The 67,084-nt window shown below is 39.6% G+C and overlaps 1 protein-coding gene across 2 annotated transcripts; it reads left to right on the forward strand.

Moving 5' to 3' along the window:
* Positions 1-16,327: 16,327 nt before the first annotated feature.
* On the forward strand, positions 16,328-60,675 carry hephl1a (hephaestin-like 1a). 2 transcript variants are annotated; one of them, XM_082180615.1, is made up of 22 exons: positions 16,328-16,664; positions 16,822-16,896; positions 25,694-25,848; positions 26,175-26,413; positions 29,906-30,118; positions 30,319-30,507; positions 31,126-31,380; positions 34,955-35,129; positions 36,194-36,333; positions 36,893-37,024; positions 37,341-37,546; positions 38,297-38,447; positions 38,567-38,779; positions 43,236-43,443; positions 43,694-43,833; positions 46,623-46,751; positions 46,841-46,947; positions 47,467-47,686; positions 48,574-48,713; positions 50,753-50,912; positions 59,382-59,426; positions 59,531-60,675. In XM_082180615.1, the coding sequence occupies exons 3-22, from the start codon at positions 25,703-25,705 to the stop codon at positions 59,611-59,613; spliced, it is 3,291 nt and encodes a 1,096-aa protein (XP_082036741.1). In that variant the 5' UTR covers positions 16,328-16,664; positions 16,822-16,896; positions 25,694-25,702; the 3' UTR covers positions 59,614-60,675. The 2 variants fall into 2 exon arrangements, with proteins under 2 accessions (XP_082036741.1, XP_082036742.1); XM_082180616.1 differs by lacking the exons at positions 16,328-16,664; positions 16,822-16,896; positions 59,382-59,426 and having other exon boundaries at positions 25,550-25,848.
* Positions 60,676-67,084: the final 6,409 nt, after the last annotated feature.

The raw sequence follows: 67,084 nt of genomic DNA on the forward strand, positions 1-67,084 counted from the left end.
ACCGGGGGAGACTGGGGAGACAGTAGACATATTCAACATCTGCTGCTGCATTTATTGAACAAAACTTGAGTAAAACATTTTACTTACTTCGTTTGAATTATGGTTTTGTTGACTTCTAAGTGACATGGTTAGCATGTGTCAAAGTCAGTGTGTCTAGCAGGCGTATGATGTTCTGTCATGGCTGATAGGGTCGGGGACGGTTGCAACAAGTTATAATTTGCATGTTTAATAAAAGTTTGTTGCATTGCAAATTGTTCAATTCTTCCTGTCTGACACTGAAATATGGAGAGATTGAATAGCATCTGTAACTCCTGCACACTGAATCTATGTAGGCCTATGTTCTACACATGAACAAACAAAACTCAATAACTGTTATTTGATAAATATGACTAAATAAATAATTAATAGGCTACAATAATATTATTGAAATAAATAATGCTATAATATTATAGTAGGCCTAAAACAGTTAATATTTTCAGAATTCTTTGCTCATTGAGACAAAAAGCTTAAGTTAATTAATGAAATTTAAGGTATTTTTAACATGTTGCAACCGTCCCTGGGTTGTGTTGCAACCGTCCCCTGGGTCGGGGTCAGTTGCAACATCTGACTTCTTCCATTCAAATAAATACTGTGAACGATATGTCATATATAATCATCTTTAAATGGTATGGGTAATTAGCAGACAGATGCAAGTTTAATATATACAAATTTGGTTGGTCTAGTCCAAATAGTCTCTGAGTAACTGAGAGAAATGAAAAAGTGTTGCAACTGTCTCCCCTACTGTGCTTGCGTACCGCAAATGTGGCGTGCTGTAGCCGTAGTTGTCGTCAATTAACTCATTGAATCAAAAAGGCGATTAAAGCTGTCAAAACTGCATGCATGTATTTGTTATATATGCGTCACATGTGTCTGGATTAAAATATTCTGCTATGTGAGATCACAATATAAGGCACAAACTGATATGTAATGTTTTAATGTCCAAATAAATGTGTGCACTGTGCATTTGTAGACGATAGGCATTCATTTTGCGTTAATTTGTAAAGGACACACAAAAATGGATAATTTTTAAATCCATAAAATAAATAATTTTACATTCTGGCAACATTACATTATGAAAAACATAACATTTTACATTATGTGCTGTTGACTTCCGCCTTGTTCACATTCTTGCACATGGGCATTCAAAAGAGAACTTTTGTTTTCCTTTTTAAATTTAGGTATGATAGAACTGTTGTAATTATATATTTTGACAACTAATATAGAAAGTTAAACTTTTTTTTGAAAAACTCAGAATTGGTTGAAGAGTTCATTGATTAAAATGCATTGAAGGTTGAATAATCTTTGGACTACAGTATTTATCTGCATGTTATCTCATCCATGAAGATGCAACAATGTAGAACAAGCTATTGGAGATTTTGAGAACAAGAACCAAGCTAACTGAGCAAGTTGAACTTTAGCTATAGTGTGTGCCCTTTTATTACTATTTAATTAATTTTAATATGAGGTTGTGGGTAATAATAAAAATATATAAAATTCACTCAGTATTCCATGATTCATAATTCACTACTTTCTCAATTACAATTAAGTACAAATTAACTTTATTCAGTTGTGTAGGCACTAAAACAGTCCAATACATTATCAAATTATTTTTTATGATAAAATAATTAAGATTTCTGTGCCACCCCAGACTGGTTGCTGGCCCTTGCCTGGCCACCCCTATGAAAAAATCCTGGCTCCGCCACTGCCACTAGGTTGGTCCAAGTGCACTGGCTGGAGGTCATCATCAGGCTGCACCTCCACCACAGGGGTCCTCTCCTTTCTGATGGTGGCAATATTGTGGAGTATAGCACATGCAACAATAATGTCACAGGCCCTGTCAGGTGCAACCCTCAGACTTTTCAGACACTGAAATCTTTCCTTTAGTTGCCCAAAGGTCATTTCAATGCGTGCCCTTGTCCTGGCTAGAGCTGCATTGAAACAGGTTTGTGGTCCGGGGTTTGGGTCAGGGAATGGCGTCATGAAATACTGCCTGCAGGTATAGCCCGTCACCAAGCAGGATCCCATCTTAAGCACTTGTATGATGGAAAAATGCAGTTCTTGTTAGGCTCAGAATAAATTTATGTAATACAGTGAGCTTGATATAAATTTTTTTCCTTTACCACATTCAAATAATGTGCATAGATGTGACTCTCTGAAAATCCTGGAGTCATGCACAGATCCAGGCCATTTTGCTTCCACATTTGTAATATAGGACATGGAGTCACACACCATCTGAGATATTCTTAGTCAGTCAACTGCATACTTTTTGATTACATTCCTTTTATTTGATTTTATATATCACTATGTTAAATGTCTGACAAGTTGAACATTTAACGTGATTCCAACAAATTAATGATGTATATGACACCCTCACGACTAGTGGCAGAGCTGCACGGGACAGAATTGTGGAACACCAATTTATTTATATTTTTTTTACAAAAAAACAACAAAAACCTTCATTAAATTAATAATAAAAGACAAGACAATATGCTTAGTTCCTTGAGTTTTATTTCAATTATTCTTTGTCAAGAAAAGCCAATGATGGTCATCTTTTGCCTGCAATAAGAGATATTGTTATGCAAGGTCAGCAATAGTACTCTGTGTGAAAGTGTATTAGCACTTACTCTGAAGTTCCTTTTGAAGCAACTCAATCTCTAGTGCCAGTTTTTTCTTCTTAAAGGTGTCAAGTTCTATTTCTCTGCTTAATTTGTTTGGTTTTTTTAGGTCAAAATACTCAATTTTCTGTTGTAGACTCCGTTTATATAGGGTATATCACCCTCTGCCATTTTTGGATAAAAAGAATAAAACAAATTAAAAAAGAACTGTCAACACAAGCCTCATGCAACAAAAATAAAAAGGAAAAGTACTACACTGCCCACCTCTGTATCACTTTGTGCATTAGGCCTTTCTGTAGGCCTTTCCTCCTACAACTCATTGCAGTCAGAAATAATATGTACACAACTATAAATTAAGTAAAGTTATTTATGCACTTACAAGTACTTCCTCCAAAGGACAGTCATCTGAGAGGGTTTCTTCACTGTCCTGTGCAATGGAAACAAATGGGCATTACAAAGTGTTGCACTTTCTTCCCTTTTGATGTAAAGTTACAAAAGTTACTGCACATGCTTCAGCCACTTTGCTGGGAACAGGTAAAAGTGTTGGTGTATTGTGTAAAACTGCACAAAAGAGGAAAACACAATGGCATTACAATGAACTACACAAGGAAAAAATGGCAAATAACTCATGGCAAAATATTTTGACATTAAGTTCAGCAGTTCTCTTACGAGAGGTTCTCTCGTATTGCGTAAGTTTAGCTTACGCTACGGGTAAAGTCATCTTTTCTCGAGATATGAAGCAAAAAAATTATCCTTAATTTTATATATCTTGTCAACGCAGTGCGGCAGCAAGCTGACATAGAGCAGGCAATGTAGCGTGCTCATAGGCTGCTCTGCGGCAACTGCAGCAGCCTATCACTGAGCCCTTGGCGTGACGTCACGTCCAATGAGCGCGAGCAGCGCGCCTACGCGTCACGGCCCGAGGCGGGGCGTGGCAGAGGGTATAAATACGGGCTGAGAGGCTGCTTTCACTGATTTTTGTCTCTTCAGCGAAGCTCTACGCATCGCTGATCTCTGAGGAAGCCGCCGTTGAAACCAGCGCTTTGCAAGCCGAGGATTCTGCCTGAGGAAGCCGGCCGCCTTCGCCGCCTTCAGCTATCCCTGCCTGCTTCGCTATCCGGCGAAACATATCCTTTCTATTATGCATTGTATTTCATGTAAAGCTCCGCTCAGCGACAGAGACCGCCATGTTATCTGCACTCTCTGCCTGGGACCGGACCACGCTGCCCTCACCCTCGCGGCGGGTGGCTGTGAAATGTGCGAAGAACTGCCGATGTCGACCCTGCGGGCTTGACTCGCCTTGTTCGACGCTCCAGCTGTCTCTCCGTCTGCCTCCACCGGGCCGCGCAAGAAGAAGCGCCGCTCTCAGAGGCCACCGGAACCCGCAGCAGCAGCTGAGCGCTCGCCGGAGCCCCTCCCGCGACCCTCGCTATCTCCATCTCCTCCCCCCCTTCCCGACGCGCAGCGGCCGGCCTTTGCCCGCACTGCCGTCGCCTCGGGGGATGAAGCGGACGACGCTGTTTTAACGGACAGCTGCTCTATCCTGGCCTCGGACAGCGAGGAGTGGTCTGGCTCCACCTCCTCTGCACAGGAGTCTAGCCGGTCCCGCGCCAGTGTCGACGCGGAACTGCTCCGCCTCCTCACCAAAGCGGTCGAACAATTGGGACTCGACTGGTCCCCACCGAGGGCGCCCGCGCCTAACCGACTTGACGGGTGTTTTCTGCCTAGCCGCCGCCCAGCGCCTGCCTCTAGGTCAGCACCCTTCCTGCCTGAGCTCCACACTGAGCTCTCTAAGTCGTGGAACGCCCCATTCTCCGCTAGACTCCGCTCACCGGTCTCCTCGACCCTCTCCCAAGTGGACGGGGCCGCCGAGAAGGGATATACTCAAATTCCCCCGGTGGAAGATGCTGTGGCAACGCACCTTTGCCCGCCATCCGCCAGATGGCGCTCAAAGTCTGCCCTGCCGTCCAAGGCCTGCAGGACCACATCAGCACTCGTCGGCCGCGCCTTCTCCGCCGCCGGCCAGGCTGCTTCCGCCCTGCATTCAATGGCTGTGCTCCAGATCCTCCAAGCCGATCTCCTCCGAGAGCTGGACGAGAAAGGCCCGGATCGCGCCGTTCTCACGGACCTGCGTAGCGCGACGGACCTCTCCCTTCGCGCCACAAAGTCCGCTGCACAAGCCATCGGGAGATCTATGGCCTCGCTCACCGTCACCGAAAGGCACCTTTGGTTGACGTTGGCGGATATGAGCGAATCCGAGCGTTCAGTGTTCCTCAACGCACCGCTCTCTCCCACCGGCCTGTTCGGCCCAGCGGTCGCCGGGATCGTCGATCGCTTCTCGGAGGTGCAGAAGGCATCGCTGGCGATGAATCTCTTCCTGCCCCGCCGCTCGAGTTCGTCTGCAGGCCGCTCTCAGCAGCCTCCTGCACGGAACTCTTCTCAGCGCTCTGCCCAGCCTCCGTCTTCGCAGCGACGACAGGGCGGCCGCCCTAGGTCGCGCTCAACCAGCCGTCACAAACCGCCTCCCCCCCGGCCCAAGGTGACGCTCAAGCCTGAGCCCGCGAAGTCCTCCTAGCGGCTGCAAGGAGGAAAAGATGGCTGAGTCCCGCTGCGGCCGGACCGCCATCAAAGCGCCCAGCTCTGCCAGTCCCCTTAGAAAAGGCTACTGCAGCAGCTTACATCGCAGCCAACGAGCCAGTAATACAACTCTCTCGCCTGCACACAAACGCCGTTTTCACGGCGACCCAGAGAAATCTCATAAAGAGTATGGTTTCGGGTTTTCCGGCTCACGCCGAAGGTGTCATGAGTGTAGAATTTGTGCCCACGCCCCAGTGCTCACCACTACACACAAACACGATCTCCCCGGTAACGCTCACAGAGCGCACTCTCATAAAGCGGGCACGCGCCGCTCGAGTGCTAAAGGTAGAGAATGTGCCCGCTCTTCCATGCCCACACCTACCCACTGCCCGCTCTGTCACACAGTTATCCCGGGACGCAGATCCTCTAAAGCTCCCTTACACTGGCCGTGTTGCATATGTAAGCCCTGTGCCCGCTCACGAGCGCGCGCACTTACTATCAAACACGTTAAACCTCATGCCGCTCTCGCGCCACGGGTTTCTAGCATCAAAATGTGCCCCGTCCCCAGTGACCGAGCCGTTATGTGCTGTACAGCCAGTCACCATTGTTCGCGAGCCCCCATATTCGAGCACCGGCAGCGCGCGCGCCGCCCCGTCCTCTCTGATAGAGGTTCCCCATCCCGCCCAGCGCGGCGATCCGAACCCAGAGATCATTCGACCCCTAGCTATGTGTGCGAAAGCATGGCAAGCTATCCAGGGCGTGTCAGAATGGGTGCTGAATACTATAATGCACGGCTATTCGCTTCAATTCGCTCGCCGTCCCCCGCGCTTTCTAGCACGGACAGAGACGAGAGTGAATACAGAAGTAGCGCATCTGCTTCAGGCAGAAATAGCAAAGCTGCTGCACAAAGGGGCTATAGAACAGGTGCATCCTTCTCAGAGCGAGTCGGGCTTTTACAGCCGTTATTTCCTCGTACCCAAGAAGGACGGAGCGCTGAGACCTATTTTAGATCTGAGACATTTGAACAAAGCTCTCATGAGACGGCCGTTCAAAATGATCACAACCAGACAAATCCTCGCGCAAATTCGCCCGGGAGACTGGTTCATCTCTCTCGATCTAAAGGACGCATATTTTCAGATTCAGATAATACCCCGTCACAGGCCATTCTTGAGATTCGCCTTCGACGGTCGGGTATATCAGTACACCGTCCTGCCGTTCGGTCTATCTTTAGCACCCCGTACATTTACGAAGTGCATGGACGCGGCTCTCTCTCCCCTGAGGAGACAAGGAATGCGGATACTGAATTATCTGGACGACTGGCTAGTCCTCGCGCAGTCAGAGGCAGAGCTTTTGTCTCACAGAACAGCGCTTCTCAGCCATCTGGAATGCTTGGGTCTCTCGGTCAACTGGACCAAGAGCTCATTACTGCCCCGCCAGTCGACTTCCTTTCTCGGAATAGAACTGGACTCGGTGGCTATGACGGCCAGATTGTCAGAGCAGCGCGCGCGCCGCATTCGACATCTCGCCGCGTCTTTCCAGACGGGCAGTCAGGTTCCGCTGAGGACATTCCAGCGAGTCCTGGGGCATATGGCCTCAGCTGCAGCAGTGCTCCAGCTGGGCTTACTGCGCATGCGCCCGCTTCAACGCTGGCTGAAAGCGCGAGTGCCTCACCGGGCCTGGACGGCCGGCCGCTTACGAGTCAGAGTGAATCATGGCTGTGTTTCAGCCCTGCAGCCCTGGCTAGCAGCCGAATGGTATCGCACGGGAGTGACGATGGGAGTTGTCTCGCACCGGAAAGTTGTCTCGACAGATGCGTCCAACCTAGGTTGGGGAGCGCTATTAGAGGGCAGACCGGTCTATGGCCCTTGGTCAGACCAGGAGAGTCACCTTCATATAAACTGTCTAGAGATGCTGGCGGTCGAGAAAGCGCTCAAGCACTTCCTCCCATACCTACAGGGCCACCATGTACTAGTCCGCACGGACAACATGTCAGTGGTAGCCTATGTGAACCGTCAGGGCGGTGTCAGATCCAAAACACTCTGCGCCCTGGCGGAACGCCTCCTTGTATGGGCTCAGCACTCACTGCGCTCGCTGAGAGCCGCGCATGTGCCGGGTCTCCTGAACGAGGGTCCAGACAGACTGTCCAGGGACAATGTTCCCCTGGGGGAGTGGTCTTTGCATCCCCAAACAGTCCAGTCGCTGTGGCGCCGTTTCGGCAGAGCGGAAGTCGACCTCTTTGCGTCAAAAGACAACGCGCACTGCCCACGGTTCTTTTCCAAGAGCGAGGACGCGCTGGCCCAAACCTGGCCCAGCGGCCCGCTTTACGCTTTTCCCCCTGTCTCTCTGCTGCCACAAGTCATCGGGAGAATCAGGGAAGCGCGCCACACGGTGCTCCTCATAGCCCCGTATTGGGAGAATCAGACGTGGTTCCCAGATCTAATACGGCTGGCGGACACACCCCCCTGGCCGATACCGGTGAGAAGAGACCTTCTCTCTCAAGCCCGCGGCTCGATCTGGCATCCTCATCCAGAGCGCTGGTCTCTGCATGTATGGATAGTCAACGGATACCCGTTGACTTGCCAATAGGGGTTGTGAACACGATCACACAGTCTAGAGCTCCCTCTACGAGACGGCTCTACACATCTAAATGGTCTGTGTTTAATAAATGGTGCACCGCCCAAGGGCTGGATCCACAAACATGTGAGGTGTCGCGTGTGCTTTGTTTCCTCCAAGAGCTGTTGGACATGGGCAGGTCCCCCTCCACGCTCAAAGTATATGTTGCGGCCATATCAGCTTTTTCCGACTCGGCGCTGGGCCGCGCATTAGGGAGGAATGAGTTCATTATCCGCTTCCTTAGAGGAGCTAGGAGGATGAACCCCCCGCGACCCCCCTCGGTTCCTATTTGGGATCTTTCCCTGGTCTTAGAGGCCATGAAAGCGCATCCCTTTGAACCCATGGAAACTGTGGATATGAAATACCTCACGCTCAAAACCGTTTTTCTGATAGCCCTGTCTTCAGTCAAACGTGTGGGTGACCTGCATGCATTATCAGTTAACGCGGCATGTCTCGAGTTCGGACCTAATGACTCTAAAGTCATTCTCAAACCGAGACACGGTTATGTCCCCAAAGTGTTGGGCACACCCTTCAGAGCACAGGTCATTTCTCTCTCAGCTTTGCCGGCTACCGGCAGCGAAGTTGACAGTAATCTCCTTTGCCCTGTCAGAGCGCTGAGAAATTACATTACGCGCTCCGCCGCCATGAGGCGCTCGGAGCAGCTTTTCGTTTCGTTTGGTGGGCGCACCAAGGGTCTCGCCGCCTCGAAACACACTCTGTCCAGATGGATAGTGGACGCTATTGCAGCTGCTTATGCGTCTAAAGACCTGCAATGCCCTTTGGGCATCAGAGCCCACTCTACTAGAGGCATGGCCTCGTCATGGGCTTGGACTAGCGGAATTTCTATTCATGACATTTGTACGGCGGCGGGCTGGGCCTCCCCGTCTACATTTGTTAGATTTTACAATCTAGAAGTTCCCGCCCTGCAGGCTAAACTTTTATCAGTCTAAATCTCGCGTAGGCCGGCCCACTTCTGTGCGCGAGCTACTGCTGTTTGATTTAGCCCTCCTGGTTGAGCTGTACAATATAAGGGTTGGTTAGTCAGACCGGCCGCGCCGTTCTGTTCCCCCTACTATGTGCTTATGTACTTGCGCTAGCCATATCATTGGCCGCCTGGCTCACACTCTCGTGTTCCCCGGGCTTCCCTGGGACTCATTCAGTGGATGCCGGGCGCGCACGGCGTTGACAAGGGAGTTCCCGTAGCGTAAGCTAAACTTACGCAATACGAGAGAACCTCTCGTAAGAGAACGTACTCGGTTACCTAACGTAACCTCTGTTCTCTCTAGAGAGGGAACGAGTATTGCGTAACCCGCCGTGCTCGCGCCACGAGCTCACTCGCTTCTGCGACAAAAACCAGTGAAAGCAGCCTCTCAGCCCGTATTTATACCCTCTGCCACGCCCCGCCTCGGGCCGTGACGCATAGGCGCGCTGCTCGCGCTCATTGGACGTGACGTCACGCCAAGGGCTCAGTGATAGGCTGCTGCAGTTGCCGCAGAGCAGCCTATGAGCACGCTAGATTGCCTGCTCTAGGTCAGCTTGCTGCCGCACTGCGTTGACAAGATATATAAAATTAAGGATAATTTTTTTGCTTCATATCTCGAGAAAAGATGACTTTACCCGTAGCGTAAGCTAAACTTACGCAATACTCGTTCCCTCTCTAGAGAGAACAGAGGTTACGTTAGGTAACCGAGTACGTTTTCACCTTCACAAGTCAAAGCAATTGATCACTACTCAATATTTAACAGTTGAAATGTACGTATGAAGAAAGTCCTGATGTATAAACGAGTCAGACAATTAGGCTATTTACACTGCAAAAAAATAAGGCCTACTGTTTCCATTAAAATATATAAACATCCTAAAATATACAGAATGTTTAGCCTACCTTATAGGCAAAATTGCATAAATGTAATTTGTTTAAAGTAATTAAATATAATTAAATATCATTTGACCAGTGGAAAAGATTGAAAATAACTCTGTGAAAACTTTCTCTGAAATGTTATACAATTTAGATTTATTTATTCTAAAACAAGGCAAGTATACTGAATTATTCCTACACTATTATTGGTTCTTCATATGCACAATTCAGCTAATTTCTTGATTTACTTCACTTTGTTACTGAAAGTCATGAGTTTATAAATTTAGATATCCGTCTAGTTTCATTTCCCCTTTTTGTTATGTTCAGAGATGATTCACACACACACACTGACTGAGTGACTTTAACCAAAGTGTTTGGAAACGTTTAGGTTTCAAAAGCATATGAATGTGATTCCTGCAAGAAAAAGTAGTGTTAGATATGATTAATTAAGAAATCCATCAAAATAGTCTACACAATTCAGGGCTCCAGACTAACTTTTTTTATTAGGAGCGCTGTAGCCCCTGACTTAAAATTTTAGGAGCGCAAGCAGAAAATGTAGGGGCACATCTTAAATCACCTTGCAATGCAATTATTCACATTTTCCCCCAAAATAACTGTATTACTGACAAATGCTTTGATAATAAATAGACTTAACGTACAGAAATTACAATGTGCAGTTTTATTTTACGTTCACAGGGCTCCAGACTAACATTTGAGGGCAGCGGCACTAAGTTCTACAGAAAGTATCTGGTAGCACTGTGGGATGACAAAGCACTGAGCTTAATTTGAGGTGTAGATAAAATTAACTTTACTATTATCATTCATAATGTCTTAATATTAATTCAAAAGCAAAATGAGTGACAAAATAGATATTAGGGAGTGAAAATAGCCAATAAGCACCCTCAGCAGCTGTGTTTACAATGGTAATTTATTTATTTATTTATTTTTTTTTTTTTTATAAGTGTGAGTCCTACTTCTTGAAACTTTTAGTTTTATAAATAGAGACAATCTTTAAAGGATGAACAAAAAATGTTTTGGTCAACACATTAAAAATAACATTTAAATATGATATTATAGTTTTGAAGTGCTGGAAAAAGACATGTGTAGGCTACTGTTATAACCACAGTATACCATAGTTACAGTTAGTGTTACTACATTAAATCCATGGTGAATGTTGCTGATCTGTGGACCTAAAGCCTTCTATAACTTGTTTGTTCATGGCACATGTTTCTCCTGGTTTCCACGTCAGAGCTGTTTGATCTGATATGGTTTATAACAGAGAATTCTGCGTCGAATCTGAATGTTTCTCACTGGATCTCGCAGCGATGTTATTAATTCTGTCGCGAACTCAATGGATTTCTTCACTGGATCTCCACGATGTAGTGTTGCGTGATCGAGATCCGCCCGCGACTGGAGAGAGAAGCTATTCGCTGTCTATTATTGGTTCGAACTATTAAACGGTCCGTGACGCAGAAATGAGTAGCGCAGATTTTTTCCGCTTTCATTTTGTTTTGATTTATTAACATGTCACGGCATACTCTATGCTTGAGGCTGAGATTGTGTCTAACTAGCATATTGTGTTTAAACTGCGAAGTGCCTGCACGGTCTGCAAACTTCGTTTTCCCCGCAGTTCTGGGGTAGCGACTGCAACATTCGCTGTTCATTAAGTTCGTCTCCTTACAGTACCTCAACCAGCTGAATTCTCGCAGCCAGTCTTCCCGAAAATGGTGGGTTCGGGCCTTTATCACCTCACAAACCTCTGATTCTGAATCATCATCCGGCTGTGTCTGTGACATTGATATTTGTCTCCGTCTCCTTCCCACGGACGTTCAGGGTTGCCAGGTGCCAGCGAGGTTTCCAGCCCAAAACCTCGTCAAAAACCGCGAGAATGCACAAAAAACCGGCCAATTTTTTTTTGTGACTTGTTTCTCGTTTAATTTGCGGCGTTTGTACCACAGAACGCCGTACTTTGCGGCGGCTTTTCGTCTTAAACGCCGTAAACACCGGCGTTTTGAGAATGAAAGGCGTTTCGTTAGTGGCGAAATTTGACCCTTTTGGCGTTCCATATGAGACTGCCTGCTGAACATTGGGTCGCAGGAATAAGGATCTGAAGTGCCGGTGTTTCGGCAACAAAAACCCGCCGAACTGATCCGAAACCAGCCCAATTTTTATCCACCCGCCCAAACCCATTTTTGCCCGCAAAATAGATTGCAAAACCGCCCAATTGGGCGGTAAACCGCCCAATCTGGCAACCCTGCGGACGTTTACGCGCGCTCGATTATCTCTAGGACCCTCCCCCTCCACACATTAGCCAGTTACAGTGGCCATTCCCAATTCTTCTCACACTCATTGGCCTGCCACACATTCCGGATTCATTGACGCGCCCCTTCCGTTTAACGTGTAAAAACAAAACAAATTTACTGGTCGCACATGTGCGACTGGATGAAAAATTCAGTCGCACACTCTCAAATTTTGGTCGCAGTCTGGAGCCCTGCAATTTTGTTCTGATTCAAATAGAAGATTATATTGATAAAGAAATAGTTATCTTTGTAGTTTTTTTCAATTAGATGAATCACAGATATGAACAATTAAAGGGATGGTTCAGAGTAAAATCAACCTAGGGTCCTTTGCACCATGAGCTCGAGCCAAACACCCTCCAGAAGCCTTTATTCCCTTGGTCGAACATTATTAAAGTTAGAGCTTATTAAGAGATTTCAGCCGGATGTCTTAGTGCAGGTGCTAATAGATCCAAGGATGTATCTTGTAAATTACCCCACTAATAATTCCCAGTATTAACTTGTTTTTGTTTGTGATATTTTAAAACCCCAATTATATGACCAATTTTTCCAATTTTGCATCAGAAGGTATGTGTAGCTGTTTGAAATGCATTGAAGTTAACTTGATAACTGAATGAAATTAAATAAACTCTTATTGTATAAAGTGTTTTTGGTGTTCTATTCTGTTAAATGATATTTGATCAGCATGTGTCACTGAACATTAAACATTTAATCACATTACAGCATTAAACGATTAAACAATAAAACTAACAACTTGGGACAACTGATGGGATGTTACAACAAAAATCAGGGCTACAAACATACAACTACGTAAGGATGGTATATTTTGCCAGCATTTAGTTTGTGTGTTTGTGTAATGGCGGAAAAAGTTTGTTGTGTGCACATACCCATGCTCAATCCCTTCAAAATAAAAGTCCTGGGTCACAGTCAGTCTGTGACAATACCCCCTGCCCAACGATGGAACACCACTGACTTTGCATAGGGATCAAGGCACTTATTTTGAATCCGAGGTCTTCAAAACAATGTGTGAACTCTTAGACATTGAAAATACCCGCACATAACCTTTCTGACCTCAACCCGATGGACAGAATCTTAGCCACGAGCTCGGAGCGGTGTCATTGGGAGTGGGATCTTATGGTTCCTTATGCTGTAATGGCTTACTGAGCAACCAAGCACAGTTTAACTGGCTTTACCCCAAACATGATGCACTTTGGCCGGTAGCTAACCATTGATCTAGCTGCCCCAATGATGCATCAGCTCAAACACCCCCACAGTATGTGGCTCAGATGAGGGAAAGGTAGGAGCTGGCATGGTGGTTCGGTGACTGGACTAATTGACCCTTGTTGACTTAAAAAAATAATAATAATAAATGGGAAAGGAAACCTTGTTGATAATAAGTTTTTGTTCTGCTGTTAAAGAAAAAAACTGAAGCATGCTTGCTGTTGGAAATATTTTATATGTTTTCCTTTTGTAACCTGGAGTGATTTTGTCTACATTTAAGGGGTTAAACAGACAAGCCGTGAATATGTTTAATGAAGCCTAATTTATTTTGATTTGTTTGTGATAGCTGTTGTTCACTCCTTTTCCTTCTGCAGTCTCAACTACCTCACTATTCTTGCTTGGACTAACTTACTCAAGGAACGACCCCTTTATAAAGTTAATCTTTAACCCCTCCCAGCACCATGCTATCCTTCTACCTTATGGACTTTAACTCGTCACATGGGAACTGGAATATATGGGCTATTGCCTCCATTGAGTGGAGTTGCTTGAATGGACTGTATGCCTTAAATTGGGGCTGCCTATGGACTTGGAAGAAATGCCTATGGGGGAAGAAATATAATATGGGTAGACAATATGTTGAATGTATTCTGCCTTCTATTAACACCAATAACCTATAATGTCCCTGTTAATGTGCTGATGTATTTTATATCAGTCATGTAATGGTGCTGGAGTGGTGTTATCATTTTAGGGGTAGTGTAGGGGTAGGGGGAGAGGAAAATAAGGGTTATTGCTTTGAGATCAGTAACTATGGGTGTTGAACTGTAACTCTGACAACTTTACCTTGCAAGAATGGGTAAAATGGCATGAACTAATCTGTCGCTAAGCTGCCGCTGTGAATGGCCGAAGCGGTGAATGTAACACGTGGATGGGAATAATATTCATATATTCAATATTCATATTATGCATAGAACTGATATGCACATGGCATTATGCATGGTAAAACTAGGCATTGTAATCTATATACATTGTTACATGGTTACAAAGGTGATTTTTGCACAGATTCTGGTGTACGCATGTTTTTATAAATCTGAAAACATTTGTCTGCACGCAAAATTTAGCTTTAGTAGGATGAAATCGATAGAAAGTTTTATACATGAAGCACCTGGACCATAAATAAGACCTGTCAATTGGGTGCCATCCAGTCTAAGCTAACTGACAATCTTCTCCACAGCTTTAAAACAAAGAGTGCTTGTAAGAGATGGTTCCAAAAGAAGGAACCATGGACATGTCAACTTTAGGCAGTTAACCCAAGACTAATGGTCGAAAAGACGACACACCAAGGACAATCCTGAGTTGATGCCAAAGGTTGTTTGATCCCCAAGACAGAGATACAAAAGAGACCTTTTTTTGAAGACCTCTGTTTGACCTTTCCTTGAACAGCAGGACCTCTCTAAAACCACAGAGACTGCCTTTACATATCAAAATGCATCAGATCATTCCAAAACAATTCTAGATGGACTTATAATCAAATATAATTTCATTGAATAATTCTACATAATGTCTGTAACCCACATGTTTGACTATCATGTTGTAATCACTCGTTGTTTGTGCTTTTTAGCATTTATTAATGGTTCATAGGAAGCATGGAGTGTTTGATATCATCGTGAATGATTTAGCATTTTTTTTAATTACCGTATTGAATCAAATCTGTGTTAAATGTATTGTATTCTCATTATAAAATTAATGTCTAAATCATACCCTGCAAGAGTGGGAAAGTTAAGAGACCATGTGACTAATCAGATAGCATGTAATTAATGTGAGAGGAGAAACAGTCACACCCTGAACCAAAGACGACACCTAATTGTTGAGAACTCTTCCAAAGGGTTGGACAAACGTCTGAGTTTAAAAACTCAGGACAAAAAAAACAACAAAGCATTAGACGAGATGAGATCCGATCAGATGACAATGGTTTAAGGTTGGTTCAAGGAGACATAAGGTTACAGTTAAGATGGGCTAAGATTAAGGTCGACCCTGAAACACCATCATGAAGAAACAAGCCAACTTATCTAGCCTCACTTTTTCTAACTTTTTACATCAAAAGGGAAGAAAGTGCAACTCTTTGTAATGCCTATTTGTTTCTGTTGCACAGGATAGTGAAGAAACACTCTCAGATGACTATCCTTTGGAGGACCTGTAAGTGCATAAATAACTTGACTTCCTGTGTATATACTGTACTCCTGTTATTTCTGACTTTAACATAAGTTACAAGAGTCCACATCTACAGAAAGGCCCACAGAAGAGTATGTACAGAGAAGTGATACAGAGGTGGGAGGTGTTGTACTTTTCCGTTTTATATTTGTTGCATGAGGGATGTATTGTTACACTTTAAAGAAGGATGCGATGTCACTTCCTGGGGAAACACATTTATTTCATTTCAAAAGACATGAAAAACACAGCGCTTTTCTTTGCATGTACACCACACTTCATCACTGTTCTCATAAGCTCACAAAATGATTAATAAAAGCATTTTACCACTGAATCTGACTGGAGTTCTTATTAACAGTACATATTGAATGTGCTTTTACATTATGGCTTACAAAGTAACGCTAAATGAGGTTAACATGTCAATGTGTAGACTAATTCCAGACAAGTGTGCCTTCTTAACTCAGACTGCCCAGACTCATCACTACACACGACAGTGTTCGTACACATCAATGTTCGTACACATCTATTTGGTTAATTATCCCTCGTCTTGCACTCACATCTCGAGTATATATCTTTTTGCTCACATTAAAAGTTACAAGTTTTTCTCTTGAGTTGTTAACACTTTCGTCCACCATTTTACGTACGACTTATTTACAGTCAAATTAAACTTTTCTTAACGTCTCAGGCACGAACTACGACTCTATAAAATATGGCTCTATATAGTTGAGAACACGTGACTGGTCAGTCTTTAAATTGACTAATTTAGCGACCATGCACATTGCTGTAATTCTACATAATTACATTCTTAAAGTTTAATAGGGTCTATTGCAAACATTTAATCGGCTGCTGTGATATGATTTATTGTCAGCATATGCCGAAGTGTCTTTCGCTGCTTTGCTTGCTTTGGTCTGAGCACTGTCAGGATGCATCTGCTTATATTACAATTCGTTGGTTTTGTGGCCAGTTGTCACCATATTCCACTGAAATGACACACCAATTGTGTGATGATGCAATTCTTTGTAATGTTGATCTGCATTTAATTACTTTTTGTTTAATTTTGGTGATAACCCTCTCGCTCACTCTGATGTATTATAGAAGAGGACACAGTAAGCTAGGCTAATTTTAGCCCGAGTGTACTTTTTTCCCCAACGAGGGAAGGGGGTGACAGGACCAAGGTACAAGACTCATGGTTCGCTACTGTGCTGAAAGAAGAAAGTCATATACACCTAAGATGGCTTGAGGGTGAGTAAATTATGAGATAATTTTCATTTTTGTGTAAAAGGGTAAAATCTCAATAGAGTTTATTGAATAACACGCAGGAAGTTAGCAAGTTAGTCTCTGCATTGCAGAATGTGACGGTGATATTGGCATGTGAATGATGAGTCTTATCCGTTTACAGGTAGCGATGAGAAACACTGGCAGACGATGACACACAGAAGACTGGCGAAGACAAAGGACGGGACAGTTTGATCAGGTACAGGTTCAGTGTTGAACAATGAGACGACAACTTTATGAGTGTTTGAAGCAGGCTTAAATAGAGTGGAGCTTATGAAGGTGATTGATGGCAGGTGTGAATGATTGTGAAGTGTGCAGGTGTGAGCCAGGAGGGATTATGGGACATGAAGTGTGAGGTGACTGATCTGGTGACTGAGGATTGTGACAACCAACCTTTTAATACTCAATTATATATTTTAAAATAGGGCTCTGGTCGCACTGAATCAATATTGATTGATCAAGCTATTATATGTAGCTAGTATGAGTCAAGTCAAGTCAAGTCAAGTTTATTTGTATAGCGCTTTTCACAATACAGATTGTATCAAAGCAGCTTCACAGTATTACATTTAAATAATACAACAAAGTTTGTTTCAAGAGGAATTTATTGATTGATGAAATTAAATTAAATATCCCGAAAATATCCCCAACTGAGCAAGCCAAAGGCAACAGTGGCAAGGAACCGAAAAACTCCATCAAGTGACCTAATGGTGTCCTTAAAACTCCATCAGGTGACCTAATGGAGAAAAAAACCTTGGGAGAACCCAGGCTCAGTCGGGGGCCAGTTCTCCTCTGGCATTTATGAGCTAGAGGCCGGATTGTAGTTTGAACTGTGGGATTATATGAATGCCTGGCTGAAGAGATGCGACTTTAATCTAGTTTTAAACTGGGAGAGCGAGTCTGAGCAACGAACAGTATCAGGAAGACTATTCCAGAGTTTTGGAGCCAAATGTGAAAATGCTCTCCCTCCTTTGGTGGTTCTGAATATCCTAGGTAATTTAGTGATCTTAAAGAGCGCGATGGATTATAGGGCGATAGAAGATCCGTTAAATAGACTGGAGCTAAGCCGTTTAGGGCTTTATAAGTCAGTAGCAATACCTTGTAATTAATACGGAACTTTATAGGTAACCAATGCAGTGATGATAAAATCGGTGTTATATGATCATATTTTCTTGATCTCGTAAGAACTCTAGCGGCGGCATTTTGGACTAACTGTAGCTTGTTTATTGAGGATGCAGGACAACCAGCTAATAAAGCATTACAGTAATCCAGTCTCGAGGTCATGAATGCATGAACTAACTTTTCTGCATCAGAAACTGATAGCATATTACGTAGCTTAGCAATGTTTCTAAGGTGGAAAAAGGCTGTTTTTGTAACATATGAAATATGATTTTCAAAAGACAGGTTGCAATCGAGTATAACACCCAGGTCTTTTACTGTAGCGGATAAAGTAACAGGACATCCTATGATGTTAAAGTTGTATTGTGCGAGGTTTTGTGGGCGGTTTTTTATACCGATAAGTATTACCTCTGTCTTGTCTGGATTTAATAATAGAAAATTACGCGTCATCCAATCTTTTATATCTTTAACACACTCTGTCAATTTGGAAAATTTAGCGTTTTCATCCGGCCTTGATGAAATATATATTTGAGTGTCATCAGCATAACAATGGAAACTAATTCCATGTTTCCTTATAATATTTCCAAGTGGCATCATATATATTGAAAATAACAGAGGGCCTAACACAGATCCCTGCGGCACTCCATAGTTTACTGGAGTTATGATCGATTTTTCTCCATTTAAATAGACAAAATGGTAGCGGTCAGATAGGTATGATTTGAACCAGCTTAGTGCTTGTCCTTGAACACCAGTATAATTTTGTAGTCGATCTAAGAGTATTGTGTGATCTATAGTATCGAACGCAGCACTAAGATCAAGTAAAACTAGTATTGAGATACAGCCTTGGTCAGAAGCTAAAAGTAAATCATTTGTGATTTTAACGAGCGCAGTTTCAGTGCTATGATGCGGTCTGAATCCAGACTGAAACTTTTCATAGATCTCATTTTGTTGCAAGAAAGAGCCCAGTTGAGCGGACACCACTTTTTCTAATATTTTAGACATAAATGGAAGATTTGAAATGGGTCTATAATTTGCTAGATTATAATGATCTAATTGTGGTTTCTTAATGAGAGGTTTTATAACTGCCAGTTTAAATGTTCTTGGAACATGACCTAGAGATAAAGATGAGTTAATAATATTGAGGAGAGGCTCTTCCACTACAGGTAACACTTCTTTCAGTAGTTTAGTTGGTATAGGATCTAATAAACATGTTGTTGTTTTAGATGAAGTGATAAGTTTATTTAACTCTTTTTGTTCTATAGTTGTAAAGCACTGTAATTGTTCTTGCGGGGTGATAATTGAAGCTGAATTATAAGGCGCGATTGAAGATTGAACGTTTACAATTGTGGTTCTGATGCTTTCTATTTTCTCAGTGAAGAAGTTCATGAAATCATTACTACTGAACTGTAACGGGATATTTTGTTCGGGTGACGTCTGTTTATTTGTTAGTTTAGCCACGGTGTAAAATAAAAACCTTTTGGTTGTTTTCTATTAGTTTGCGGAGGTGCTCAGCCCTGGCCGCTTTTAGGGCCTTTTTATAACGTGACATACTGTCTTTCCACGCGATTCTAAAGACCTCTAAATTAGTTTGTTTCCATTTACGCTCTAAAATACGGGTTTCTCTCTTTAAAACATGCGTAGTATTGTTATACCATGGTGCTTTATTTTTCTCTCTGACCTTTTTTAATTTAATAGGTGCAACCACATCCAATGTTCTAGAGAGAATGGTGCTCATAGTGCTAATTAGTTCTTCTAGTTCATCTGTTTGTTTGGGTTCAGGCAGCAGCTGAGACAGATTAGATAAGCAATTTGAGAAATTATCTATGGTGGATGGGAGGATTGTTCTGCCTGGTTGATAACGCGGCGCTGCATGACATATTACAGCAGTACGTAATATGCAAGTTACCATGTAGTAATCAGTGACTTCATCACTTTGTGGAATGATATCTATATCGGTTGGATCGGTTCCATGTGATATAATTAAATCGAGTGTATGATTAAGACGATGTGTTGGTCCGATGACGTTTTGCTTGACCCCAAATGAATTTAATAAATCTGTAAACGCAGCTCCTAACGCATCATTTGGATTATCTACGTGTATGTTAAAATCTCCAACAATTAATGCTTTATCGACATTGACTAATAGGTCTGAGAGAAAATCTGCAAACTCTTTTAGGAAATCAGCGTAAGGCCCAGGCGGTCTATATACGGTAGCCAAGGCTAGAGATAATAGGGATGTTTTTCTAACATCTAAGAGCGTAACATTTAGTACAAGTACTTCAAATGAAATAAACTTATAACCCGTTTTCTGAGTAACATTTAGAATATCTCTATAAATGGTTGCAACACCTCCGCCACGACCAATCAGACGGGGCTCATGCCTATAACAGTATCCAGGAGGAGTAGACTCATTAATACCGAAATAATCATTTGGTTTAAGCCAGGTTTCAGTAAGGCAAAGTACATCGAAGCTATTATCTGTGACTGTTTCATTTACAATAACTGCCTTAGGTGTGAGTGATCTAATGTTTAGAAGACCTAGCTTTAGAAATAGTTTTTGTTTACTAATAGCAACATTTTCTGTTTTAATAACAATTAGATTTTTCCTAGATCCTGCATTAGATTTATTATTTGATCTCACTAAACGAGGAATAGACACGGTTTCTATGCAATGTTCTACACTAGTATTTATATCAGTTGAATTGGTGCAGCAGAGACTATGATTTGGACTTTTGGTTACTAGTCAAAGGGTATTTAACATTTTGGAGATGTTATCTGACAGAAGAGCCGCTCCGAATCTGCTTGGGTGTAAGCCATCAGCACGGAAAAGCCTAGGACGCTCCCAAAACAGATTCCAATTATTTACAAAGAGCAGTTTCTGCTCATTGCACCATGACATTAACCATTCATTTAGCGCAAATAATCTGCTGAACTTTTCATGCCCTTGTCGGTACATGGGAAGCGGTCCTGACACAATGATCGTTGTTTCAGGCGATGTGCTGCGTACCGTATCGAATAGATTCCTGAAGTCTTTCTTCAGAATCTCCGTCTGGCGCAGCCTGATGTCGTTCACTCCCGCGTGCAGGACCACAGTTCCGACGCGCTCGTCACCGTTCAGGATCTCGGGAACGTGAGCAGCGATTTCAGAAACACGAGCACCAGGAAAGCAGTGACTTTGCACCTTACTTTTACCTAACGTAGCGTGTACATGCCGAACGATGGAATCGCCGATGATCACAGCATCGTGTTCTGTTTCGCGTAGAGGGGAGAAGCGGTTTTGTGTGGATAACTCGAAAACCGGGAGGGTCGGAGAAAGTCTTGGTCTAAACCTGACTCGCGTCTTCCGCTGCGGAACCACCCAGGCTTCGTGGTGGCGTGTTGGAGCCGGAGTGAACGAGACCATGGCTGATTGCGACCGATGCTGAGGAACGCACGGAGTAGACGCGGTCGGAGTCAGCGGGTTAGTAACGTTAAACACTGATTTGTGTGCATCGGCGCGTGATGTTTCAAGAGCCAAACACCGGTCTCTCAGCTCGGCCTGTCTCAATAAAAGGTCGTGGATCTGTTTCTCAACAGCTTCCAGCTCAGACTGCAGTGCGTGAAGCTCAAATGTGTCCTCACCTGCACCAAACGGTAGACTACTTACATCTGATATATTCGCCATTTTAACAGATGGACAGTGAGTTAGCAACGAAGCTACCAGTGATGCTATCAATATTAATACTAATTTATATTATAAGTTTGTTTGTTTGTAAGTGAGTGTGGAGAAGACGCGTTCAGCCGTGATCCACGGACGTAACCTTTAAGAGTATGCAGCGTTGGATCACTAATAGGCTTGAGACGCGTCTGCTCAACAGTCCGCGTTGTAACTATGAGGTTTTTTAGTTTTTTTTTAGTGGTAGGGGTGTAGAGTAGACGCACGATAGGCGAAAAAATAAATAAAAAAATTTTGTTTATAAGTGAGTGTGGAGAAGACGCGTTCAGCCGTGATCCACGGACGTAACCTTTAAGAGTATGCAGCGTTGGATCACTAATAGGCTTGAGACGCGTCTGCTCAACAGTCCGCGTTGTAACAATGAGGTTTGAGCAGTAGTGCTTCTCAGTGAGGAAAAGTAGAAAATCTTCGTTGTAAGCGAGTTTAAAGAGAAAAATCAAGAATTATAAATCAAATCGATAGAGCTCCAAAAACAACAACGCATGATAATAACAGGACAAGACATTACTCACCGTGTTTGTTGAGTGATTCTTACTCACCTGAGCTTTTATGAACTCAAAGGCGCGAGAGAAAATAAATAAATAAAAATAGCTGAGCGCACGGGTGGCGCTAACAGGCTAGCGAATTACCAGCGTGTTGTGTTAGTAGTAACGGAAGCCAGCGATGTTGGGTAAGCTGTATTTAGTAGTAGTATAAACAACTAGAAATTGTAGTAAATGATGGTTCAAAACAAGGAAATACGAGGCTAATACGAGGCTAATACGGAGCTTACAGCACCACAGCAGACAGCGAGGCAGACTCTAACATTAGTAAGTTAATGAGTAACTTACTAATGCAAAAACTTACACTTCAAATAAACATAAAAAACTCAACTTCTGCATGACTGTATTTAATAGAGGCAACTGCGAAAACGCAAGTAAAACAAACGATTATCAGTTTAAGCTAAAGTTTGGACTCGATATAGAGTTCCTTACGATTGACAAAAGTTCCAGCAATCCATGGATATTGACATGCAGCCAGGAATTTTGTTTCCTGACATTTATAAAAACAATATATGTAGGTCTAATCCAGGTGATCACTTATATCAATGTTATATTTATCTTCATATCGTCCCAAAAACTTGAATAGTTTTGTCAGTGTTTATATAAAAACATCCAATTATGCAGAATATAAGATAATAAATATTTAACTGATGAGTTGTCAATACAATATATAAAAATAATATATAGGGTATGATTTTACCCCTAAAATCAGCATATTGACACACAATGATAACTGCAAATCCACCTTTCGCTGCCTGGATCCAGTTGTTCCTGTGAATTGCAGCGATCCATTTGTTTCTCTGTTCTGTAGCTTTCAACAGACTGTAAAAATATACCTCAGATTTCTTGTCAAATCTATCTTTACAGTCAATCGCAAAGCTCTTTCCCATTTTAGATGTGTTTTGTGTGATTTTCATGCTGCCACTTTTGCCACACAGTGGGCGTAACCACAGTCACTCTGGCCAACTGTGTGACGGCTGTTGTCTAGTGGTTACACGATGGTATTACAGATGATAAATGGTGAATAAGTTACAGATAAAAATTTAGTAAATATTTTAGTTATATTTTGTGAAATTGTGAAATGCGCAATGGATAAGACACATGCCTTTGGTGTGAGAGACCCGGGTTCGAATCCACTGTGAGACACCAATGTGTCCCTGCAAGACACTTAACCCCTAGTTGCTCCAGAGGCGTGTGACCTCTGACATATATAGCAATTGTAAGTCGCTTTGGATAAAAGCGTCAGCTAAATGAATAAATGTAAAATGTAAAGGTGATACCGCCTTCCTCCTTACGCTTGCAAAACTCATTGAGTGAGAGAATCGTGCCAAAACTGTAAAAGACACAGAACAGTACATATTGGGTTATTTCAGGAACCTTTTGCCCTACGTACACAACAAACCATGTATGCAACAGTTTGTTTTTTATACATACAGATTGGTTCTACGCAGTCAGTACACTTTTTAGTTCTTTGTTTTCACTTGAAAATCGCTGTTCAGAGGCTTGCAAAGCTTTTGGCTTTGAAAGAAAAAAAAAAGAAGAAAAAATACCAACAGTGTAAGCGTGGAAAAATGGAAGTCAGAAGAATACAGATCATATTATAAACAAGTTGCAGTTTTAATTTAGGCTTACAACCTTCTGTTCACTTCCACAAATCTTACCCTGCGATGTGATTCTTATGGCATAATTTTACCTTCATACTATGACCCCTTCATAAAGTCAGTGGACACTTGCTTTTTCATGAATGAATCAGTGGGATTGAACTAATTGGTTGAATGAATGATGATTCACTATGATTCACTTATTATGACTTGTCCCCACCAACTGGTTTTAGTTACATCAAAGCATATTTGAATTTTACATTACATTGAATTGGCTCTATCACTCTCTCTCCTCTCTCCACCTATAGCTGGTGTGTGGTGAGCGCACTGGCGCCGTTGTACTGTGGCTGCCGTCGCATCATCCAAGTGGATGCTGCACACTGGTGGTGGTTGAGGAGAGATCCCCTGATATGATTGTAAAGCGCTTTGGGTGTACAGTAGTACATATGAAAGCGCTATATAAATGCCTCATTCTATTCTATTCTATTCTATTCTATTGTTCAGGTCTAAAAATATTTATGATCCATTTTGATGATTTAGCAATGTATAAAACCATGCAAATCCTTTAGCTAAATATTAGCCTGAATTGGTATGCTAGCTAGTTTTGTCCAAAATGGCAGCTATGGGGCAAAGTGAGCCAAATGCTGTGGGGTAAATTGAACCAGTGTTTTAACTTACCCCGCCATATAAGGCACTGTAGTTAAGCTCTGAAGTATAAACTGGTATAATTTCAACGCTATATTGCGCAACTGATTTAGTTTAGCATGTTGTTTTTTTTTAAGTTTGATTTTATTTTATAGTAACAATGTACAAGTACACCATATCCTTCTCTGATAAGAACCAGAAGATGCGTAATCATATATTTATATTCCACCTGTAGTCCCTAATGGCCTAACATGTTCGACATTATCTTGGAACAACATTCCAATCAGCCAATCAGATTTGAGGGACAAGTTTACAGTTTATGTCAAGTTTAAGTTCACAACCAGAGTTAGGTGCTTCAGTGTTATATTCACCAATCATTTCTCTCTAATTTTAGGGATAAGTTAGGTTTAGGGATGGGGTTAGGAACAGGGCTGTGCACAGACATTACATTATTTTATTTATTTTGTAAAGTAAAGTTACATATTATTGATCATCATTTAATTGAATGAACTCAGTATCAACAAAGTCCATCTTAATATTCTTCATAATACATTTACACTGCAATTGCAATTGCTAACATAATGTTATGAGATTAATGTTCTAAATGTAAAATTTTGAATATATAAATATGAAATGTTAGGGAAAATTAAATGATACAGCCATGTATCTTATTTTACTTTGACAAGCCAAAACCAGTTTTAAAAGTAAATGAAAAACAGAAACCACTCCTGTTTCTCCTTGTCACAGTCTGGCAGAAATGATAAGTGGTTTCAAAATGGTCACATGGCAATACAAGTGTATGGTTACAAAGATAAAGGGAGTGGGTCAATTTACCCACTGGCTGATCTGACCCCACTCTCCCCTACTACTAAACGTTATATGAGAAAGTTTCTCAATATAATGAGACAGCAAGTCAGTTCTGTGAGAAAGTTTCTCATCATTATGATTTTCAGAATCATATTTTTACTCAACTGTGGCGTAAAACAAACAGAGCAAACGATGGTCCAGTAGATTCAAAACGCGGCGCCCAATGAAGCAAATGCTTGTTTGTTTTTACAGCAGTAGCCTACGCTACGTCAGCGCTGTTGGCTAGCTTAAAGAGGCGCTCTGTTTAGAGGAAAACCAGCCGAGTTTCTCTTCTATTGAGAAACCGGTTCTTTAACGGCTGGTGAATCATGTGTTTTTGCTGCAGTTGACGGCCAACTTTCGGTTTCGTTATTATTTCACCCTGGCAGCGAGCTTTGTATGTTGATCTCTATCACATAGTTTCAGTGTCGGGGAAAAAAATATCTGCGCGCTGGCATTTACGCGTCTCTTTCTGATCTGCCTTGGATTTATACATGTGTGAGTGTGTGTGTGTGTGTGTGTGTGTTTCAGCCATAAGCGATGAAGTCTGTGCTGTGCTCTTTATTGACGGTCGTGATCGCGCTACAGCGAGCCGAATGTATAAAGAGGACATATTATATAGCCATAAGAGAGGAAGACTGGGATTACGCACCAAGGGGAAACCTTGTCAACAGTGATCTAAACGAGTAAGTTTGTGTGTTGACATATTTACCAGTAGTAGTAAAACAGGACAGTAATTGGTCACATTTTACATTACTTTTTTTTTTTTTTTTTACATTTTAATACTGTAGGCAAAAAAAAAAAAAAACCGTATTATTTTTTATATGTGGATAAATAGGCTACTCTTGTAAGTGCATGGTGATGTATGCTGATTCTGATAGCATGTATTAGGCTATTATTAAAATGGATCCTAAACTGTACAGTGTGGCCTAATAATAACAGCAAGCCCAATTGTATAGGCTAATTATCATTTAAACTAAGCGACTTACTTTCGATTTTCTCTCTGTAACAGAGACGCATCAGTTTTTCTGGAAAAAGGCCCTCTCCGAAGTGTTTACAAAAAGGCTGTGTACAGACAGTACACCGATGACTCTTATTCCCAAGAAATACTTAAACCTGCGTGGCTTGGCTTCCTTGGACCTATTTTACGGGCTGAGGTCGATGATGTCGTGGAGGTGCATATGAAGAACTTCGCAAGCAGACCTTATTCTCTTCACCCACATGGAGTGTTCTATAAGAAGGATTCAGAAGGTTGGACAATTATCTCTCTATCAGTTTCCGTATTTATTCTTCTTCCATTTCTTTCTGCTTATCTTGCTGTCGTATCTGTGAGTCAGGACAGCGATTTAGAGTTTACTGTCACACATAAATCCCATAAATCAATAAAAGAGCAATAAACGAAAAGATATGCAGCAAAGTGTCAAAATGCAAGTTTTTATTGAGCAGTTCAAAGGGCAACTCACAGAAATGACTTGAGACAACTTGAATCTTCATAATAACAGCTATACCTGAAGCAACCACTTTCATAGCTGAAATAATAAACTGTTAAAATATGTGCTAAGATATCAAATAGAAGAACAACAACATGTAGATCTGCACTTTTTAATTGTTTTTAATGATTTACCCAGTTAATTAAAGGCTTTTACTTTCACTACATGAGTGACTTATATTTTTCGTCTTTGTAAATCATCTTTTTTAATGTTGGGTTTGTATGGAAGAAAAATAATGTCAAATGTTTTTGAAATAAAAAGCCTGTTGAATTGCACTACTTGACAAAAAATAGGCCTTACATTAACCATGCTTGCATTTTAATGCATTGTATTTTTAGGGCTTGCATTTTTATGGGCTGAAATTCAACATGGTTGAATATTTAAGCTGTGAATATTTCAATTAAAAACATTTCAAACACATTTTCATTATTAAAAATTCAATAATCCATATTCACCTTTCATATTTCACTTCCAAAATATTCAAACTGTTTAAAAATACAACCTATAATATTCAACAGGCATTTTTCGGTCCATTTTATTTCGCTTTGCAAATTCGCTTCCACAAATTCAGTGGTTCAAATTCGACAGTAAATTAAACATAGACATCCAGGAACTGCAGGAAAAGCAGTAGATTGCCGAGCAAACTCTCCATCTGTTGTTAGTCGATCTCACCAGCAGGGGGTGCAAAAGTGTGTGTTGTTGACGAAGACCAGCAACAGTTAGAACAAGCCATTCATTCATAAAACTCATTTACAGCAATGTAAGTGTATTTGTGATTATTATGAAGGCGGTTTTATGTTAAATTCAGTATCTTCACGGTTACTTTTCCTGTGTAGCCTACATGAATCTTTCTCTACCATGAACGAAATTATAAAGTTATTCCCCGATGCGGATATACAGATCCAATGTTACATTTTTGAGGTTGATATATATTTCTCTTGGTTGTTTAGTTGCCTTAACTTTATATTGTGGCAATGTGCTGCATGCAGGCTATTATTGTTTCCCTCAATACTTAAGGATTCCCCTGCTGGACATACAAAACGCTTAACGTAGCTAATATACTGTAACTAATACAGTGATATTAAAAACCAATATCAAGATGGACTCAGAATAACGCGCAAAGCTTAATGCTGAGCGTTTCCCAGTGATAGACTGGCATAAAGTTGGCTTGACGTTGAACATTCGCACATTTAAGGACCGTCTCTAAAGTGTATACGACATTGGTATACACGTTTCTAACTTCAATAGCATTTGAATAGAACGACTTACAGTCATAAAACCAACTGTAAAGTGTTCATGTAGTGTCAGGCATAATGCGCACCCTTTGGATTTTTGATTCAAATAAATTAAAGTTTGCTATTGAAGTTAGAAACGTGTATAATGTTGTATGCAACTTTGGAGACGGTCCCTAAATGTGCGAATGTCCAATGTCAAGCCAATTTTACATTTATTACAGATTTAGTCATTTAGCAGACGCTTTTATCCAAAGTGATTTACAGTTCAACTAACAATAGGAGGACAACAATATGCAAATGCTATGACTCTTCCCAGTTTAAACTAATGCAATACACGTAGGCATAGCCTACTATACTATATACTATACTATACTATACTATATATATATAGAGAGAGAGAGAGAGAGAGAGAGAGAAGAGAGAAGAGAAAATAAAAGTGTTAGTATTAATGTTGAGTTGATTTTGTGCCAGTATATCACAAAACGCTCTGCATGAAACTTTGCGCGTTAAGTTCATATTCTGAGTCCATCTGCTTGCCTGTAGCCTACAGCCTACATCCCCAATAAGGTGCGAGTTTGGTCTTTTATATCACTATTAGTCCATAAAGCTACGTTAAGCGTTTTGTCCCGACGGAGGGGGAATCCTTGAGTATGAGGTATTGAGGGAAACAGATTATAATCCTGCTCATTGTAGAGAAAGCTGATGACATGTAGGCTACACAGGGAAAGTAACAATGACGTTATTGAATGAAACATAAACACACATTTTGTGTCTTTATCATCTTTTCCGCATATATATACACTGACACAGATAATCATTTTCATTTTATGAATGAATGAATGGCTTGTTCTAACTGTTGCTGGTCTTCGTCAACAACACACACTTTTGCACCCCCTGCTGGTGAGATCGACTAACAACAGATGGAGAGTATGCTCGGCAATCTACTGCTTTTCCTGCAGTTCCTGGACGTCAATGTTGAATTTATTGTCGAATTTGAACCACTGAATTTGTCGAAGCGAATTTGCAAAGCGAAATAAAATGGACCGAAAAATGCCTGTTGAATATTATAGGTTGTATTTTTAATCAGTTTGAATATTTTGGAAGTGAAATATGAAAGGTGAATATGGATTTTTGAATTTTTAATAATGAAAATGTGTTTGAAATGTTTTTAATTGAAATATTCACAGCTTAAATATTCAACCATGTTGAATTTCAGCCCATAAAAATGCAAGCCCTAAAAATACAATGCATTAAAATGCAAGCATGGTTAATGTAAGGCCTATTTTTTTTCCAAGTAGTGCAATTCAACAGGCTTTTTATTTCAAAAACATTTGACATTATTTTACTTCCATAGGTTTAATGCTGGTGAAGTATGTAATGGAATGTCTTTTGTAAGAGTACATTATACAAATGCTTTTTAAAGATGTCGGTATGCAAACAAACTCTTTTATGTGATTGGATAACCATGGTACAACATTTTTGTTTCTATCCAATTAGCATACATGTAGCAATTTGTAACTTTCAACTACGTTTTTTTAAGTTTTAAATTTTGTATAAGCTTAAAGGGATGGTTCGGAGTAAAATCAACCTTAGGGTCCTTTGCACCATGACCTCGAGCCAACCGAGACCTCGGTTGTTTCAATGTCATGGTGCAAAGGACCCTAGGTTGATTTTACTCCAAACCATCCCTTTAAGTACAACTATACAGTGTCTTATTATTTCTCCATGACTGTGAAGGAAGTTACTTAATGCTGAATAGGCATTATTATGTAAACTTTTGTAGTCAGGGTTATATCAATGCCATGAATATTTCTGCATGATCTATTTAGCATAATCTTAGCTTCCATTTAAAGTCTGGGTGGACTACGGAGAAAAGTTGCTGTTCATTTAACTTTTTACATGAAAAGAGCATTTTCCATTGAATGTCCCCTATTGTCAAATCACAATAGGACTCACTGAATAAATCAGACTGGATAATCTCATTTGCTTTTACTTGAATTCACTACTCTGTATTTTAGGAGCGTTGTATCCCGATGGCACCTCTGGTCATAATAAGAGAGATGATGCGGTGGCTCCAGGTCAGAGCTGGACATACACCTGGGAGGTCAAACCAGAGTACGGCCCCACTGAAGCAGATGCCAGCTGTCTCACATGGATTTACCACTCACATGGAGATGCACCTAAAGACATTGCATCAGGGCTTATCGGAGCTCTGCTCACCTGCAAGAAAGGTAAGGTTCACACAACCCCTGATAAACTGTTGATGAATCAGTTTCCCATAGTTAAATACCCACAGAAGATTGTACAGTATCTCACAGTACCAACTACTTAACATCAACACTTCTCCCTCCCAATTCAATTCTCATTATATTAACTCTTTATATTTCATTTCATTCTTTTCCTTATATTCTGTCTTCCCTTTTTATCTCAGGCACTCTGAACTCTAGCAATAAGCGCTCTGATGTGGATGAAGATTACATTTTGATGTTCAGTGTGGTGGATGAGAACTTAAGCTGGTACTTGGAGGAGAATATTAAAACATTTGGCTCTCATCCAGACGAAACAAAAGAACTTATGGAAAGCGCAGATGAGGATTTCAGAGAATCCAACCTTATGCATTGTAAGTCTCAGTATTTCTCAAGGTTGAACTTTAACTTTATCAATACATAACAATTTGGGGTTTTCTCCTTGTGTTCTATTGAGGAATGTTCTCTTTATCATAGACAAATTTAAATCAGCTTAAACAATTAGATTTTTGCCTTTGGTAGACAGTTTTAACTCAAAGAGGCTTAGATTGCATTGTAGCCGTTAATCAGTTAAAAATAAGTGATTCATTCTTAAATCTTTAAATTTAAATATTTAGTATTAAATTGTTACAGCTACCAAAAGTAGTAGATTAGCACATTCAATTCCATGATGTAAGTTTTAGCTGATGACGCATGATTTTCATGGAAAGTACCTTCTTGTACCTGCTCCACTTTGGAACAAAAGCATTCAGCAAAGTTTAGTTTTCCTTTTGATATCGAAAGTTAGCTGCACTCTAAAATTCCATTGCAGTTGTTTGTGATTTTAATTTCTAAGGATCAAATGTTTAAGTGATCAAATCAAATCTTAGTGAATAATATGCAGAAAATTTTTTTTTTTTTTTTTTGGTATCTAATTATAAAACTTTTTTAATCTCATATCCTTTTTTCCTTCAGTGTCACTTGTTCAACTTTTTCTTGTATTTTCCCATTAGCAATCAATGGATATGTTTATGGCAATTTGCCTTCACTGAAAGTGTGTGTTGGGCATCCTGTATCTTGGCATCTCTTTGGGATTGGCAATGAAGTGGACATTCATTCCGCTTATTTCCATGGACACACCCTCATGGATCGCATGCACCGCACAGATGTTCTTAGTCTGTTTCCTGCGACTTTTGTCACCGCAACAATGATCCCGAGAACACCTGGAAAATGGTTGTTAAGTTGCCAAGTCAACGATCATATAAAAGGTAAGTGTTCTACCGTCTTTCTGTCATCTCTGTGTTAAGCCCATATGTGTTCCTGCTTTTTTGGAAGCATTGGTTTTGTCTAATCAGTGTATGATCACTTTTGGTTTTGCTTTGATGATTATGAGTGGTATAGTGTTCAGTTTTGCTGCACCAGTTTTTTACTGACACTTGTTTTATCTTTCTGCCAATTTCTTCCATGTTGTTGACACATTGTTTACTTGAAGAAGATTTTATAATTGACTGTTTATAATTTTGATTGCTACACTGTAAAAGAAAATGTATCATTGTGTTTATGTCATAACAACAACTTTGAATACATGAATGTAACTTATACAATAATTGCAATTTTCATTCGTTTTCTGAGAGTTTCAACTCTGTTATCTTCATCTTGATTGACTTTAAAGTGGTTGAAAAATTTTGATGAACTTATCTCTGCAAGTCGGGTTTATCTCCCCCAAAAGTGTTAACATAGATCCTCCCAGGCACCATCTAAACATTCAGAGAGTCACCTCAGATCTTTCAATAGGCTTGTTCTATGGAGTTAATATTGTGCCATAATTAAACAAACAAATCCAGCATTTTGCAAACAAACTCGATCTGCTTTGCAAAAGTAAACTCGACTAGCAAACAAACTCGATCTGCTTTGCAGATACATCTCCGTCCTTCGGATGAGACGTAAAACCGAGGTCCTGACTCTCTGTGGTCATTAAAAATCCCATGGCATTTCTCGTAAAGAGTAGGGGTGTAACCCCGGTGTCCTGGCCACATTCCACCCGTTGGCCCTTACCAATCATGGCCTCCTAATAATCCCCTTACATTGAATTGGCTCTATCACTCTCTCTCCTCTCTCCACCTATAGCTGGTGTGTGGTGAGCGCACTGGCGCCGTTGTACTGTGGCTGCCGTCGCATCATCCAAGTGGATGCTGCACACTGGTGGTGGTTGAGGAGAGATCCCCTGATATGATTGTAAAGCGCTTTGGGTGTACAGTAGTACATAGGAAAGCGCTATATAAATGCCTCATTCATTCATTCATTCATTCATCTACTGTTTTAGAAGAGGAAGTTGCTCAACTGCATTTGTGAGAAAATCTGCCTGGACACATTTGTGAGAAACTAGAGCCGAGAGATCTCATAAAAAGCCAAGTGTCTCACAATCATAACAGACAGATATGCATTTGTATTAGTGGTGGGCATAGATAAAAAAATGTAATCTAGATTAATCTCACTGTAATCTTGGAATTAATCTAGATTAAAATGGCTCATTTGAATTGTGCCGAAGGCATTCAGAATATGTGTGCTACCCAAATAATGACTAAAGGGCACGTGTTTCTTAAATACAAAGTGACATTTAAAAGAACTTGTGAAGAAATGCCAGAGATTTTTTTTTACTTTTATTAAAACTAACATAATAAAGTATGATTTTTTAGCCTAATATTGTAGTAGCCTAGTTATAAACAAAGGTCTATTTTTAGTTAAGATTAACATTTGAGGGCAGCAATTTTATTCATAATGTCAATATAAAACCAACGTAATGTTACTTGAAAGCATTATAGCCTACTATTCCTGCCAAACTTCCATGGTTGCAGACAGTTAGTGTTACTACAGTAAATCCATGGTAAATGTTGCTGATCTGTGGACACTGGATAGTTCATTCATGGCACAATGTTTCTTCCTGGCTTCCACGCGCTGTTTGATCCGTTAATAACGGAGAAGTGAGAATGTTTCTCACTAGATCTCGCAGCAATGTTATTACTTAAGTAGCGAATTCAAATGATTTATTTACTGGATCTCTTGATCAAGATCGGCTCGCGCTGCCTTGGTCCAAACTGATAAACAACGGTCCGTCAACCACACAATAACGAGTGGCTCAGTTTCATTCCGCTTGCATTACGTTTGCCATTTGATGTCGGACAATGTTGTGGTCGCGCCGGCGTCTCTTACATTATGAGCGCGCTTGCCACGCGCGACCCGCCTACATTTGAAATAACGAAATTTTGGTCGGCAGGAAAATGGTCCAACGAACCGTTCGGTTTGAAAATGCTTACCATTTGAAAGTCATCATAGCTTGCGTAGTATAGACCCAGCTCCCAACCCAACTTTGAGAATAGATTAACGGCGATATTTTTTTTATCGCCCGATAAGAGTCTCACGTTAACGCCGATAACGGCCCACCACTAATTTGTATGCAATAGATGTGGTCATTGTTCAAAGGTTACATGCAATTTGTAGGATGGTTTGCATTTATTTGTGAAATATTATCTAGGCTCATTTATTTATATTTACAAAACACAATGCATATGTGTTACACTGCATTTTCGCTCCGTTCCGATCGGTCTGTGCAGCGCCGGTTCAAGTCGAACAACCCTATTATTTTTCTAGCTCAACCAATAGCGAGAGTTTGGGGCATGTCTAACTGTAGCAGGCGGAGCCAGAGGGTGTTTAGCCGGTGTGGGACAATGGCCGATGTGTAACATGGGAAAAGACATTCAGCTTCGGTTACAGGAGTGCAAGCCAAATTTCACTGCATTTAAACCTTCAAAGATTAAACAGATCATGAACATGTCAAAGCAAACAACGCACTACAATGGATGTTTCAATACAGCATTATCATGCACCCATTCAGAAACACAAATATTCCAGTTTGTAATGTTTACTTTGACGTGTCCAGTGAAGACCACCTTAAAGGGATGATTCGGAGTAAAATCAACCTAGGGTCCTTTGCACCATGACCCCGAGCCAAACACCCACCAGAAGCCTTTTTTCCCTTGGTCGAACATTATTAAAGTTAGAGCTTATTAAGAGATATCAGCCAGATGGCTGATTATTATTATTATAATAATTTGTCGTTACACTACATCCTTATGCATCGCTTTTTGCCAGGACTTTTATGTGCTTTTCCCAAATTACAGAAGTGACGTCGACATCCGGGTTAGCGGTAGTTAGCATTAGCATGAGCCGTCAGACAAGTGTTATTTAAATAAACTCCTGATGCACTTACAAACTTTCCAATGCCTCGTTTTATGAGTACAGAACCCATTTGTACAACTGTAGAAGTTTGGCACCATTCTGGGCATTATAAGTGGGGTAATTTACGAGATTCATCCTTGGATATGTTAGCGCCTGCACTAAGCCATTCGGCTGATATCTCTAAATAAGCTCTAACTTTAATATTGTTCGACCAAGGGAAAACAGGCTTCTGGGGGGGTGTTTGGCTCGAGGTCATGGTACAAAGGACCTTAGGTTGATTTTACTCCGAACCATCCCTTTTTTTTTTTTTACTTACTCTTGACACATAGCGTGTTGGACCTTTTATTGAAAGTAATCTACTGTTGAGTCATGACTTTACAAGCAACCAGAAGAGCTGTGATTGTGATGTTTGTGTTGGAAGAGGTGCAACATGCAAAAGACTCAAGAGTCATTTGCAAAATATGATTTATTTTTGTGATTCCATTATATGCCATTAGTGTCGCAGAGACTACATACTTCACCTTAAAATATTTAGGAAAGCAAGTAAAGTTTTATTTTCAAGATTTCTAAATCTCTCTCTTTTTTATGGTCTCTACTTGTGAGTAGCAGGTATGCAGGGTTTCTATGAGGTCTCGATCTGTGGGTCAGCGACCTCTCCATCAGAAGCCCCTGGCACTGAGAGACGTTTCTACATTGCTGCTGAAGAGATGGATTGGAACTACGCCCCTTCAGGAATGAACTACATGGAAAATGAAACTCCACTACTTACTACACAAGACAGGTAGAAACAGATTTGGAGACACTTAATGCATGATTGAGTAACACAAGTCCCACTACAAAGGCTTGGCAATTATATATTTGAAAGATGACACCTACCAGGTAAAAACAGAATTGGATGATGAATCTGACCATCTGAAATTAGATTCTAATCATTTGTATTGCTGAGGGATTTTTAAGGGTTGAAGGTCAGACTCACGCTTTGCTTTTAAATGTCAGGGAATAAATTCTGATTGGATAAACTTTTGCCACTATTAATTTGAACACAAACAATGTTGCAAACAGAAAGATTTAGAAGAAGAACACCATTTAACATCCATTTGGTGTAATCTCTTCTACAGTACACTGGATTTTAAAGTTAAGATAAAAGTCTAATCTCGGTTTATTTGCTTTACCTTAAGAATGACATAGGTAGAATACATTCACACCTCTACTATTGAATCCAACCTATCATCAGTGCTCAGATTCGCTTCCATGGTGCTGTCAAGTATGACTTGCAGTCTGTGAGGTAAACTAAACACTATTGGCTATTTGAAAAGGGGGAGGGGCAATTCAATATGTCCCGCCTTAGCTTCCTGTTTACATTTATTCATTTAGCTGACGCTTTTATCCAAAGCGACTTACAATTGCTATGTATGTCAGAGGTCGCACGCCTCTGGAGCAACTAGGGGTTAAGTGTCTTGCTCAGGGACACATTGGTGTCTCACAGTGGATTCGAACCCGGGTCTCTCACACCAAAGGCATGTGTCTTATCCATTGCGCCACTACCACCCCTACCACTACCACTGTTACAGTGTAAATTACATCAACACATCATACAAAGCTGCGCGTTCCAAGGCACTTCAGTGGGCCTTGAATATATCTCAATTGACCTTGTTTTTGAAGCCTTTGAAGGTACACAGAGATTCAAAGATGTCATTAATGTAATTATCATAGATATAATTGTGGCTAATGGTTCCTACCTGATATTAACTCTTATTTGAAGTTTAATTTTGCTTTTATTTTTCTATAATATAAGTGTTAATGTTGTCATTGAATTAGCGTGTTAATGTCTTTCTTTTCCTGCAGTGACTCTGAGCCGTACTTCAGTCGTGATGGTGGTAAACTGGGTGGAACTTACCGCAAGGCCAGATACATTTCATATACTGATGAAACATTTACTACCAAAACACATATTGTGGGCTCAGATAAGCATCTTGGAATTCTGGGTAAAATCCTTACTTTTGTCTTATGAACACTGATATGTCTTTGATAATATTTTTAAGTATATATTAAATGGAAGTTACTTACTTGGCCACATTATGATGTTTTTTGTGAGTGAGATGGCTAAAAAAAATTGTAAAAAAAAAATGTAGGACAGGACTTTGACTTATACATAGCTTGTTAATTGGATTGTGAAAAGTGAGCTAGGGCATCTCAATGTAAATCACTTACCATGAATATCACAGTAATAGCAGGTTTAGATTAAAGAATTTAAAAAAGTCAAAATAAAACAACAACAACAACAACACAAAAACATGCACAAATGAATCGTTAACAATAAGACCAGTGACATTAATAAAGAAAATAAATGTGGTAACTTTTGATTTCTTGCTGACTTTAAAGTTTATGAATAAGAGTTCTAGTAAAATGCCGTAGAGCTGGTGCCATGCTACGATGCATGAGTGCTTTTCAGTTTTATGAAGCACAGTTATATTAATATAGTTTAAACATTCTGTTGTGAAGATGATAAGTGATCCGTTATCTCTCCACCCACCCCCACCCTAGGTCCTGTCATCAGAGCAGAGACTGGTGATGTTATCATTGTGACATTCCTTAATAAAGCTACTCATAACTATAGCATTCAGCCACATGGTTTGCATTATGAGAAGGCCTATGAAGGAGCAATGTATCAGGATGGTAAGTCATATACAGCTACAGGTGTACACACAGATAATCATGTAGACCTTCAAGCTAGGGGTTCTCAACTGGGGTGCTAAGAGCAAAGTAGAGGGGCATTCATCCAAAAAAGGGCCTTTGGTAAAATGCTTACCATTGCTTTAGCCCTTTGTTGAGAATTTCATTTTGAAACTGAACACAAAGAATAATAGTATAATACACACATTGCATAATATTTGGCTAAAATATAAAAAAAATACATAGCATAAATAATGAAGGGAAAGCATTTCTAGTTTTTTTTTTTTTATGTATTTATTTATTATTGTTTCCTCCACAGGTACTCAGAAAGATGGAGCCTCTGTGGCTCCTGGTAAACGATTCACCTATCACTGGAGAGTAATTGAAGGTCCCTCTGCCGATGATCCACCCTGTCTTTCATACTTGTACTATTCCGCTGTTGATCCTGTTCGTGACAGTAACTCTGGTTTATTTGGGCCCATACAAGTGTGCAATAAAGGTGTTCTTGATGGAAGTGGGCATCAGGTAACAAACTCACATACTAGGCCAATACAGACAATATGGTACTTTCCACAAATATGGCACAAGAAGGAAAAAGACTTGAGACCTGAAAAAGGAAGGACTTTTTCCATTTTCTGCAAATGGTCAGTGAAAGGGGTTGATTTATTGTCAACCTCAAGACATCAAGATTTGTTTTATACAAACTGTTTTATTTTTGTGGGTAACAGGTTTGCAAATCTAGCCTAAATTAATCAGTCACTCGGTTGGGGCTATCAAGTTTTGGGATAAATATTGGTTTGCTTTTTTTTTTTTTTTTTTCTTACAGTATAGGTTTGATTGTTTGAAGAATGGCATCTACACTGTAGTTTGTGCAAAAATTGAAGTCTTATTTAATTGTGTTTTTAGCATAAGCAAAAAATCATAACAGGGTTGTGCACGACACAGCTAATGTGGGATATTATGTTACATTGGTCATTTAGGTTTAATAGCTATGATACAGATATTGGATGTGTTTGAAACTAGTTACTTTTCATACTAGAATAATTAGGTTCATTAGGTTCAATAACAAATGTATCAAATAAGTCTCACAACAAAAATAAGATTTGTGTCTGTACTGCTTTTTAAAAAATCACTTGACACCAAACAAGTGTACCTTGTTTGTGGAATGTGCCATATATGCAATGCATCTTTTGCTTTTCAGACTATGCAGGTGAATATAGTAACCTATATATTTGTGTGTGTGTGTGTTTCCATGTTTTGGGTGTGTTCCTTTAGCATGCTGACAAAATTCAGCACGAGTTTTTCCTGCTATTCTCTGTGATGGATGAGAATGAAAGTTGGTACCTGGAACAGAACATTGAAACGTTTGGCAGTGTTGATTCAGATCCAAATAATGATGAGTTTCAGGAGAGCAATAAGATGCATGGTATGCATATATGTGTTTGTGTGTGTTTAATCACACAATCATGTACTTTTACTTCCTCACTTTGTGAATATACAAGTTTATTTCCTGGCAGTATTAAGAATGTTTGTGTTTCTTCTCAGCGGTAAATGGCTACATGTATGGAAACCTGCCTGGTCTGGATTTGTGTAACGGTGAACATGTTGTGTGGCACACACTTGGCTTGGGCACAGAGGTGGATATCCATGGTATCTATTTTGAGGGTAACACATTTCAGCGCGATGGGATGAACCGTGACACTCTCAGCATTTTCCCACATACCACAGTGACCGTTAGCATGGCACCTGACAACAATGGTAAGTCACAGCGCTTTTTATATCAGGGATGTGTTGGTGTGGCAATGCTTATCCATTATGCTCAAGTTATGGAGGTTGTGATTGGCTTTGATACGTCGCTTGTAGTGCTAATAATGATTTAGGTGTTGTGCCAGATCCTAAACCAGCGATTTTTGTTTCCCAGAATGTTCTGAAAAAAATTATTTGCGTAGGTCATTTCCAGAACAGACACTGCAATGTTTTTTTGTTTTTTTTAGTTAGCAAGTTTGTTTAACTCGTTTAGTTCAATGATGATTTGAAGCAAGAGAGAACAACAACAACAAAAATAACAATAACACAAAATGTAAAGGCTTTTCAAAATGCCACAGGAATGCATGTATTTGCAACAAAACATAAGGTACATAAAAAAACAATGCATGAAAACATAAGGTACATTACTGGAGGAAAAAGTGGAAATAAATAAAATCTATACATATTCACTTGGTAATTTGATGGTAATGAAATAACAGACCTGCAATTTTGTTGTTACGTTTGTTGCCAATTAGTAGATTGGATCAGACTATCTATTGGCTCGTTTCCACCGTGCGGTACAGTACAGTACAGTATGGTATGCAATTATTGCCGTTTTGATTGTTAGAAGTTTTGAATGGTACCAAAATACTGAACCGAACCGTACCAAACCACTTCTTTGGGACCCTTCCGTTGGGGTACGCAGCACAGTAGTCCGGTCCCTAAAGGGTGGAGCTAGACTCACTGCAGAACGTTGATTTGTTGACAGAGAATCGTCACTTGTGTGTGCTGGGGAATGACAACACAAGAGGCACCATTTTTTAATATACAGTTGAAACACCGTACCGTTGCAACAAATGTTTTTTTTCTTTTTTCTTGTGACAAGCAGCCACATGCCGAGAAGCAAGAATAAGATCTGCTGTATGTCCTCCGTTGTTGTTTACTCTGTCGCTTTCTTCTTCGCGTGAGAATGACATCGATCACAACTTCCTGGCATACACCACGCCTATCAAGGAAGGGTACTGTTGGCGGTTGAAATGCAAGCCGGATCAAGGTTTACCATCCCGAATCGTATTGTACTGTACTGTACTGTACCGCTTGATGGAAACGAGCCATTTGTTTACCTTGGGATAAGAGTGATACAGACAGAGACTAATATCAGCGTAGACACTGTTCATCTTTCGATGTAACAAAATACATCATGGTATAAGTGAAGTGGTTCCGGTTGACCTAATTAATGAATCTTGCTTAAGGGATTTGAGTTGAAGAAATATGGTAGTGTGCTATGTGTATGCTTTGTTAAGCCTGGGGCACACCAAGCCGACTTTAAAGAACAAGCGACGACGAAAACCGACAGTGTTGTCGCCTTGCGTTGGCTGTGTCTGGACCAAGAAGCGGTGCTTGAACGCACAGCACAGACTACAGCCGACTGCAAACTGGCATGTGTGTTAGGAGTACATGCGTATAAGAAATTAACTGTCTATATCAGCAGATATCAATAGTCTTTATTCGTCATTCAAAAGAAGAAACCGAAACAAGGATATCCTTGAAACCGAAACAAGGATGCTATAACAGCTTCAACTCTTCTGGGAAGGCTTTCCACAAGGTTTAGGAGTGTGTTTATGGGAATTTTTTACCATTCTTCTAGAAGCGCATTTGTGAGGTCAGGCACTGATGTTGGACGAGAAGACCTGGCTCGCATTCTTTGCTCTAATTCAGTGGTTCTCAACCTCTCCTGCTGGGACCCCCTGACAGGCCATGTTTCTGTTTTAACCCTGAAATGGCACACCTGATTCAATTAATTACATGCTTAATGAGTAGTTGACAAATTGATTAATTGACTAATTTCTACTCTTCCTACTCTAATAACTACTCATTAATTGAATCAGGTGTGCCATTTCAGGGTTAAAACAGAAACATGGCCTGTCAGGGGGTCCCAGCAGGAGAGGTTGAGAACCACTGCTCTAATTCATCCCAAAGCTGTTCTATCGGGTTGCGGTCAGCTATGTGGGATGAACATTAAGATCTCTAAGTATTACAATGTTGGCAGCGGTAGTGCACATTGTTTTAAGAAGATCATGCAATTCTGAAATAAATACTGAGTTTGGTCTGGGGGGCCGGTAGATAAAAAGTATTGTCATGGGAAAACACCAAACTTCAAACTTGCTCATCCATGTTTTTATGGACCTTGCTCTGTGCACTGGTGCGTAGTCTTGTTGGAAAATAATCCCCAAACTGTTCCCTCAAAGTTGGGAGCATGAAAATTCCATGAAGCTATCTACGCACTGTTCTTGAGCTAATCTGAAGGCCACAGAAGTTTGGAGTTCTGTAGCTATTGCCAGAAAGTTGGCGACTTCTGCGCAGTGTGCGCCTCAGCATGCGCTGACCCGCTCTGTGATTTTGCCTAGCCTACCACTTCGTGGCTGAGTTGCTGTTGTTCCCAATTGCTTTCACTTTGTTATAATACCACTAACAGTTGACCGTGGAATATTTAGTAGTGAGGAAACTTTACGAACGGACTTACTGCACAGGTGGAAACCTATCACGGTACCACGCTTGAATTCACTGAGCTCCTGAGAGCGAACCATTCTTTCACAAATGTTTGTAGTAGCGTCTGCATGCCTAGTGCTTGATGTTATACAACTGTGGCCATGGAAGTGATAGAAACACCTGAATCCAATGATTTGGAGGGGTGTCCCAAAACTTTTGGCAAAAAAGTGTATAAGCAGATATATGAAATGTAAACAAAGCAGCGCTTGCTTACCATTTTTGCATAAGCATATCAGTTATGTTGATAACTTTCTTGATTGTAAGTGGCTAATGTTGTTATGAAAATTCATGTTTTGGAATGCTCGGATAGGATAACATAGAGGTGTCTGTCAGTTGTCCTTGCATCTTTATCTGATGTCATGTGACATTAGTTTGTGCAAGTCCACCAAGATCGAACCAAAATGTAGCAATCCTTTCTCCACTGTTGCAGTCAGAGAGGGGCCTGGCTGTAAAACTGGGTCCTGGAATGTGCGGCTCAATACTAAATAATCATGCAACCTGATTTACTAAAGTTTGCGTAGTCAATTTACTAGTTTTTGCACCATTACCGTTTGACTTGCTGCTATAGTTGCTGCTTAGAGAAAGCAGTGTAGAGAACAGAGAGCATGTGGTAGAAGGAGCTCATTTTCTCAACTCGTGTTCATTCATTTGGAATGCCAGATGAATATGTTATTCGAACGTATGATTTGCCAAGTCATATTATTTTTAATTTTCTGCGTCTGTGTTGTTAGTAGATTACCCGCTCCTGATTATCATCGGCTGCTTGTTTGTGACCCTACGCTAATTTGTGCTGCTCTTGGTAGATTGCGTTGGTCATTATGGAAATGAGCTGCTATGTCTTTTTATTTGCACATTGACAGTAGATCATCAGCAGAACTTTCCACTCCCATCAGTGGTCACGCTAATTTGCCCTGTTTAGTAAATCCGTCCCCAAGAATCCTGACTGAAAGCTTTGTCTGCGGGACATATTTTTATTCTTTGCAAATGGACTACAGTAAATGGATCCAGTATTGATGACCTCCCACACACCTGCAAATAGAAAATAGTTTTTTTTGTTATTTATTTGTTATTGTCTTCAAATAAATAACAAAACATATGCTACATATGCTGTGTAGCACAGCATATGTGCTACACAGCATATTTGCAACACAGAATTATTAATACTGGTATATATTTCGAAAGCACATATAATTAGGTGTGATGGACATTGCTTACATTTCTAATATGAAATATGTATCCGTTGGAGAGATTTGATAAAAGTTCCTGAACATAGATGCAGCACAGCATAAATAGCCTATAAAGGATGATGTAGTAATGTGACTCAATAATAATAATAATAATAATAATAATATTGTTTGTAAATTAATATGTTATTAAATATTAACTATTTGGATTGTAAATTACAGCACAGTCTAAAATTATAGTGATCATTATTTTTTTATTATTATTTTTTTTTTATTATTTAATGCGATGTAAGTGTGTATATGTGAATTGTATAATGATGATTAACTGTAAATTATTAAGGGGAAATGTTTTTGAGGCATCACATCAGAAAAAAATATTGTTTACACCAATGTAATATCCAGACAAACTATATTAAACATACTGCATTATCCACTTTGAATAACTGTTTAATCATGATTTATGATTTATTTGATCTGCTACATAATGCAAAAGGCATTTAGATCAGGCTTTACGAACTGCTACCCCTTGGGGTCCAATTGAATGTAGGATTTGGCACGACAATGGTTTTAACAAAATTAGGGAAGATTGTCCTAGTTCTCTGCTTTGATACGCAGTTGCTAAGTCTCGTAATGTCCTAAAAGCTTGTTGTTTTCTTAAATAATTAAAAGATATAAGCAAAATACATTATTTTTGACAGTAAACATTTGCTCATAAGTATGCACTTTTACTCCAGGCGAGTTTGAGCTGAGCTGTCGTACAACTGATCACTACAAGTCGGGCATGCGTCAGCATTACACAGTGAAGACCTGTTCAGAGACTCCTGCACCAGAGCGCTTCACCTCCACAGTGCAGTACTATATAGCAGCAGAGGAAGTTTTGTGGAATTATGCACCAAACCGAACATGGGAACTAGAGAAACACATGGCTACACTGGAGGATAGGTATACCCACAAACATATTTGCATATTTGTTCTAACACATAAATTGAGCTCTAAAATGAAACATTAGGGTTAAGATTAACACTTCAAGTGAGGCTTGACTGAGAAGAAGTCTCGTGCTTGAACCCTCTATTTCACACACATCTATCCTCACAGTTTTACCTATTTACTGTTACCTATTTACACATTCATGTACACATTATCTTTTCTGTCCTTTTTTTCTCTCTCTCATTTTCTGTCCTTCTTTACTCAGCCCTGGAAGTATTTACCTAGAACAATCAAATAATCTGATTGGTGCTGAATATAAGAAGGTGGTGTTTCGTGAATACACAGATGGAACATTTACTATACAGAAGACCAGGCGTCCAGATGAGGAGCACTTGGGGATAATGGGTATGGCTTTTGGCGATTTTGAAACCTGTTTTTCAAAAGTTATCTGTGTGTGTGTGTGTGTGTGTGTGTGTGTGTGTGTGTGTGTGTGTGTGTGTGTGTGCGTGCGTGCGTGCGTGCGTGCGTGCGTGCGTGCGTGCGTGCGCAAAGTAGCAGCAATCCTAAGTAATGATGAGCTACAGTAATGCATGTACTGGGAAAACACTGGTAACTTTATTCAGTGCAGTTCTACTAATGAAGAAATTAATTCACTATTTCCTCACGGAAGACTGAATGCCGTGAACCTCACAGGCCTGGAAGTTCCTGCTTATCAGGCAAACACAAATACAGAAAGAAACATGCATTCCACCCCACAGGGAGCGCCCACAGAAGCCCCTATCTAGAAGTGATGCAGAATTTGCACTCTAAATATGCATAACATGCACTTGTATATCAGCTTCTACCTGGAGTGCTATTTCAGCCAACATCTCCCTAAGAGATTCATAAATTTCTTCGATAATGATGCAAGTTTTCAGCAACATTTTTATGAACACGATTACTCATAAGCATTATGAATGTTGCAGTAATGAAAATATGATCCTCAAGATGACGGGATGTAGACTCCAAACTGTCTGTGATGTTTGGAGAATGACCAGCTTTTTCAAAAAAGTTTTCTAGTTCAACAAAGTATTGGAAAATGTTCCTTCAGAAGTTATGGAATATCACTCTGATAACAAGGATATAACTAGCAATACATTATTTACATTTATGCATTTGGCAGACGCTTTTATCCAAAGCGACTTACATTGCGTTATCCTATACATTTATACATAGGTATGTGCAATCCCCTGGGATCGAACCCACAACCTTGCATTGTTAACGCAATGCTCTTACCACTGAGCTACAGGAAAGCATTATTCATTATGTACTGTCAAGTTTGCATTTTAATTCCATATTCAGTTTCATTCCATAAATTCACACTTTTATTATATATATATATATATATTCAGAGTTTCATTCCATACTGAAACTTCATATTATAAATACAATAATATATCGAATGGCATGCCATATCTCACAAAAGTGAGTACACCCCTCAGCAAACATTTTAGTATATCTTCTCAAGGGACAATACTATAGAAATGAAACTTGGATATATTTTAGAGAAGTCGTTGTGCTGCTTGTATAGCAGTATATATTTACTGTCCTCTGAAAATAACTCATACAGTCATTATTGTCAAAATAGCTGGCAAAACAAAAGTGAGTACACCCTAAGTGAACATGTCAAAACTCTGTCCAAAGTGTCAATATTTTGTGTGAGCACCATTGTTATTGTGATGTATTTTTTAATTAATTAACTTTAATTAATCAACTAACATTTGTTTTTTTCTTGCAGGAACGACATTCATATGCTTTTAAATGTTTCCAAACTCTTTGGGGAAAACTTGTGACTTGTGTGTGTGCGTGCGTGCGTGTATAAATAACAAATAGGGGAAGTGAAACGTGTTGGGAAAGTTCACTTTCTACATGAACTATTTCAAAGTTCAGTTCACAAATTTTAAAATGGTGCCATGTTGAACATCCAGTGGTCAGTGTGAGAGAATTGTACTCAAAGCACAAATTTTAACTGCTCTAATACAAGATACATAAATTTGTATGGTCCTGTCAAGCAGATAAAAACATGAACATGATGAATAGGACATGTGGCTTTGCATGGTTAAACGACGTACAGCTATTATCACTTAGGGTGTACTCACTTTTGTTACTCACTCACAATTTTGACAATAATGGCTGTATGTTGAGTTATTTTCAGAGGACAGCAACAACATGTGCATCTCTGGTGAACTCCATGCCCAGGAGGATTAAGGCAGTGCTAGATAACATTATTATCCAAAATATTGACACTTTGGACACAGTTTTGACATGTTCACTTAGGGTGTACTCACATTTGCTGCCAGCTATTTTGACAATAATGACTGTATGCTGTATTAGTTATTTTCAGAGGACAGTAAATATATACTGCTATACAAGCAGCACAACGACTGTCAGGAAGCATACAACGGATCCAGTAGCGAGTTGAAATAAAGTTTATTGTAAACAGTCAGTAGAACAAACTGTACAGCTGGCAAATAACGGCACCCAGCAGGTCCTAGGAAACACGAGAAAAGCAGAGTAGAATCCAAGCAGGGTAGAGGAGAGATGACGCGCCGTGAAACCCCAACACAGGCAGATCACAGCTCAGGCAGAACGACGACAGGAGATCCGTGCAAACCGGGAGCAGGACCAGAACTGCACAGAACAGAGATCAGCAAGGACCAACAACCCAAAACGATCTGACACTGAACATGAGTAACACTGCTCTACATATAGGACTAATAACGAGACACGCCTGCAACTGATCTGATCGCGCATCAGCGCAGCTGGTGCTGATAGGCAATCAGATCAGCGCAGTACACACAGAATGAGCAAGCAAACCCGCAAACCGTGACAACGACTTCTCTAAAATATATCCAAGTTTCATTTCTATAGTATTGTCCCTTTAGAAGATATACTAAAATGTTTGCTAAAATGTGAGGGGTATACTCACTTGTGTGTGTGTGTGTGTGTGTGTGTGTGTGTGTGTGTGTGTGTGTGTGTGTGTGTGTGTGTGTGTGTGTGTGTAGGAGGCCAGAGGTGTAATTTGTAGCAAAACTAAGCATCAGTGATGCATTCATAGATCAGCGTTACATAAATAATTAGCATTGATATAGCAGGTCTCTTTGTTTTAGCTCTTTACCTGTGTGGTTCTGTAGTGACCCTTGTTGTATTCGCAGGACCCATCCTTAGAGCTGAGGTTGGTGAGAGGATTCAGGTTGTGTTTAAAAACAAAGCCAGCAGGCCATATTCGGTTCATGCCCATGGAGTGAAGACCAGTGAACCCCATCAAAATGGTGTTTCTCCAGGTTTGTTTATAATACAAACATTTGTCAAATTTGTCTTATTATGTGTGCAGGAGAGAATAGTATATTTGTATGCGTTATGTGTGTTATAGGTCAGGTGCTGACATACAACTGGACCATTCCAGAACGATCAGGTCCGGGTCGCAGTGATCCAAACTGTATAACGTTTGCCTACTACTCTTCTGTCAGCTTTGTTGAGGTATAAAACACATACATAATATAATCTATACATTATACATTGCAAGCACATTGCAGGCGTTTTACATACATCAAGTATGAAAAATTGGTAACATTTTAAAATAAGGTTGTTAATGCATTAGCTAATATGAATTACCAATCAACATTATATTTTTAAAGCATTTATTAACCTTTGATAATAAAAATGTAAAAATGTTGTTTATTTTAGTTCAGTGCATTAACTAATGCTACTTATTTTGATCTTAAAACTGTTAATGTTGAGATTAACATTAACTAAGATTAATAAATGGTGTAGAATAATTGTTTATTGATCATGTTAACTAATGTAGTAAAGTAATGTTAACAAACAAAACCTTTATTGTTTAGTTTTAATGAAAATGTTGCATTTGTATGTGTATTGCATGTAAATAAATCAGATCTTACTTGGAAGAATGTTATGAAAGTAATAAGTAAACATGATAATGTGAGGTTTTACTGTATGATTGAAGATTTACTGATATACTATGTGAATGTCCTTCAGGACTTGATGAGCGGTTTGGTGGGTCCACTGATAGTGTGCCGTAAAGGCACCCTGGACACTGAAAGACGGAGAAAAGACGTTGATAAAGAGTTTGCCCTCCTTTTCATGGTGTTTGATGAAAATGAGTCCCACTACCTGGATGAAAACATAAAATTGTACCTTAAGCCAAACGGATTTGACAAATATAGTGAGGAGTTTATGGAGAGCAACAAAATGCATGGTAAGTGTGTGTGTGTGTGTGTGTGTGTGTCAAGTCAAGTCAAGTCAAGTCAAGTATATTTGTATAGCACTTTTCACAATACAGATTGTATCAAAGCAGCTTCACAGTATTAAATTAAAATAATACAACAAGGTTTGTTTCTAGTGGAATTTATTGATTGATAAAATTAAATTAAATATCCCCAAAATATCCCCAACTGAGCAAGCCAAAGGCAACAGTGGCAAGGAACCGAAAAACTCCATCAAGTGACCTAATGGTGTCCTAAAACTCCATCAGGTGACCTAATGGTGTCCTAAAACTCCATCAGGTGACCTAATGGAGAAAAAAAACCTTGGGAGAACCCAGGCTCAGTCGGGGGCCAGTTCTCCTCTGGCATTTATGAGCTAGAGGCCGGATTGTAGTTTGAATATTCAATACCTTATAATTAATACGGAACTTTATAGGTAACCAATGCAGTGATGATAAAATCGGTGTTCTTGTTTTCTTGATCTCGTAAGAACTCTAGCGGCGGCATTTTGGACTAACTGTAGCTTGTTTATTGAGGATGCAGGACAACCAGCTAATAAAGCATTACAGTAATCCAGTCTCGAGGTCATGAATGCATGAACTAACTTTTCTGCATCAGAAACTGATAGCATATTACGTAGCTTAGCAATGTTTCTAAGGTGGAAAAAGGCTGTTTTTGTAACATAGAAATATGATTTTCAAAAATGTGTGTGTGTGTGTGTGTGTGTGTATGTGTGCGAGAGAGAGAGAGAGAGAGAGAGAGAGAGAGAGAGAGAGAGATAGAGAGAGTGTGTGTCATTATCTGTGTTGCAAGAGAGAAATACGTGGTACATTCAGATTGCTTTTTTTGAAGAACTTAAAACTCTTTTTCTCTTCCACAGGTATTAATGGAAAGATGTATGCTAACCTCCATGGGTTAAATATGAAAGAGAAAGACAAGACCGAGTGGTATTTGTTAGGACTGGGGAACGAAGTGGACATGCACACTGTGCATTTCCATGGCCAGAGCTTCATTTACAAGGTATATACATGGCATGAGGTGTTTCGACACCAAAGTAAAGCAAGCGTCTATTACTTTTAAATTTATGGCATGACATATACATTCATGTCCATAAATATGTGAGCTGCATTTCCTCATAGACACCTCAAATTAATAATGTTACTGTTTAAAAATCTTTTTTTATTTTTTTTATTTAAAGAAGCAATATTTCAATATCCAGGGCGCTATAACAGTAGCAGCCTTCACACATTAAATCTGGTAAATGTGCATTTTCATCAGATTGCATTTTCCAGTAAATTTACCACATTTGCTTTTCACACAAGTCTTTTTACTGTTAAGTTTCACACATCAGAACCGAAATACCTGTAAACTCTGTGGTGTCAAACACATAAACACTGCACCATTTTTTTATTCACCCTGATCTGAATATGTCAACTGTAAAATGAACTTCATATGAATAATAAATCCATTGAAATAATATATATGTGATTAATAAACATCATGTATAATTTTAAAGGGAAATACTTGATTAAGATTAGTTTCTTACATGACACTGATATTCTAGTTGCCATTCGGAGATGCTTCCATGATCAGGTAATAAAAACAGGGCAGGCATTCAGGAAATTCCCACCACAACAAAATGTGCATGTACAAAGTAATAGAAAGATGTATTCTCTTACCATTATTTTGCAGTTCATTGTATTTTTATCTCATTACATTGAAGCACAGCTGTCTTTCGAACTTGTATGCACACCTGCGAACCGTATCCGAGTCCGCTAAAAAGTGTGATCTGGGGTACGGTTCATGTGAACTCCGGTACGGTTTGCTGCTGATATGAACGCAGTCATACTAAATCACGGAAATCAGGGGCAGTGGCACGGGCAGGGGCACGGGCAGTGGCAGGGGCAGGGGCAGGGGCAGTGGCAGGGGCAGGGGCAGTGGCAGGGGCACGGGCAGGGGCACGGGCAGGGGCACGGGCAGGGGCAGGGGCAGGGGCAGTGGCAGTGGCAGGGGCAGTGGCAGGGGCAGTGGCAGTGGCAGGGGCAGTGGCAGGGGCAGTGGCAGGGGCAGGGGCAGTGGCAGGGGCACGGGCAGGGGCACGGGCAGGGGCACGGGCAGGGGCAATCAAATTGGGTTCGGACCAGGCAATCGAATCTGAATATATTCGAATCTGAAGTGTGAAAGCACCCTAAGAAACACTGTTTACATTTATGTTATATTCATTGTGATATCAAATGCTATAGCGTGGCTGTACTGCTCTCCTTGCGGCAGTGCCACTGACACAACAGTGGCAGATGGGGTGGCAATACTTAGGCCCTGTCCACACGAACACAGGTATTTTCAAAACCGCAGCTTTTTCTATGCGGTTTGGCCGTTTGTCCACACACAAGAGCAGTATCCGGTCACTGGACCGAACCTTTTTAAAAACTTCTGCCAGGGTGAAGATTTTCAGAAACTCTGGTTGCAGTGTTGATTTTGGCTTGTGATTTCGGAGAGCACGCTGTTATCTTCTTTGTTGACATCAGATTTTGCGCCGCTATCTCCTTTGTTTACATGAGGCGATTCTCTGCAATGGCGGACATAGCCAAAATATTGCTGCTAATAACTGTGCTAACAGGGCTTATAACATGTATACAGATACATGCACAGTTCTCCTATCATATTGTGGAACAGAGGCATCAGAATGCAATACTACGCAGGTTACTGCTTATGGCAACATGTTGTTAGCCTACCAGAACTGGTAATAACCTTTTTTCAGGCTTCTGATTGGCCAACGTGTTTTTACGGTCAGGGTTATATCGCCACCTGTTGGTTTGGCGTGTTCCACCATGTTTTTTTGTAGGTTGTTTTTTTTCGTTTTCATGTGAACGAGATTTTTGTTTAAACGAAGGAGGAAAAAATCATTTTATAAAAATACCCGTGTGCGTGTGTGCCTTATTCTTAGCATTTCTAACCCCCACCATGCCACCCAAGTAGATTCACTTCTGAAACACAATAATGTCTAAATCCCACTTAGGTGTTAAACTGTCCCTCAAACACTCTCGTTTTCTTTCCTTCAGATGGATCATTCTCATCGTGCTGATGTATATGACCTATTCCCAGGAACATTTCAGACCATAGAACTGACTGCAGGAATTCCTGGACAGTGGCTGCTGCACTGTCATGTGACCGACCACATCCATGCGGGGATGGAGGCGCTTCTCACTGTTCAGTCTAAAGGTTAGGAGTAAAAGGACAAACACAAAGCAAAAGTTAAAATAAAGGATTTTCATTCATGTATTGTTCACAAATACTGCAAGAAATTCACAAATGCAGAACTAAATCCAGGAATGCACAAAAGCAAGCATGAAAATGTACACATAAGAAGCTTACGTGGTTTTTAAAGCTTACAATATAATCCACAAATACACAAGTGACATTTGTAGTTTAATACATACATAGTGAGCTGATTACATCAGTTTACTGTCTCAAGAATATTTGGGAATGTTCTTCCGCATTTTTTGGATCTTTTATAACTTTCGTAGTCTTTATAGACAGATGATCTCAGATGTTTGTGGATCTCTCCCACATATTGCTAAACGATGATGTAGATCAAGGTTTGTAGGGGTTTCTGTCTATGGAAGCTTATGGGTAGCAAATTTCAATTTGAAATGTAATATGCAAAATCACAATGCAATATGTAAAATGGCAATGCATTTCTGTATTTAAATTAAAATTTTCCAATACATTTGTGCAACGTTTGGTGCAAAATGAAAATTCAATTATAAAATTTACATTTGCCATTTCATACACTAGTTTTAATATGTAAATTGAATACATATTTTAACGCTTTATAAGTTGCAAAATTAAAATTAAAATGTATTACAGAAATGATTAGATATGTTTAACATGTTCAAGCAAAAACTGTAGCAAAATTGTAATTTAAATGTTATTTTTTCTTAATTGCATTTACACTCACAGTTAAGACACTTGCGATTGCATTTCCATTAAGTGTCCCGCAATGAATGTAGAAAAATTCAATGTGCAATTTGAAAATGTATTCTGAGCCGATCACGTGCCCGCCCCACCCTGTCAATCACTGCGTGAAGTTGGCCCCGCCCCCAACCCAATGCAAAACGTCGTCAAAATAGGCTCAATCGTTTTTACTTCGTTTGTGCTGTAATTTTTGTTTGTGTGTGCTGCTTCTGTTTTTTAAGATAGTAAAAGAATATTTATAGGTCATTCTGTCACCCAGCCCGCCACATGCTCCAAATACAATAGTCTCGTTCGGTTTGTGCCGGTTTTGTTTGTGCTGCTTCAGTTTTTGAAATATTAGACCGAATTATAGACGATGACGTCACCAGCCCCCCGACCTGCTCCACATTCACCCAAAATAGTCTCATATGTTTGTGCTAATTTGCGCCGATAAACGTTTATTTTGTGCTGCTTCGGTTTCTTAAATATTAAAATAATCTAGTATTAAATATTAAATAGTCTAGTTGGTTTGTGCGATGGTTTGTGCCGGTTAAAGTTTCGTGTGCTGCTTCGTTGTTTAAAATATTAGACACTGAATTATAGAGGATGACGTCACCAGCCCTCGACCTGCTCCACATTCCCCCAAAAAAGGCTAGGTCGATGAATTTGACCCGTCAGATTCCGTGACCATGTACATATGTATTAATACCTTATCAATATACTTTATACAAGGGACTCGCATGTCTGCCTTAAATTTTATGATTATACAGCTGCATAAACAGAGATGGTCACACATCACATTTGTCACTTTATTGAACATTACCGGCAGTTCTAAATAAATCAAGAGCGGTCACATTTTTCGGTAGCTATTAATACCGAATACCAATGGAGCTTTGATCTCAGAGTAATAGGCCTATGCATTTGTAAGGAAAAACTATAGGATCTCCAACATTATTGGGTATTACAGTTAATAGTAGGCTAATAAGAATAAAGATAAGCATGTATCAGACAATGAGAATATTTTATACAAAACAAAACCATCAACACAGTCCAGCATCAGACAACAGCAGCGCAGCAGAATGTTGACATGGGTGTCGACGCTTGATAAGGCAGAACATTCTCCCAGACAACATCGTACTGGTTCTATCACCTGCAGGCATGTAATAATCTTCGGAAATACTACCATTTCTCTGTTCACGCTCCACTTCATCTGCTAGTGAATTTAACGCTCGTATCAGCTCTGCCACCGCCCTGTTTCCTTCCAACACCTCAAATACATGCAAAATATGCACCATAGCCTATGTTTACCTGTTGCCGAGCCACGCCTTCACGCAGTGATTGACAGGGCAGGGTGGGCACGTGATCGGCTCAGAATGCATTTTGAGTTTTGCTACATTCACTGCGGAAATGCAATCGCAAGTGTCTTAACTGTGAGTGTAAATGCAATTAAGAAAAAAATAACATTTAAATTACAATTTTGCTACAGTTTTTGCTTGAACATGTTAAACATATCTAATCACTTCTGTAATACATTTTCATTTTAATTTTGCAACTTATAAAGCGTTAAAATATGTATTCAATTTACATATTAAAACTAGTGTATGAAATGGCAAATGTAAATTATATAATTTCATTTTCATTTTCATTTTGCACCAAACGTTGCACAAATGTATGGGGAAATTTTAATTTAAATACAGAAATGCATTGCCATTTTACATATTGCATTGTGATTTTGCATATTACATTTCAAATTGAATATTGCTACCCATAAGCTTCCATATTAGTCATGGAAACTTTCAAAAATAATCTTTTTTTTTTTTTATGTTGTCTGCCGATTTGTTTCAGGATTCTGTCACTTCAGTTGGATTTATTCTTAGTTTGGTGACAGACTGAGGATCCACTGAGGAGAGTTTTATTTGCAATAATCCAAACTAAAGTGAGAAAAAAAGGATAACTAAAGTGAGACGACTAAGAATAACTAGTGATGGCAATTTCAAAACACTGCTTCATGAAGCTTCGAAACCTTTACCAGTCTTTTGTGTATCAAACTGCCAGAGTCACATGATTTCAGGAAACCAGGCTTCATTACGCCATATCAGTTTCGAAACATTTCAAGATTTCAATGGTTCAACGCAGGGGGCAATGATCTCTGTCAACCCATGAATCACTGAGAACCAATGAACAAGTGTCTATGGGTTTTACCTGATCTCTGATTAGTTTTATACGTTTGTAGACTTTTTAATTAGACATTAGTATAATTAAAATGAATAATGGTAGTTAATATTCTTAGTGGCCTGTTTAGCTGAGCCATTCATAGAACAGACCAAACAAACCCTGCACAATTGATAAAAGAACATATGAAGAGTTCAGATGCAAAAGCCTCTAAATGTCATCTGAAATTTTCTTATAGAATGATAATTTTTATCAAGCTTGTGTATTTAAGTTCAGTAATTTCACTTAAATTACAATTAATAGGTAATCTTCATTGCCATTTAAGTGAAATTATTGAATTTAAATATACGAGCTTGATAAAAATGATCATTCTATAAGAAAATTTCAGATGGCATTTAGAGGCTTTTGCATCTGAACTCTTCATATATACACTTGAGAAATCTTATTAGAAGATTAGATAATTGTGTTTGAAAGATTTTACTTTCAATAAAAACAATTGTAAAAGGGGTTTTTATGCATGTTCTGACCACTAGGGGTCACACAGCACATTTGCTTCAACTGTTCCGTGTTTCACGAAGCCTCGATCTGCTCACCACTAAGCATAACTTGATATGACATGACATGACATGACATGACATGACATGACATGACATGACATGACATGACACACACACACACACCAACAGAGGTTTACAGTAAACAATACAAGACAAGAGACTGTGGAAACATGAATACAAATGTACACAGAGACTAATGACTTGACAAGACACACCTGTGAGCATGATTAAACTAGTGAACCAATGAGAACACATTAAACAAGGAAGCACATGACATGATCACAAGAGGACAAGGGAATCACATGACAAAGGGGAGCACAAGGCAGGATAACATAACACAAAACCTCAAAAATAAGACATGAAACATGAACATGAAACAAAACCAAAACTAGACGTGACACAGCTCCCTGAAACTCCTATTGTCTTGTTGTGAGCATGACGTTTTGAGTTTGCTCAGGCCATATGCTAATTTGTACACATGAGTTGTGTGTGTGGACCATGGTGTTCGGATCCCGGCACTTTTGTGTAGTTTGGTTTTTGGTTCAGTGCCAGGGTTCGGATATTCATGTTGTTATGTTCTGTGTAGCATGCGGCTCATGTTTATAATTGGCAGCTTGCTTTCATATTGTCATGTTTTGTCGATCATTCGGCTCTTTTTTTTTTTTTTTTTTTTTTTTTCAGCCGTGTGATTTCATGTTGTCTTATTTTGTGTGGTCACGCTGGTTGTGAGTGTTCCTATTGACCGTATGTTCTCGTGTCATTCGGTGTGTTTCGACTCCAGCTTCGGCTCGATGTGACCGATCAGCGAGAGTTTCCACTTGCAGAAAACAGAGACTTGAAGTCAAACACTTTCTGCTTCCCGTAGTGACGCTCGAGTGGAGTTTGGCTACTTTATCAGAGATGAAGTGAAATAAATACAATATTTGTCAAATACACAGATGTTTCAGAGATGTTTTCACTCAATGTACTGCCTAATACAGCTTTTGTTTGTACAAGAATAAAATTCAACATAACGCTATACAATTTAAATACCATTGAAGTGGGGTCTATGTTTTTTTATCAGCTTTATTTTGATAAACATGACATAATATAACATAGCGACTACATGCAAATAGCTTTTACGATTTAAAAATATACCGATTTGTGAGCATTAGTGGAACTGTAGGTGTCAGAATAAACACGAAACACACATGATCGTTGTCTTGCGGTGAATCCGGCCAATCGTGAAACAGTTGTAAGTCCTCCGGCTGCTCTTGAATCGCTCTCGCGGTATTTTGATGGCATACGTCACAATGACGTGGCGTCGGCGCTGCCTCAAGTCAGACAAAACTTCTAAACGGCGTGCACTGCTTCAAGTCAGCTGCTGATCGGTCTGTGCAGCGCTGCATGAAGTCGAACAAGCCTGTCCGATATCTTTAACAATAAATTGTTTAATTGCGATTTATACATGCTAGTTTTCATAGCAGAGTTCATGATAAATCTTTTCATCACAACTGGAGCTGCTAGTTTGCTATGTTTCAATTCATTATTAAACAGCAAGCACAAACTATGCAAAAGCGGCAGCCCTTCCGACGCACTCAGTGTCTGAATTCACTCAATCCTGAGCTAGTTTGTCGTCGATTGTGCCCCTTGTGCTTTGCCGCTCTGTTTTCTCCTACAGGGTAGTTTTTGTTTGTATTTGTTTTATTTTTTATTTAAAATAAAAGCCCATTGTTTGCTCTGCATTCATCCCATACCATAAAACCTGCATTTTGAATGATAAAAAACAAACAAAACAAAAACAGACTTATCACCATAATTTTTACCATTATTTTCACCACCATTTTTCTCCCCTGACCCAGTTCTCCATTACCTGCCAGGGAATTCTCCTGATGCTCCCAATGGCCAGTCTGGGCCTGCTTCCAGTCATTTAAGTGTTTGTTTGCAAGTCCATGAAAGTCCAAGCTAGCTTTCATGTGCTGTCTGGCCTCTCTGCCAAAAGCCTAGTTCAGTCATGACAACTCTCGGAGTGGATAGCACTTTATTGGCATTGGGCATGGGATATACATATTCCTGATTTTGGGGGGACAAGATATGCTACGCTGATACTGCTGCAAACAAAAGGACAGGCTGCTGTAAGAAAATGGTAGAGGCCCAATAGCAGAGCTCTACAGGTGGCGCTGGGGAGGAGGAGGTATAACAGAAGTTTTCATAATCGGCAGCAGGGCGATCGCAGGCTAGGGAAAAACATATATGGTTCCATGCATTAGGAAGTACTTCAGGGGTGCGTTTTGGGAAAGCATCGTTAGCCAAATATTTGGCAAATTTTGTTGTTGTCAGCATAGTTCAACGACTCTGTGTTTTCCGAAACCATCGCTCTAACCAACATTTGCAAACAGCAACACAAAGTTGTGTAGTTGGAATGACAGCTCTCGTGGTTATAAGCATAATTTCTTGTTTGCATGACATGTGGACTGAATAAATCCTTATCTTGAGCCAAATTATCAAGCTGACATTCAGTACAATCTATGTCTTTTATTTGGAATACATACAGATGTCATTTACGTCTTTTAGTTTATCAAGAGATTTAAAGCGTTGTTTTTGAAGAGTGCATGTGCGTACGTGGTGTACTACGTAAGAACGAGCCTATGATTGAATCTGGAAATAGTAAAGCAAAATAACTGACAAAAATTTGAATAAGTCCTCTAATGCCATGCCTGTAATTTATTGCAAAACATGATCTAGCATTAATTTACTTTACTTTACTTTATACTTCATTAGTCCCATCACTTGGAAATTTGTCTTGGACAACGTGCAAAGTCCGTACATACAAAACAACATACATTAAAAAACGAATAGAAATAAGTGAAATTAAATACATAAAAACATGATGGCAGGAGTCAATACATACAATACAACATACATTAAAAACAAATAGAAAAGTGAAGTTAAATACATAGAAGACACTATGGCAATTCACAATATTTTATCTCTGTTTAATGCTTTGATTGCAGTAGGAACAAAGGAATTTTTCAGTCGATTAGACCTGCACATCAAGACCCTATACCTCCTTCCTGATGGTAATAGTTTAAAGTTGGCATTCAGAATATGAGTATCGTCTCCAACAATTTTCTTGGCATAGTTTAAAATTGAAGCATCAAACAACTCTTGTGGTGATCGTCTCTCCTCACCCCCTATAATTTTAAAAGCGGTGTGCACCAAACGTCCTAACCTTGGTTTTAATTGGACAGACAAATTACCATACCATGCAGTAATACCATATCTAATCAAGCTCTCGAAAATAGACTGGTAAAACTGGTAATTCAATCTCAAACAGATTCATTAAAAGTAGCCTAGTTATTATTACTCCACCACCTGCGTTACATCAACCAACATGGTTGAACGACCAATTTGCGACAATACGGTTTCAGGAAACAGTTGTGACTAGCTACTTGATTTATTTAATGATGCATCGTACTATAGTAGTTAAGCAGCGAGTTACGTCGTTGTACGGGAAACACACCCCCTGCTCTTACTGCAAATTTCTCCTATCTCTATCTATAATCTATGGAGCTCAACTAGAGTGACCGTTGGGTTCACCTCTCATTTCAAAGCCCTTCTTCCCTGATTGCTCAGTTTGGTCTGGTGACCTGCTATAAGAAGAGTACTGGTTGTTCTAAATTTTTTCCATTTAAAAATGATGGAGGCAATGGTGCTCTTGGGAACCTTCAATTTTTTAAAATGTAATTCAGTTTTATGTAACCTAAGATCTGTGCCTTGACATGATCCTGTTTTTTTAGCTCTGCAGGACGCTCTTTTTGACCTCATGGCTTGCTTTTGCACCGATATACATTTTCAGCTCTCAGGGGTGTCCAATCCTTAACTACAGAATTTAGCTCAACTCCATTTAAACACACCTGAGGTCTTCAGGATTAAGGTCTTCAGGATTAGGGCTGCATCCGAAATCACACACACTCTTGAGTAGGTACATATTTTGAATAAGTAATTACTTCAGAACCACTAAAAAAGTATGTTCTATAAAGTAAGAATGTGTAGTATGAATGTAATCTGGACGTTCTACATTCGCCATGCTGTCATGTTCATGTGACCTACCAGCGTCAGTTACGTCACTTCACTGCCATTCAGAAATCCTCTCCCGTGGCCTCATGGGATAGTAAAGTGTCCATCGTATGCACACTTGAGAATCTCACTGGAAGAATAGATCATCAGGGTACTTTTTTCCTACTCTTTTATGAGTACTGTGAATTCGGACATACTACTTTTGTCACATACTGTTTTTCGCTTACTATATAGTTGTAGCTAACTGTCCAGGATGTTGGCCCTCCAGGATCTGGATTTCACCTTTCCAAATCAGTCAATAGAATTTGCCAAAGGTAGACCCTAGTCAAGGTGTACAAACATCTCAAAGATGATCCAGAGAAACGGGATACATCTGTGCTAAATTTCAAAAGTGACTGTCAAAATTCAGCACAATACTAGAAAGCCACTGTCTTACACCAAATGCATGAGAACTGGTAACTCTGCTTTCCCTCATGTTCATGTTTGCTCTAATTTTAGAAAGTGCTGAAATTCCACCGTCACTTGGTTAAAAGCTGTCTCTCTTTCTATTTTTAGTTATATTATAAGTCTCCTTTATTGGCATGACAGATAGTTTACATTTGTGTTGCATGTAAATGTAATCTGGTGCAAATCTGGACTGGTCATTGCTCTCCTGGGCATGTTCATTAAAGAGCATGAGATCAGCAGTTTTGAGACTGCACCATTTTGAGAAATCAAGATTTGTTAACACCATTTGAAACATGATGCCTTTATACCATTAAACGTATGCATGAACTTCATTTTCTGAGGTGAATCTCTCTGTTGTAAGAATTATTTTGTAAGGAATGTATTATGCCTCAATTTTTTGGTGTAAACAACTGTTTAGAGTGGATGAATTTCTAAACTGGATTCACTGAGTGTAAATAGATTTATATGCATTAATATAGATTTTTATTTCTATCATCAGGGTCTCAGTCAACAGGGTCCAGTCCTGACAAAAATCGGTCCAGTGGTAAATAAACATTTGTATTCACTGTATTGTTTTTGTTCTTTGAAAATCATGCAATGTTTATATACAGTGTGATAAATGGTAATTTTTTTTTTTTTTTTCTCCAGCCTTCGGCCACTTTGGAAGCCTCTACACTGTGATGTTGTGTGCCCTTGGATCGGTCTTATTGAGCCTTGTTGTAACACACTAAAAAAGAAAAAAGATAAAATTGACCATACACCCAACAGAATGAATATTTATTGTTGCTCACTACTTTAGGCCATGTCCACACTAATACGTTTTTGTTTGAAAACGTATAATTTTCTCTCTGTTTTGGCCTTCCATCCACACTGAGACGGCGTTTTTATTAATGAAAATGAAGCTTTTTTGAAAACGCACTCCAAAGTGGATACATTAGAAAACACCGTTTTCACGTTGTAGTGTGGACTGTAGTGTGGACTGTGAAACTGGTGGTACTAAAACCGATGATGTAAATTTAGTCATGTGACACATATTGTACCAATAGATGTTCATGTTTATACCAGTATTGTGCCTGTTATGTGCTATTCACTTTCACACTGTTGCTAAAAATATTCTACATTGCACACTCTTCATATTTGTCCTGCAAAGATGACAGAATTTACTCACATTTGCTGTCCTGCGGCAATACATGAGAGCGTTTTAGACCAAACATATGGTGACTGCGTGCGACCTGGACCGCATCAGTGAATGGTGAGATATTTTACTAAATAAAATTATCCTGTCAGAAGAATTGCGCGATAACTTTTTTCCATCTGAATCATATCAGTGATCTTTTGTGGGGTTTTACGCATGCGCAGTAAGGTGAATTTAGCGTTTTCAGGCGTTTCTTCAAAAGTTTCTTCAAAAATCAAAGCTTAGAGAAGAATGTAACAAAGCCTCTTGTATCTGCTAAAACAATAAATATCAATATATTACAGTTTTAGGATGTAAACTTTGAACTGCTAAATAAATCAATTATAGTTGACAAAATTCAAATCTACAAGATTAAAGATAGAACAACTTTAAACTTAGGTGGGGTTATAAACACTGTATCAACTGTACACTCGGTAGAATGATGTCTGATGTCAGAATGTGGTGTCAGACGCTATAAAGTCCCACACATGTCGTATGCACTGATGAAGGCCTTTGCATCTTCCACCATTATTAGTAACTCAGTAAGAGTATGTTGATTAGTACGAGTATGTGAATGTGTAAGTGGTAGCCTACTGAATAAATTGTTTTTGTTTTTAAACTTATTTGTCCATTGTTTTGTTTTTTTCAACGAACTGTGGAATAGTTAACCATTTTCTGCTCTTGAATAGGCAAATTATGTTGTATATAATAAAGAACATGAATGAAAATTAAGAGCTTAATTATTATTATATAGAATGGTATCTTTAAGCATTTGACATTAGTTGGTTAGGCATTACAGATGCATTACAGATACCTGTCATGGGTACAATTAGAATAAATGTACTTGTATTTGATTTTAATTAACGTTAAAGGGATACTTCAGGATTTAGCATTAAGCTTTGTATTAGTAGAAAACCTGTAGTATTTTCGAATTACCGTGCTTTCCACCCTTATATCCCCCTGAGACGAGAGATTTATGTATTTTTTGTCTGGAAAAAATCCTCCGATGACGCAAAAATCGCCATTTTGCGTCATCGGAGGACTTTTTGGCCAGAGGCTAAAGACTACAGCCAGTAGGAGGGGCTGTCCCGCATGTTTTCAACCCGCCCAAAGGGGGTGGGATCTCACACACAGAATGTACACACAATGTCAGCCGTCTTTCTTTGGAAGCTAAGCTAGCAGGCTCTTGTTCTGTGGAGAAAGCTGAGTAGTAGGAGAAAGCTGAGTAGTAGGGGTTACCATCCTCTTTTTCCCAGACATGTCCGGTCGTCGAGATCGCCCAAAATGTCCAGGATTCGGCTTTTGCTCTCTGCAGTCGCCATTCATTGTTTACATGCACACCTTTTGTTTCAATCGAACTGAATTCATTCCGATTGGTGAATCTGAATGTAGTGTTTACATGAACGCCAAACAAGTGATCGGTTGATGTGCGTTTTAACATTGCTAAGAAAATTCCCGCTCCTCCGTGAGAGATAGGAGACCGGTGTGTCTCAGTAATCACGCCACCGGCCTCGCGCCGTTCTCCCGCGCCCCTCAGCCTCGTCCTGCTCGCCACAGTAAACAAACATAATGAATGGCGACTGTAGAACGCAAAAGCCGAATCCCGGACATTTTGGGCGATCTCGAAATCCTGGGGAGACTCACTAGTAGCCTAGCCTTGTTGTTTTCAACTGCGCTCTCTAACCGGGAGGCGTGGCTTGGGAGTGGCCTCCTAGGGCAGCGAAGCAAGTGCATTCTGGGAGTTGTTGTCTTTCATCCACATAAGCCAAAAATACATTTTCTGGCTTTTCTCAGTCTAGAAAGCTCCAAATTCAAAAATAATTTCACATTTCTTCTACATAAATGACCTATTTTAAATACACATTCATCTTTCCAGAGGTGAAGTATCCCTTTCATTTTCTGCGGGTACTATGTTGATGTATCCAGTGAAACCTCTAGATGGCAGTAGTGCAAATACAAGAAAATGGATGCTTCTGAATACTCAAATGGATGAATCCTCAATTTTCATTTCAGTTGCAACAACATCCATTTTAATATGCAATGGATTATCAAAATTAAAACAACACAAAAAACTAAGTTTCATAGACAAATGTGTAAATGTTTTAAATGTATTGATTATTTATGTGTAATATATAAAAAATTGTGTAAAAAGAAAAATGCACAAAAAACTGTTGGCAGATCTTCTCTTTGTCAAATAGTTCAATTTGACATAATTTTAAGCCAGATTACAAAACTACCACGTTATATCATTAGTTTGGCTGACTGTTTAGCCCCTTATCCGTTCCAAAAATAATAATTAAGGTAAATCACTATATTCCAAATGAGTAAAACAGATTAGAGATGTGTTATTACTCACATCATATACCTCCTTTTCGGATATGAAAAATCGTTGCTGTATTTCATACCACAGTAAAATTACAGAAAAAATAACTAAGTAGATTTAATCATACTGTAAAATGATGTACAGCATTTTACTGTTATTTATTACCATGCTGAAGTACAGTATTATTCCGTTTTTTTTTTTTTTTTTTATGCCATACAGTGTTATATTGTTATGGAAATGTTACTGTTGGCGCAGTCCATTTTTGTGAATGATAACTGGTTAATTTTAATGAACTATATGGAGGAAAAAACACACATACATCACTCTGTATTCTGTTGGACCGGAACATATTTTACTTGCATATATCCATTTATGGATAGACATACACATGACATGAGCAGTATGAGGGCACACCTATTACAAACTTTAACACCCCCACTTGTTCTCATACTGTGCAGTTTACCATTATAACAACATAACACATGAACACTTGTATTTCTCTTGTGCTGCATTTACATGCCAAACATGAAACTCAAACTGATCGAATGAAATGATACATCAACATGTTTACATCTTTGTCGACATACTGGGTTCTTTGACAGAGCAATGGCACCTTGGTTATCTTCCAAGATTTGCACTGGCTCAAACAGACAGTAATTTTCCATGCTCTTCAACAACTGTACAAAATACATGCTTTCCTGTGTGGTTGCGGCCAGTGCCATACACTCAGCTTCACATGTAGACAAAGCAACTGTGGACTGTTTCTTTGACTTGCAGGAAATCAGAGGACCATTTTGAGTAAGACTAAAACAGTATCCTGTCGTACTCCGCCTGTCATTTAGATATGATGCCCAATCAGCATCACTGTATGCCACAAGTTAGATTTTTTCTTCACTTTTCCTGAAACATAGTTCATGATCAATTGTACCTTTTAAGTACCTCATCACATGTTTCACTGTAAACCAGTTTTGTTCATTTGGATCAGACAGATATTGAGATCCAACTTTGATCAGGTCTAGTACATGTCATCAGATAGATCAAACTACTGCCTCACGATACCTTTTAGGATCAACAGGATCATCATCACTGTTGTCTTCAAGCTTTTGCTCACATGCTGTTGACCTGGGTTTACAGTCTGACGTATTGAATCTCTCTAGGTGACTCTCTAGTCCCTCAAGGCTCAATACTTGCGCCACTCCTATTCAACCTGTAAATGCTCCCACTGAGCCAAATAATGAGAAAGAACCAAATGGCTTACCATAGCTATGCAGATGACACACAGATCTACTTAGTCTACTACTTAGATGTGCCATTTCTGCAGTTAAACAAAGACAAAACTGAAGTAATTGCGTTTGGAAACAAAGATGAAGTTCTCAAGGTGAACGCATACCTTCACTCTAGGGGTCAAACAACTAAAAATCAAGTCAGGAATCTCGGTGTGACTCTAGAGTCAGACCTTAGTTTCAGTAGTCATGTCAAAGCAATAACTAAATCAGCATATTATCATCTGAAAAATATTGCAAGAATTGGATGCTTTGTTTCCAGTCAAGACTTAGAGAAACTTGTTCATGCTTTCATCACCAGCAGGGTGGATTATTGTAATGGACTCCTCACTGGCCTTCCCAAAACATTTAGGATTGATTTTAAAGTATTATTACTGGTATATAAATCATTCAATGGCCTAGGACCTCAATACATTGCAGATATGCTCACTGAATATAAACCCAATAGATCACTCAGATCATTAGGATCACATCAGCTAGAAATACCAAGGGTTCACTCTAAGCATGGTGAGTCTGCTTTTAGCTATTGAACCAGCTTCCAGAAGAGATCAGATGTGCTCCAACAGTAGTCACATTCAAATCCAGACTCAAAACACATCTGTTTAGCTATGAATTTACTGAATGAACACTGTGCCACTGTTCGTAATTTTTATTTATTTATTCTAAACTGTTTAAATTATTATTTTATTTTATTTTAATTTCTTCTAAAGCACTTTGAATTACTATTGTGTATGGAATGTGCTATATAAATAAACTTGCCTTGCCTTGCCTTGCCTAGTACCTTTCAAATGTACCTTTTCTGATTAAGTTTCTTTCATTTTGAATCTTGCTGTCAGCATCTTTTTCACGCAATTCAGTAAATCATTGTTACTGGCAGCAATTATCAGATCATCAACCCAGATTACTATAATCACTCTCTCTTTTTCAGTTTGTTTACTGTAAATCATTCTCACTGAGATAGTCCAGTTCCAGTTTGTTCCAGTTTCTACCTGACTGTTTTAAACCATACAGTGACTTGTTCAGTTTACAGACTAGTTTCTCACCTATGTTTGACTTCACTTCAAATCCTTCTGGCTGTTCCATGTAAATCTCACAGCCAATTGGAGCATGCAAATAGGCAGTTTTTACATCCATCTGGTGGAGGTCAAAATCATATTGTGCCTCCATTTGCATTAAGGCACATACTGAAGTGATATTTGCACTGCTGCTGGAGCATTTCATTGAGGAGGAGGGTGTTCAGCTCACTCCTGAGGCTCTGCTCAACCTCACCAAGTCATGTGACCGACAGAACCATGACCTAGCTCTTCATGACCAGAGGACATCATCAGGTATTATCTGGAGTATCAAGACAAGGTCCGCAAGGGTCATCTCTGCAAGACAGCAGTGTTCTGGCTGTCTGTCACGGATCACGGGACGCTGGTTTTCATGCTACTCTTTTCTGTGAAGACCAACAACCTGGCACTCTTCCATAAGTGAATATGAATGAATATATGAATATATGTGTCAGACATAGTAAAATAATTTAAGTAAATCAAATTTGATGTGGCTTATTTAAGTTGCTATGGGGTGTGTTTCCCATACAACGACGTAACCACCATAGTACGCATCGTTTAAGAAATCAACTATCTAGTCACGACTGTTTCCCGAAACCATATTGTCGCAAAGACGTTCAAACCACCTTGGTTTATGACGTCACGCAAGTGGTGGAGTAAAAACTGTTTGAGATCGAATTAACGCTAGATGTTTTGATATAAATTACAGACATGGCATCTGAGGACTTTTTCTCATTTTTATCAGTTATTTTGCTCAATCATTGGCTCGTTCTTAATTAGTGGAGCACGTTCGCACATGCGCAGTCTTCAAAAACAGTGCTTTAAATCTCTTACTAAAAGACGTAAATGACATTTGTATGTATATTCTAAATAAAAGACACGGGTTGTACTGAATGTCAGCTTGCTTATTTTGCTCAAGATAAGGATTTATTAAGTCCACATGTCATGCAAACTAGAAACTATGCTTCTAACCACAGGTCGAGAGCTGTCGTTCCAATTCACAACTTTGCAATGATGTTTGCGAATGTTCGTTGGAACGATGGTTTCAGGAAACACGACACGTTGAACTAAGATGATAACGACAGAACTTGCGAACATAGTTGGCTAACGATGCTTTTGGGAAACGCACCCCTGATCAGTAGACCTCTAAAATATTTCAACGATGCTGGGGTAAAAGTGGATCTAGAAAGAAGACCATTTAGTTCAATATTGGGAGAATTAGCTGTAAGGCGATTTAGCAATTAGCTTGATCATGACTGGGAGGTGGTTGGAATATGTTGAGACTGCAATAAGGGCAGAGTAAACTCTAAAATATTTCCAACACACCGAAGATTCGTTCTCAGAAGTAGATGAGGAAGTATGACAAGCGTTGATTAATGCAGTTTAAAGTGGCGGGTCTGCGCTCTGAGGAAGTGCAGTATAGAAGAACCCTCAAACCTTGGAAGAAGGGTCTCAATGAAATTATATAGGAGCTAGAATCGCGTGCATTCTGATTTTGACAATGAAGCTGTTCAATATTTGAGGAGGAGACTGATCTGAGATACACTTAAAAAAACTAAAATAAAAACAAAGATATTGATCTGAGTTAAACTGAAAAAAGAAGCAAAAGAAGAAAGAAAACTATAAGGGTTATATAAAAATATAAGGGTTAACTTTGTTTTTAACTTTTCTTTTTCTTGAGTTCCTAGATTGTTTCGAGAAGGGAGAGTGAAGCAGCCCCTCTCTTAGGATTCTATACCCTCCTCTACACACACACACACACACACACACACACACACACACACACACACACACACACACACACACACACACACACACACACAGAGATATAAATAGATAGCCTGTTACTTCTCTACTACACACAGAGAGTGGCAAAATTACCTAAAGTAATTGTATAGCAAAACAATCTCTTCTGTATTTGAAGAGAAACAGGGGCAAGTTAAGCTTTTGAACATACATTTCTGGTATTAATGTGGGTTCAAAAGTCAATCGTTGTTTAACGTTACAAAATGTAAGTTTTTGTCTGAAAAAAACAAACAAAACAAAACCAAGAGATAAAAATAAGATCATAAGGTTGAAGTTAATGATTTTCTTTGAGGAAAGATCTATAATAATAGTTTTTATAGTTAATTGTAAAGTTAATTGTTAGTTAATTATATAGTTAAAAGTACAAGCTGATGTAAATTATAGATAATGACTCCAAAAGCATGTGAGTTGCAAAAAAATATATAGGAAAAAAGACAAATATAAACAAAGATGTTTGAACACGCATGTCAATTCTGGCTAAGTCAGAGTTAAAAAAGTGAGTAGAATGAAGTTATAAAAGTTATGACAATGCAGAGATACCAGTCTGAGGTATTCTGGATTTTT

This window comes from Leuciscus leuciscus, assembly GCF_965113295.1.
Source record: "Leuciscus leuciscus genome assembly, chromosome: 9".
NCBI classification, from domain to species: Eukaryota; Metazoa; Chordata; class Actinopteri; order Cypriniformes; family Leuciscidae; genus Leuciscus; species Leuciscus leuciscus.

Bases quoted from the DNA above. Each gene is read 5' to 3' on its own strand.
- hephl1a (XM_082180615.1), top strand. From the start codon at position 25,703: ATGAAGTCTGTGCTGTGCTCTTTATTGACGGTCGTGATCGCGCTACAG. The intron at 37,547-38,296 runs GTAACAAACTCA...GTGTTCCTTTAG, and splicing joins TTGATGGAAGTGGGCATCAG to CATGCTGACAAAATTCAGCA. The intron at 38,780-43,235 runs GTAAGTCACAGC...CTTTTACTCCAG, and splicing joins CATGGCACCTGACAACAATG to GCGAGTTTGAGCTGAGCTGT.